Raw genomic sequence first — 72089 nt, 5'->3', positions numbered from 1 at the left:
CGGTTGGATCTGGCTCCCTGCTCCTGGGTCGGACATCTTCTGTCAGGATCAACAGCAACTGGGCCGCCCGATGGGCCACATGCCTCACCACCATCTGTGGGCCACCCGGGCTTGCCGGATCCAGGCACTGTCGATGGTACACCCATGAAGTATACCCACAACAGGGAGAGATGGGAGAACGCGAGGAACACGAAGAACACGACGAACACGAGGAACTCCGAGACTCACGCACGCACACCAACCCGATACACCCGATGCTTACCTCTGTGGCTCGATGGACCACGCCAATAGAATCTCCGAGGAAGAGGCACGTGGCAGAATTCCCGGAGAGAGATTGGGGTTGGAGAGGAAGAGCTTGGTGAGGGAGAGAGAGTAACTAGTACTAGAATCTCACTCAACAAGATCAAAGTCAACAACCAAGGTGCCTTGATTACAGAGGGATGATACCCAAGGGAGACTAAGCTCAAAGGTAGGTTTGAGTTCAAAACAAGTCTAAAGAGTAAAGGAGGGGTTCCAGCTACTTATATAGGCACACATGGCCAGCAAGGGCGAACAGGTACGCGAATGGATAAGTTAAGGCAGTTTGGTGGGGCATTCCCGTCAGATCCGGTTTGGGTCCGGTCTGACCGGGCCTGTGACCGGGCAGTCCGGTCATGGGTCCGGTCGACCGGGCGCAAACCGGGAAACTGCGAAGTTTCCGGTCCTGGGTCCGGTCGTCGTCCGGTACGATGGAGCTGGCCCGGTTTGCGCCCGGTTGACCGGGCCTATGACCGGGGCGTCCAGTTGTGGGTCCGGTCTGACCGGGTCCTGGACCGGCCAGCGTCCGTCTCTTCCTTGGAGCGCTTCGGGCGACGTCGGCTTCGGCTTCATGATCATCTCCATGTCCAGCTGCTTCTCTCCCTCCCTTGACCTTGGCTTGTCCTCCTCTCCGGGGTCTTGGTGCGCCTTGTACCTAATGACACATAGCACGTTGGCATGAGGTAGCAATCCATCCAAAGGGGTACCAAGATCAAGGGTGGTGAGGAGCGAGTTCACCTCATCATGTAGAGCTTTGACTCGGGCTCGTGTCATCGGTCCACTTGGGGGACTTGTTGGTCTTGGTGTAGCGACGTCGGTGACCGGGGCTACATCAAAAACAATGGTAATGACATGAGTAAACAAATGAATCATAAAGCAAAGACTTTTCATGAATAATACTTTCAAGACAAGCATCAATAAGTCTTGCATAAGAGTTAACTCATAAAGCAATAATTCATAGTAAAGGCATTGAAGCAACACAAAGGAAGATTAAGTTTCAGCGGTTGCTTTCAACTTGTAACATGTATATCTCATGGATATTGTCAACATAGAGTAATATAATAAGTGCAATATGCAAGTATGTAGGAATCAATGCACAGTTCACACAAGTATTTGCTTCTTGAGATGGAGAGAAATAGGTGAACTGACTCAACAATAAAAGTAAAAGAATGGTCCTTCAAAGAGGAAAGCATCGATTGCTATATTTGTGCTAGAGCTTTGATTTTGAAAACAAGAAACAATTTTGTCAACGGTAGTAATAAAGCATATGTATCATGTAAATTATATCTTACAAGTTGCAAGCCTCATGCATAGTATACTAATAGTGCCCGCACCTTGTCCTAATTAGCTTGGACTACCGGGATCATTGCAATGCACATGTTTTAACCAAGTGTCACAAAGGGGTACCTCTATGCCGCCTGTACAAAGGTCTAAGGAGAAAGCTCGCAGTGGATTTCTCGCTATTGATTATTCTCAACTTAGACATCCATACCGGGACAACATAGACAACAGATAATGGACTCCTCTTTTATGCATAAGCATGTAGCAACAATTATTTTTCTCATATGAGATTGAGGATATATGTCCAAAACTGAAACTTCCACCATGGATCATGGCTTTAGTTAGCGGCCCAATGTTCTTCTCTAACAATATGCACGCTCTAACCATAAGGTGGTAGATCGCTCTTACTTCAGACAAGACAAACATGCATAGCAACTCACATGAAATTCAACAAAGAGTAGTTGATGGCGTCCCCAGTGAACATGGTTATCGCACAACGAGCAACTTAATAAGAGATAAAGTGCATAAGTACATATTCAATACCACGATAGTTTTTAAGCTATTTGTCCCATGAGCTATATATTGTAAAGGTGGAGGATAGAAATTTAAAGGTAGCACTCAAGCAATTTACTTTGGAATGGCGGAGAAATACCATGTAGTAGGTAGGTATGGTGGACACAAATGGCATAGTGGTTGGCTCAAGGATTTTGGATGCATGAGAAGTATTCCCTCTCGATACAAGGTTTAGGCTAGCAAGGCTTATTTGAAACAAACACAAGGATGAACCGGTGCAGCAAAACTCACATAAAAGACATATTGTAAACATTATAAGACTCTACACCGTCTTCCTTGCTGTTCAAACTCAATACTAGAAATTATCTAGACCTTAGAGAGACCAATTATGCAAACCAAATTTTAGCAAGCTCTATGTACTTCTTCATTAATAGGTGCAAAGTATATGATGCAAGAGCTTAAACATGAGCACAACAATTGCCAAGTATCACATTACCCAAGACATTATAGCAAATTACTACATGTATCATTTTCCAATTCCAACCATATAACAATTTAACGAAGAAGAAACTTCGCCATGAATATTATGAGTAAAGCCTAAGGACATACTTGTCCATATGCTACAGCGGAGCATGTCTCTCTCCCACACAAAAAATGCTAGGATCCATTTTATTCAAACAAAACAAAAAACAAAAACAAACCGACGCTCCAAGCAAAGCACATAAGATGTGATGGAATAAAAATATAGTTTCAGGGGAGGAACCTGATAATGTTGTCGATGAAGAAGGGGATGCCCAAGGCATCCCCAAGCTTAGACGCTTGAGTCTTCTTGATATATGCAGGGATGAACCACCGGGGCATCCCCAAGCTTAGACTTTTCACTCTTCTTGATTATAGTATATCATCCTCCTCTCTTGACCCTTGAAAACTTCCTCCACACCAAACTCAAAACAACTCATTAGAGGGTTAGTGCATAATCAAAAACTCACATGTTCAGAGGTGACACAATCATTCTTAACACTTCTGGACATTGCTCAAAGCTACTGGAAGTCAATGGAACAAAGAAATCCATCCCACATAGCAAAAGAGGCAATGCGAAATAAAAGGCAGAATCTGTCAAAACAGAACAGTCCGTAAAGACGAATTTTATTGAGGCACCAGACTTGCTCAAATGAAAATGCTCAAATTAAATGAAAGTTGCGTACATATCTGAGGATCACTCACGTAAATTGGCATAATTTTCTGAGTTACATACAGAGAATTTTGCCCAGATTCGTGACAGCAAAGAAATCTGTTTCTGCGCAGTAATCCAAATCTAGTATGAACCTTAACATCAACGACTTTACTTGGCACAACAAAACACAAAACTAAGATAAGGAGAGGTTGCTACAGTAGTAACAACTTCCAAGACTCAAATATAAAACAAAGTACTGTAGCGAAATAACACATGGGTTATCTCCCAAGAAGTTCTTTCTTTATAGCCATTAAGATGGGCTCAGCAGTTTTAATGATGCACTCGCAAGAAATAGTAGTTGAAGCAAAAGAGAGCATCAAGAGGCAAGTATGAAACAAATTTAAGCCTAATATGTTCCTATGAAAAGGAATCTTGTAAATAAACAAATTCAAGAAGCATAATGCAACAAGCATAGAAAGATAAAACAAGTGTAGCTTCAAAAATTTCCGCACATAGAGAGGTGTTTTAGTAACATGAAAATTTCTACAACCATATTTTCCTCTCTCATAATAACTTTCAGTAGCATCATGAGCAAACTCAACAATATAACTATCACATAAAGCATTCTTATCATGAGTCTCATGCATAAAATTATTACTCTCCACATAAGCATAATCAATTTTATTAGTTGTAGTGGGAGCAAATTCAACAAAGTAGCTATCATCAAATATAGGAGGCATATTGTAATCATAATCAAATTTATCCTCCATAACAGGTGGTACCAAAAGACTACTATCATTATAATCATCATAAATAGGAGGTAAAGTATCATCAACGAAAATTTTCTCCTCAATGCTTGGTGGACTAAAAAGATCATGCTCATCAAAGCCAGCTTTCCCAAGCTTAGAATTTTCCATAGCATTAGCAACAATAGTGTTCAAAGCATTCATATTAATAACATTCCCATTAGCATGCATATAAAGTTCCATGGGTTTTTTAATTCTCTCTTCAAACACATCATGTCCTAATTCAAGATAAAGTTCATAAAGATCTCTCATATTTTTGTTGTTTTCCATTATGCCTAACTAGTGTAAACAAGAAACAAAAAGTTGCAATTGCAGGATCTAAAGGAAATAGCTTCGAGCACAAACACAATGGCGCCAGAAAAGTACTTAACCTGGAACCGAAGTATGAGTGCCTTTTACCTTTCCTCCCCGGCAACGGCGCCAGAAAATAGCTTGATGTCTACGCCCCCTCCTTTTCTTGTAGATAGTGTTGGGCCTTCAAGAGCAGAGGTTTGTAGAACAGCAGTAAGTTTTCCCTTAAGTGGATCACCCAAGGTTTATCGAACTCAGGGAGGAAGAGGTCAAAGATATCCCTCTCATGCAACCCTGCAACCACAAAGCAAGAAGTCTCTTGTGTCCCCAACACACCTAATAGGTGCACTAGTTCGGCGAAGAGATAGTGAAATACAGGTGGTATAAATAAGTAGTAGCAACGGCACCAGAAAAGTGCTTTGCCCAGGACAGTAAGCAAGCAGTAGTAACGCAGCAGTAGTAACGCAGTAAAACAGTAAACAAGCGATAGCAGTATTTAGGAACAAGGGCTAGGGATCATACTTTCACTAGTGGACACTCTCAACTTCGATCACATAACAGAGTAGATAAATGCATACTCTACACTCTCTTGTTGGATGATGAACACCACTAATTGCGTAGGATTACACGAACCCTCAATGCCGGAGTTAACAAGCTCCACAATTCAATGTTCATATTTAAATAACCTTAGAGTGCATGACAGATCAACACAACTAAACCAAGTACTAACGTAGCATGCACACTGTCACCTTCACGCTACGAAAGGAGGCATAGATCACATCAATACCATCATAGCAATAGTTAACTTCGTAATCTACAAGAGATCACAATCATAGCCTACGCCAAGTACTAACACAGATGCACACACTGTCACCATTACACCGTGCAGGAGGAATAAAACTACTTTAATAACATCACTAGAGTAGCACATAGATAAATTGTGATACAAAACACATTGCAATCATAAAGAGATATAAATAAGCACTTCACTATACCATTCATAACAGTGAATAAGTATTCTGTGAAATATAGCCTAAGAGACCCACACGGTGCACACACTGTCACCTTTACACACGTGGGACAAGGAGTCTCCGGAGATCACATAAGTAAAATTCACTTGACTAGCATAATGACATCTAGATTACAAGCATCATCATATGAATCTCAATCATGTAAGGCAGCTCATGAGATTATTGTATTGAAGTACATAGGAGAGAGATGAATCACATAGCTACCGGTACAGCCCTTAGCCTCGATGGAGAACTACTCCCTCCTCATGGGAGACAGCAGCGGTGATGAAGATGGCGGTGGTGTCGATGGAGAAGCCTTCCGGGGGCACTTCCCCGTCCCGGCGGCGTGTCGGAACAGAGACTCCTGTCCCCCAGATCTTGGCTTCGCGATGGCGGCGGCTCTGGATGGTTTCTCGTACCGTGGCTTTTCCGTATCGAGGTTTTAGGTCGAGGACCTTTATATAGGCGAAGAGGCGGCGTCAGAAGGTCAACGAGGCGACGACACCATAGGGGGGCGCGGGCCACCCCTAGGCCGCACCAGCCTATGCTCTGGTGGGCCTGTGGCCCCCCTCTGGCGACTCTCGGGTGTTCTGGATGCTTCCGGGGATTCTAAGATCTTCGGCGTTGATTTCGTCCGATTCCGAGAATATTTCCTTACTAGGATTTCTGAAACCAAAAACAGCAGAAAACAGGAACTGGCGCTTCGGCATCTTGTTAATAGGTTAGTTCCAAAAAAATGCACGAATATGACATAAAGTGTGCATAAAACATGTAGATATCATCAATAATGTGGCATGGAACATAAGAAATTATCGATACGTCGGAGACGTATCACTTTGCAACAATTCCTGCCATGTGGTGGTGACAAGCAGACTTCATTCTTGACGGCGCTCTTGGAGTTCCGTGCATGGGCGGACCTACAGGGTGGGCTGGGTGGGCCGTGGCCCACCCCAAATTTTGTGATTTTTTTTTGACTACCCTAAATTTCCGACCCACGGAAACGGAGAAAGGCATCGAGAAGACCACTTCTCCGCTCGACCACTCCTCCAGGCTCCAGAGACGGCGCGGCGGTCGATCTCCCTGCCGGCGAATGGCCGACGGGCGACGGCGGTCGATCCCCGCCCTTTCTCCTCGCCGGCTCGCGTGGTCAGGTCGATCCCCACCCCTTCTCCTCGCCGGGACGCCGGCTCGCGCGGTCAGGTCGATCTCCCCGCCGGCCGACCTCCTCCCGGGCCCTCGCCGATCTCCTCCTCTCTCCTTGCCGAGCTGCTCGCCGCCTGCCCACCTCCGCCCTCGGTCCTCCTGCAGGCAGTTGGACAGACCGGTCGCCCACTCTCTCTGCTAGTGTTTTTCACTTTTTCAGTGGCTTCTCTGTTTGCCTTTGGCAAAAAAATTTTACGTAGTATTAGAATCATTTGATATTTGTGTGTAGCAGCAGTGTAGATTGCAGAATTAGAATAGATGATATATGATTGAAAATGGCAAAAAAAAAAATTAGGAGAGTCGCAAAAAAAAATTCAGGTGTGCCCATCCTCCAACTTTTTCCTGCGTCCGCCACTGGTTCCGTGTCTAAGTGTTCTGGTGAAAATCCTAGGTTTGACCTTCGACGGTTGTAGGTAGTAATGAAGGCTCCCTAGTCATCTTCTAGTTGAAGGCATTGTTTGAAGATTGGACCTTCTCAGGAGTGAAAACCTAGGATTTAACGATGTTGGTTAGACCGACACTGATATTGTGCGTGAAAATGTTAGCTTCCTAGAACCATCGTTTTAGGAGGAACTTTTTTTGGTGTCAAGGTGTCATCTCCGCAGGTGGTGTTTTTACTGTTGTGAGTCTTCGTTTGCTTTGGCAGGTTTTTTATTTCCTTTTTCTTTTCTTTTTTGGCTATGTGCATATATATTTAGACTTGCTCTAATTATTACGTTGTTGCAAAAACGTGTAATGGATATCTTCTTTGTATAAATATAATTCCTTTATGAACAATGTGGCAGACGGTACAGTCTAATAGCAGAAGCTTTGCACACGCTACCAAGCTGGGTAAGGTTGTTGGCAAGAAAGCACCTGGGAATGCAAATTCAATCATTCGATGCTGCAGTTATCCATGACGCTCGTCCAAATCCCCTGGATTACCTCAGCATCGAGACTACATATCATTATCGTGCCACCGTGTGTGTATATCCAGCTAATTTGGGGATTACAATATCTGCAGAGATCCAAGTTTGGGTAGATGGTTCAGCTGCATCCTGGGAGCGCCTAACTAAGGGCCTGTCCGCCTGGGGACATCTGCCGTTCCAAGGATTGTGTGGCGATGCGGCGGCGGCGCGCCGTCGGTGCGTTCTGTTCCTCGTCGGTGGCTTCGCTTTACAGAAGAAGGACTTGGTTGTAATTTTGTGTTTCGTGGAGGTCCTTTCTGTAATTGTCTTGCTTTAATGATATGGTTGTTTCCTCGCAAAAAAAAAAAAACTAAGGGCCTGTTTGGTTCCCAGCCACAGTTTGCCAAGCCTAACTTTGGTAAGTGTGGCAGCCACAAAAGTGTGGCTAGGATTTTGGAAGCCACAAAGTGTGGCAAAAGTTGGCAAAAAATTCACTCTATGACAAGTGGGCCATATGATTAGTGAAGTGTGGCAGCTCTAAAGTGTGGCAAGAACCAAACACATGCCAAATTACCAAACTTTGGCTTGGCAAAGTGTGGCTAGGAACCAAACAGGCCCTAACTGCCTATCGTACCATGCATGACAACGACAGGGTAACACAGACCAGCTTAGACCTTCCCCATATACCATAGAAGGTTCGAATTTGTATCCACAAGGAACAACGTGGCATCCGATCATGGCCGTACGTGGTCACCATGCCTTGACGCTCCACGGTCCACGGAACCATCTTCCGTTGCATCGAGCTCTCATCCACTGATCCATGTAGGTTTCGTTCAGCGAGGACACGTCTGACTAACAACCTCGTTTTAAATTAGGAAGTGTGCTTGGATGGTTTAGTACTGTCATTTGCGGACTGCCTTTGTGGACTGCCTGAAGGAGGACACTACTAGTCAATCAACAAGTCCTTTTCGGCAATGCTCTACTATGTGTTCCGAAAGTGATATCGAGCAAGGCAAGGCAATGCCCAAGGATTTGCTGCACGAAGCTATATAAACCAGATTTTTGACCAACTTTACAGAATTATAGTCAAAACCAAGTCACTGAAAAAGTTCAGATCCGTTTCAGAAAAGAAAATTAGAAAATGAAAAATGTCTTGTCAAAGTTTTGTACAAACAGTTTGATACAAACCTGTCTCCAGAAATGCTGGAATAGAAAATTTTGAATGGTTGAAGAATGGAGCATGCAGGTCCAGTGAAAAGAAATTCATCAAAATTTTGGACGAATTTCGTGAAATATGCTATTATTAAAAGGGCGAGAATTTATATCGACCAGATTTTTTTTTTCAAATTCGAACTTATTCATGAGATTGTAGTTCGATAAGATATAGAGCATGTTACTGCTCAATTACTTCGATGTATTGCAGTTGATGAAGGTCTAGTAAGTTGTTTCATATGTGTTGAGTTCGATTCCTCATCTCTCTCTTCATGTGTCAGGTCCGAATTCGTACATCAACATGTATTGCTGCAGAATGTTTTCCTGGATTTCTTCAAGCAATTTGGTACAATAAATCATTCCATTAGTTGTTACATTATGAAATGGTCAATTCTAAAATAATACATCTGCCATTATGTTCTAGATAGATTGTTCACGAATTAAGACCGTTAATGATATGTTGCTTCATTACATTTCTGCAAAAGTATACAATCTATACCTAATAATAAAGGAGACAAAGTTTCTGTTAAAATTTCGTCCACTACTATTCTTTGGACTGATTTACCGCCCCACCAAATCTCATATTACATAGATGCCACAATACGGTATCGTTTAGCGCACATGTGCCACCGTACCGGTCCAATTATTTTCGCCTGCCCCATCGCCCGGTCATGTTCGTTGATCGATGTGATGCTCCTTTCTGTGCCCCTATTCCAGCGCCGCCTGACCTCTCGCCACCTTCCCCCAACGCCTCAAGAAGAAGAAAAGCAGTAGCGATATAAAACTTCCCAGATCTGCCAATTGATTCGCTAATTCCACTACTGATTCGTTAATTCACCCTCTACAGCGGCTCGCGGCTAAAGGAGGGCAGCCTGAAGAGCTAGCTCGGACCTCTAGGAGACGACCGACGTAGCTAGTGTCATCCCGAGCTTCTCCTCGACGAGCCGCTGAGGAGATTGTGCCGTTGCAGGAGGTGAGCATTAACGAGCTGGGTAGCTACAACGACGAGCTTTAGAGCCTCGAGTGAAAGATTGGCTGGAGGAGGTAGGCATGACGGACAGGGCCATGTGCATCCTCTTCACTGCGAAAGAAACTGGAGCAGGCGGACGAGAACAACCGTAGCAGGCGTGGCAGGGGAAACAGGCAGCGAATGCGGCGGCCGTGCGCAATGTGCAGCCGACATGGAAGGGAAGAAGGCCGGGGCACCACGATGGGAGAAGCATGTCAGGCTGAGGGACGGTTTCCTCCCTCCATCGTGGAGCTTGGTCACGGGAGGATAGGCTCGGGAGGGTTGGTTTGGCGGAGAAAAGATAAGGAACTAACCGTAACGAAACGGTACCGTGGTAATTTGATGTATTATACAAATCGGTGGGAGGGCAAAACGGTTTAAAAATTATTGTTGACAATTTTTTTTGGCAAAATCCTTAGATACTTTATTATTAGGTATAGATAAATGTATATTGAAAATTTATCTAAATTGGGATGTATCTATAAACTAAAAAGTGTGTAAATACATAGAAATTTAGATAAACTCGAAACACAAATCAGCTTAGATGGCATTAAAAACTTAAATTTCACTTTCTTTGCAAATCGACACGATTACTCCCTTGGCGCTTTGCCTTTCTCGCAGTTTTGGACTCTTTGCTCCTGGCCATTCCACGTGTCAGAATTCCTCCACCAGTCAGCAGGTTGCCACACGCGGGACCCACCTCGTGGCCCACATGTTAGTACGAGAAAGCCCTCCCACTCGTGAAGAAATCGCAAAAATTCTCACGTGCTTTTCCCGCGCCGAACTTGGCACGCGCACCATAAATACGAGCTCAATCCGATCATCGATCAGACAGCCTTCAATCATCTTCCGAGACACTCAAGAGAAGAGAAGGAAAGAAACATATCGGAAGCAAGCAGAATTTATCAATGGCGCAGAACGCCGCGACGATCAGCGGGCGGCGGGAGCTGACGCGGATCTGGACGCTGGGGCGGGGCGCGTCTGGCGCCGTGGTGTCGCTCTTCGCGGCTGACGGCGGTGGCGAGGACGACCAATCGCTGCTCGCGGTGAAGTCGGCGAGCACAGCCTCCGCGCAAGCCCAGCTACGGCGGGAGGAGGGCATTCTCGCCTCGCTTTGCTCGCCCTACGTGCTCCCCTACCTCGGCTCCCGAGCCGCAGCGGGCGGCGGCGAGTACCAGCTCTTCCTCGAGTTCGCGCCCGGCGGCTCGCTCGCAGACGAGGTGGAGAGGAACGGGGGAAGCCTCGAGGAGGGCGCCGTCCGGGCGTACGCGGCGGACGTTGCCAGGGGACTCGCGTACCTCCACGGCGAGTCCATGGTGCACGGCGACGTCAAGGGACAGAACGTGGTGATTGGGGCCGACGGGCGGGCCAAGCTCGCGGACTTTGGGTGCGCGAGGAGCGTGGGCTCGGCCGGACCGATCGGGGGCACGCCGGCGTTCATGGCGCCCGAGGTGGTGCGCGGGGAGGAGCAAGGCCCTGCGGCCGACGTGTGGGCTCTGGGGTGCACCGTCATCGAGATGGCAACCGGCCACGCACCCTGGAGCGGCGTGGACAGCGTGTTCGCCGCAGTGCACCTGATCGGGTACACGGACGCCGTGCCAGAGGTGCCCAAGCATCTGTCGGCGGAGGCCAAAGATTTCCTGGACAAGTGCCTCAGGCGGCGCGCCGGCGATCGGTGGACGGCGGCAGAGCTGCTGGAGCACCCGTTCCTGGCGTTGGCCGGCTGCGGTTGCGACGTCGAGGTTAAGTGGGTCTCTCCGAAGAGTACATTAGACGCCGCAATGTGGGAGTCAGACTCCGAGGAAGAGGAGGAGGACAATGTGCCGGAGGGTTGCACGAACGAGAGGATGAAGGCGCTGGCGGCATCATACTCGGTCCTGCCGGACTGGGAGTCGGACGACGGCTGGATCGATGTATTGAGAGGCCAATCTGAACTTCCCAACGGCGCGGCGGCGCGCGGAAACGCGGGGCATGTAGTCCAACATTGAATCAGATGGATGTTGCTGGGATGATCAAGGATTAGAAGCAGAGATAGGAATATTAGAAGCTCTAGTCATTGGTGCTGCCGTGCCGGTGGCCGCGGCGTCGTCGGAGGAGACGGCGTTCAATTACGACATAGCTTTTTTACTAGAAGCAGAAACTAGGAGCAGCCGATAATCAAGTTTCAGTGAATCAGCAGCACTCAGATGTATAGTTGGGTTCCACTAACGAATGGATTTGACTGGCATTCTTAAGAAAGAGAAGGCTCGCTTATCAACTTTGATTGATGAGCTAGAGCGGTTGCTGAGGTAAGACAGTTGTCTCCGCATGAGATTGAACTTAAGAATCAGTCCAATGCGCAGATGGCGAGTCTCCTTCGAGAAGAGGAACTCAAATGGTATCAACGCTCCAAAGCCCAATTCATTTTGGAAGGAGACTCAAATACGCGATATTTTCATGGCTTAGCCAATGGGAGACATCGGAAAAAACGTATTCACTCTCTTACTCAAGATGAAGGGTTGATTGAAGGCCATGAGCAACTCAAATCTTACATTACTAATTATTATAAAGGCTTGTTCGGTCCTCCGGATGAAAGTTCATTTTCTCTAAATGAGGACTTAACAGCTGATATACCCCAAGTTTCTATAGAAGAAAATGGCATACTAACTGCACCTTATTCTGAGGAAGAAGTGCAAAGGCCATTTTCCAAATGGAATGCAACAAAGCACCGGGTCCCGATGGTTTTCCAGCGGAGTTTTATCAGACTTTCTGGGATACTATTAAAGCGGATCTTCTAGATTTGTTCAGTGCTCTGCATATAGGACAACTAGAATTATTTCGTCTAAATTTTGGTGAAGTAATCTTGTTACCGAAAGTCAATGAGGCGGAAAGGATTTAACAATATAGACCTATTTGCCTCTTAAACGTAAGTTTCAAGATTTTCACGAAAGTGGCCACCATTAGACTTAATACGGTTGCGGATCATGTCGTTCAGCCATCACAAACCGCTTTCATGCAAGGAAGAAATATCCTTGATGGAGTGACGGTTTTGCATGAGACGGTACATGAGATGCATACTAAGAAATTAAATGGGGTTATTTTAAAATTAGATTTTGAAAAGGCTTATGACAAGGTCAAGTGGTCTTTCCTACAACAGACACTCAGGATGAAAGGTTTTTCTCCTGAATGGCGCGCTTTAATAAATGATTTCGTGTATGGAGGTAGTGTGGCAATTCGGGTTAATGATGACACCGGCCATTATTTCCAAACACGAAAAGGGTTACGCCAAGGGGATCCGTTATCACCAATGTTATTCAACATTGTGGCGGATATGCTGGCTATACTCATAGAGCGGGCCAAGTCTGATGGTCAGATTGAAGGTGTGATTCCACATCTGGTTGATGGTGGTTTATCTATCCTTCAATATGCCGACGATATAATTATGTTTATGGATCATGATCTCGAAAAAGCTCACAACCTAAAATTAATTTTTGCGGCTTTTGAGCAGTTGTCGGGATTGAAAATCAATTTCCATAAAAGTGAATTGTTCTGTTTCGGTGATGCCCAAGATGATACAGCTCTATATACAGAGTTGTTTGGTTGTGGGCAAGGCCAATTTCCTATTCGCTATTTGGGTATTCCGATTCATTATCGGAGACTTATGATTGCTGAATGGAAAATAGTGGAAGAAAGATTACAGAAGCGCCTTAGTAGTTGGAAAGGTAAATTGCTGTCCCTGGGAGGAAGATTGGTATTCATTAATTCGGTACTGACAAATATGGTAATGTATATGTTATCATTCTTCCTATTGCCAAAAGGAATTCTGCATAAACTCGATTATTATCGATCCAGATTCTTTTGGTAAGGGGATAGCGAGAAAAAGAAATATCGACTGGTTAAATGGAGTATAGTTTGTAGTCCCAAAGATCAAGGCGGGCTTGGAGTTCATGACCTGGAGGTCAAGAATTCAGCTCTGCTGGGTAAATGGCTTTTTAAGCTCCTTACCGAGGATGGGATTTGGCAAACTATTCTTCGGAGAAAATATATCGGCTCCAAGACGTTATCCCAAGTGGTTTGGAAACCTGGGGATTCACACTTCTGGACTGGTCTAATGGCGACAAAAAATGTCTTTTTTCGTCATGGTACTTTCTCAATTAAGAATGGAGCATCGATACGGTTCTGGGAAGATGCTTGGTTAGACAATGCACCCCTAAGTGAACAGTATCCTGCGTTGTATAGTATCGTTCGTCGCAAAGGATATACCATTGCCACAGTAATGGCTACCTCTCCACCGAATGTGACGTTCAGACGAGTTTTGCTTGGACAAAGGCTATTGGCATGGAATGCCTTAATTCAAAGGCTGGGGGATATTAATCTATCACCTGAACCAGATGAATTTAGGTGGAATTTACATGTAGATGGCTCCTTCTCGGTCAAATCTTTATACAACGCCATACTTCATTCTGATTTACCAGTTGATAATAATAAGAAAATTTGGAAGATGAAGGTACCATTAAAAATAAAAATATTTGGATGGTATCTTCGTCGAGGGGTTATCCTCACCAAAGACAATCTTCTTAAGCGGAATTGGCACGGAAGTACTCGATGTGTTTTTTGTCAGCATGATGAAACTATTAAACACCTTTTCTTCCAGTGCCAGTTCGCGAGATCTATTTGGTCTGTCATCCAAGTAGCGTCTACCTTGTACCCTCCGACTAGTGTGGCCAATGTCTTTGGCAATTAGCTTCATGGTATAGATTCAAGGTTCAAGTTGCTTCTTAGGGTGGGGGCGCTAGCAGTTATCTGGGCGCTTTGGCTGAGTAGAAATGACAAGATTTTTAATGATAAAAATTGCTCTTTGTTGCAGGTCATCTACAGATGTACATGTATTCTCCGTTAGTGGTTACCTCTTCAGCGCATGGAGAACCGAGACCTATTTACGGAGGTCTGTACACGGTTGAAGGCTACGGCGAGGGATACTTTTTCCCTACATGGGTGGCAGCATAGTCTACGGACTGAAGCCCCACCCACACCTTAGGCGTTATATGATTCATCGTTCTGATATGTATTCCGTCTAGTTTTTTTTTAGTTTGGCATCTTTTTGGACTTAAGACTCATAAACGGCTGTGTGCATCCTGGTTATGCAGAGGCTGGATGTAATTGCTTTGCAAAAGTAATAAAGCATCCTTTATCGAAAGATCTATCTCTGCTGTTCCTTCTCAGTCCTTTTGCACTATTATACTCCCTCGGGGTCTCAGCTTGGAATACAACAAACTGCAATTTCAAATACAAACATTTCCTCTCCAAAATCACATGAAAACGACCATGGCGGTAGCTTTCGATCGATAGATAACTCACAAGCCCAACTGCAACGTCTCAACCACAACCCCATCGATCTAGCGTGTGCACACGTTCCTCAAGCTCCAAGCAATGGCAGAAGAAAAGACCACAATCCCGTGGCGACTTCTCGGAACCTCAAGCTCCATTCTGGCCAGCGATACAGTCTGCTAGGAGCAGCTGGCTCACGTTGTTAGGGAAGCACCTGGGAGTGGGACTGGGAGGGACATCCATGATCCATTGGAGGATGAAGTTATCCATGACGCTCGTCAAACTCCCGGGGTACACTCAGCCCAAGACTCACTAGATACTAGTATTATCGATCTGATCTGGGAATTATCAGCAGAAATCCAGGTTTGGGTAGACGGTCCAGCTGCATCCTGGGATGATGTGGGCGCCTAACTAACTGTCTTAATCAGTTATGTCATATTATGCGTGGCAACGGCGGCGTAACGGAGCCAGGTTAGGCCTCCTTTCCGCAGATGGGATTTGGCCATAGAAGGATCGGATGGTAATGGTATCCATGGAACGAACCCGGCCCGAGGCCAGCCTGCCTTGCCTTGGCGCTGCACGAACCCTCATGATTTCTCTCGGCGAGCACACGTCCAACATACTCGTTTTGATTAGGATTGCTAGGGCTGTTGTTATCAAGCTCGTGTTTTACAGACTGGCTGAAGAATGCTAATCCATCAGCAGGTCGTTCTGAGTGATGCTATATGAGTACAAGTATAGTATGTTCTATTTTTGTGTTCAGAAAGTGATCTCCGGCCAGTTGAAGTCGGCTCAACCATTGTTTTTGTACAATCAGCCGCTGTGTCGCCCTCCTTGGTGACACGTGGAAACCCTAGCCATTGGAGCCTGTAGCCACCACCCCCGCCCGCCCCTGCTTCGCCACCGTCGGAGAGGCCACCGACGAAGTCATGTGCGCCTAAGGAATGTGGTGGTGGGCAGGGGCGGCGCGTGTTGGAGACCATCCCGGGCCCAGTCTTCCCATCATAATTTCTCTTCTAAATAGTATCTTAGGCCCATCAAATATTAAGATATGTTGTTCTGGTCTAGGGACGTTTTTCTCTTGGCGCGGTCACTAGTAGGAAAACGGTTATAGATAGCAAAGGATTCTGTGGCGGCATTAAATAAGGCGTGCTCCACAAAAATATTTGTGTGGCGCATGCAAATCATATGCGTGTTATATGCGTGTTGTTGGAATTCGGTGACGCATGCAAACCATATGCGCCACAGAAATGTGTCATATTGCTATATGCGATATTTCTGTGGGGCATATTGATATGCGCCATAGAAATACACATTTCAGCGGCGAATATTTCTATATGCGCCACATACATTTTTTTTCTTTTATTTTCAAATTATATATTTTTCCAAAGTTTTATATTTTTTGAAATTTTAGAATTTTTACAATATTTTCCAATTCTTGAACTTCTAGGATTGTTATTATTTTTAAATTAGTTCTTTTTGAAATTTCAAAATATATATTTTTAGTATTTGATGTGTTTTCCTGATTTTATAATTTTCTTTTGAAATGGGCATTTTATTTTTAAATTTTAGACTTTGTTGAAATTTTAGAATTTGTTTGATTCTTTTCCATTTTTTTAACTTTAAGGATTTTTTTGTTTTTTGGGAAAATTTTAGTTTCTTTGCTTTTTTTAAAAAATTGAATTTCTCAAAAAAAATAAATGTTTATTTTTTTACGTTTTTCACATTTTTTTACTATTTTTGAAATTTATTGATTTTACATTTTTTGAAATTTGTAATTTTTACAATTTTTGAAATTTGTAATGTTTTTACATTTTTTGAAATTTTAATTTTTTTCATTTTTAAAAATTTCTATTTTTTTGAAATTTTTGAAATTCCTTTTACAACACAACGCAACACGCTAGTCCCTAGACCGCGCCCCACACGAGCCGACGACTCTTCCGCCCAAGCAGCAAAAGATGACACCCTACAAACTGACCATCGTCCGGAGCCGCTGCTCCGACATCCAAACCTCACCCACCCACACCAGTCCCAAGACTGCGCCCCATCGAGGCCATCGGCTCTACCACCCAAGCAGGTGAGCACACGCATCAAAGCACGATGACGAAGGCCATGCAAGCCACACAACGCCGAAGCTGGAGCCATCGTTCCAAGTCCACGCCGATCCCAAGACCACACACCAGACGTGTCGTCACCTTCACCACCCAAGCGGCCAAAGGCATCACCTCCAAAGTAGACGAGTTCCCGGAGCCGCCGCTCCCGCTTCTACACCGGTCCCTGGACCGCGCATGCCTGGCCGACAGAGGAGTTGCCAAGCAAAGCAATCCATCGAAGCCTGACAGAGTACCGTCCCTCCAAGGCGATGCCCCCAAGGCGGAAGCGAACGATGACGCTACCGACACCCACTCCGGCCGCAGCTAGAGTTTAGGTTTTCACCAGGAAAGCCCGAGACTTGAAGCGACAAGGAGGGCGAAGGAACTCCTCGACGATGCCTCCAACGAGGGGTTCGACATCCGAAGACGCCGACATCGTCGGCAATGGCCGAGGTCGGTGCAGTGCTTTCGCGCGGAGTACACCATACCCAAGTCGCTGAAGTCTGTCCATCGAAGACAAAGATGACTGATACGTCTCCGACGTATCGATAATTTCTTATGTTCCATGCCACATTATTGATGTTATCTACATGTTTTATGCACACTTTATGTCATATTCGTGCATTTTCTGGAACTAACCTATTAACAAGATGCCGAAGTGCCGATTCTTTGTTTTCTGCTGTTTTTGGTTTCAGAAATCCTAGTAAGGAAATATTCTCGGAATTGGACGAAATCAAAGCCCAGGGGCCTATTTTCTCACGAAGCTTCCAGAAGTCCGAAGGAGAGACGAAGAGGGGCCACGGAGGGGCCACACCATAGGGCGGCGCGGCCCCCCCCTTGGCCGCGCCGGCCTGTGGTGTGGGGCCCCCGTGCCGCCTCTTGACCTGCCCTTTCGCCTATAAAAAGTCTCCGTGACGAAACCCCGATGCCGAGAACCACGATACGGAAAACCTTCCAGAGACGCCGCCGCCGCCGATCCCATCTCGGGGGATCCAGGAGATCGCCTCCGGCACCCTGCCGGAGAGGGGAATCATCTCCCGGAGGACTCTACGCCGCCATGGTCGCCTCCGGTGTGATGTGTGAGTAGTCTACCCCTGGACTATGGGTCCATAGCAGTAGCTAGATGGTTGTCTTCTCCCCATTGTGCTATCATTGTCGGATCTTGTGAGCTGCCTAACATGATCAAGATCATCTATCTGTAATTCTATATGTTGCGTTTGTTGGGATCCGATGAATAGAGAATACTTGTTATGTTGATTATCAAAGTTATATCTATGTGTTGTTTATGATCTTGCATGCTTTCCGTTACTAGTAGATGCTCTGGCCAAGTAGATGCTTGTAACTCCAAGAGGAGTACTTATGCTCGATAGTGGGTTCATGCCTGCATTAACACACAGGACGATGTGAGAAAGTTCTAAGGTTGTGTTGTGCTGTTGCCACTAGGGATAAAACATTAGTGCTATGTTCAAGGATGTAGTCACTAGTTACATTACGCACCATACTTAATGCAATTGTCTGTTGCTTTGCAACTTAATACTGGAAGGGGTTCGGATGATAACCTGAAGGTGGACTTTTTAGGCATAGATGCAGTTGGATGGCGGTCTATGTACTTTGTCGTAATGCCCAATTAAATCTCACTATACTCATCATGATATGTATGTGCATGGTCATGCTCTCTTTATTTGTCAATTGCCTAACTGTAATTTGTTCACCCAACATGCTGTTCGTCTTATGGGAGAGACACCTCTAGTGAACTGTGGACCCCGGTCCAATTCTCTTTACTGAAATACAATCTACTGCAATACTGTTCTACTGTTTTCTGCAAACAATCATCTTCCACACAATACGGTTAACTCTTTGTTACAGCAAGCCGGTGAGATTGACAACCTCACTGTTTCGTTGGGGCAAAGTATCTTGGTTGTGTTGTGCAGGTTCCACGTTGGCGCCGGAATCACTGGTGTTGCGCCGCACTACATCTCGCCGCCATCAACCTTCAACGTGCTTCTTGACTCCCTCGGTTCGATTAAACCTTGGTTTCTTACTGAGGGAAACTTGCCGCTGTGCGCATCACACCTTCCTCTTGGGGTTCCCAACGGACGTGCCAACCACACGCATCAAGCAAATTTCTGGCACCGTTGCCGGGGAATCTGAAGAAAAGTTACACCACAAAGATCTCTAACTCCCACGTCAACTTTGCGCCAGCAACAAATTTCTGGCGCCGTTGCCGGGGAGATCAAGACACGCTGCAAGGGGAGTCTCCACTTCTCAATCTCTTTACTTTGTTTTTGTCTTGCTTAGTTTTATTTACTACTTTGTTTGCTGCACTAAATCAAAATACAAAAAAATTAGTTGCTAGTTTTACTTTATTTGTTATCTTGTTTACTATATCAAAAACACAAAAAAATTAGTTTACTTGCATTTACTTTATCTAGTTTGTTTTATTTACTGTTGCTAAAATGGCCAATGCTGAAAATACTAAGTTGTGTGACTTCACAACCACAAATAATAATGATTTCTTATGCACACCTATTGCTCCACCTGCTACTACAGCAGAATTCTTTGAAATTAAACCTGCTTTACTGAATCTTGTTATGCGAGAGCAATTTTCTGGTGTTAGTTCTGATGATGCTGCTGCCCATCTTAATAATTTTGTTGAACTATGTGAAATGCAAAAATACAAAGATGTAGATGGTGATATTATTAAACTAAAATTGTTCCCTTTCTCATTAAGAGGAAGAGCTAAAGATTGGTTGCTATCTCTGCCTAAGAATAGTATTGATTCATGGACTAAATGCAAGGATGCTTTTATTGGTAGATATTATCCCCCTGCTAAAATTATATCTTTGAGGAGTAGCATAATGAATTTTAAACAATTAGATACTGAACATGTTGCTCAAGCTTGGGAAAGAATGAAATCTCTGGTTAAAAATTGCCCAACCCATGGACTGACTACTTGGATGATCATCCAAACCTTCTATGCAGGACTAAATTTTTCTTCACGGAATTTATTGGATTCAGCTGCTGGAGGTACCTTTATGTCCATCACTCTTGGTGAAGCAACAAAGCTTCTTGATAATATGATGATCAACTACTCTGAATGGCACACGGAAAGAGCTCCACAAGGTAAGAAGGTAAATTCGTCAAGAAACCTCTTCCTTGAGTGATAAGATTGATGCTATTATGTCTATGCTTGTGAATGATAGGACTAATATTGATCCTAATAATGTTCCATTAGCTTCATTGGTTGCACAAGAAGAACATGTTGATGTAAACTTCATTAAAAATAATAATTTCAACAACAATGCTTACCGGAACAATTCTAGTAACAACTATAGGCCATATCCTTATAATAATGGCAACGGCTATGGTAATTCTTATGGGAATTCTTACAACAATAATAGGAGTTCACCCCCTGGACTTGAAGCCATGCTTAAAGAATTTATTAGTACACAAACTGCTTTTAACAAATCTGTTGAAGAAAAGCTTGGGAAAATTGATATACTTGCTTCTAAAGTCGATAGTCTTGCTGCTGATGTTGATCTTTTGAAATCAAAAGTTTTGCCTAATGAGAATCATCATAATAAAATTACTACTACAGCAAATGCCATTCAAGTTAGAATTAATGAGAATATAAGATTAATGGCTGAACTGCGTGCTAGGTGGGATAGAGAAGAAAATGAAAAACTAGCTAAAGAGAAGAATGTAGCTAAAGTTTGGACTATTACCACCACTAGTAATGCTAATGCTACACATGTTGCTGCACCTCCTACTCATAAAAGAATTGGTGTTAGCAATGTTTCCACTTCGAATGCAAAGCGCGAAAACTGCCTGAAACTGCTAAAACTGCTGAAACTGCCTGTGATAAAGCTGCTGAAATTTTTTCCAACATTGGGGATGATGATCCCATTGCTTTAGATTATAATGGTTTGAATTTTGATGATTGCCACATCTCTGAAGTTATAAAGTTCTTGCAAAAACTTGCTAAAAGTCCTAATGCTAGTGCTATAAATTTGGCTTTCACGCATCATATTACAAATGCTCTCATAAAAGCTAGAGAAGAGAAACTAGAGCGTGAAGCCTCTATTCCTAAAAAGTTAGAGGATGGTTGGGAGCCCATCATTAAGATGAAGATTAAAGATTTTGATTGTAATGCTTTATGTGATCTTGGTGCAAGTATCTCTGTTATGCCTAAGAAAATTTATAATATGCTTGACTTGCCACCGCTGAAAAATTGTTATTTGGATGTTAATCTTGCTGGTCATTCTACAAAGAAATCTTTGGGTAAAGTTGATAATGTTCGCATTACCATTAACAATAACCTGGTTCCCGTTGATTTTGTTGTCTTGGATATTGAATGCAATGCATCTTGTCCCATTATATTGGGAAGACCTTTTCTTCGAACTGTTGGTGCTATCATTGATATGAAGGAAGGTAATATAAAATATCAATTTCCTCTCAAGAAAGGTATGGAACACTTCCCTAGAAAGAGAATGAAGGTACCTTTTGATTCTATTATGAGAACAAATTATGATGTTGACACTTCATCTCTTGATAATACTTGATACACACTTTCTGCGCCTAGCTGAAAGGCGTTAAAGAAAAGCGCTTATGGGAGACAACCCATGTTTTTACCTACAGTACTTTGTTTTTATTTAGTGTCTTGGAAGTTGTTTACTACTGTAGCAACCTCTCCTTATCTTAGTTTTGAGTTTTGTTGTGCCAAGTTAAGCCGTTGATAGAAAAGTAAGTACTAGATTTGGATTACTGCACAGTTCCAGATTTCTTTGCTGTCACGAATCTGGGTCCACCTCCCTGTAGGTAACTCAGAAAATTAAGCCAATTTACGTGCATGATCCTCAGATATGTACGCAACTTTCATTAAATTTGAGCATTTTCATTTGAGCAAGTCTGGTGCTATTTTAAAATTCGTCAATACGAACTGTTCTGTTTTGACAGATTCTGCCTTTTATTTCGCATTGCCTCTTTCGCTATGTTGGATGAATTTCTTTGATCCACTAATGTCCAGTAGCATTATGCAATGTCCAGAAGTGTTAAGAATGATTGTGTCACCTCTGAATATGTCAATTTATATTGTGCACTAACCCTCTAATGAGTTGTTTCGAGTTTGGTGTGGAGGAAGTTTTCAAGGATCAAGAGAGGAGTATGATGCAACATGATCAAGGAGAGTGAAAGCTCTAAGCTTGGGGATGCACCGGAGGTTCACCGCTGCATATATCATTAAGACTCAAGCGTCTAAGCTAGTGTATGCACAACGCATCACCTTCTTCATCGACAACATTATCAGGTTCCTCCCGAAACTATATTTTTATTCCATCACATCTTATGTGCTTTTTCTTGGAGCGTCGGTTTGTTTTTTGTTTTGTTTGAATAAAATGGATCCTAGCATTCACTTTATGGGAGAGAGACACGCTCCGCTGTAGCATATGGACAAGTATGTCCTTGGTTTCTACTCATAGTATTCATGGCGAAGTTTCTCCTTCGTTAAATTGTTATATGGTTGGAATTGGAAAATGATACATGTAGTAATTGCTATAAATGTCTTGGGTAATGTGATACTTGGCAATTGTTGTGCTCATGATTAAGCTCTTGCATCATATGCTTTGCACCCATTAATGAAGAAATACATAGAGCATGCTAAAATTTGGTTTGCATATTTGGTTTCTCTAAGGTCTAGATAATTTCTAGTATTGAGTTTGAACAACAAGGAAGACGGTGTAGAGTCTTATAATGTTTTCAATATGTCTTTTATGTGAGTTTTGCTGCACCGGTTCATCCTTGTGTTTGTTTCAAATAAGCCTTGCTAGCCTAAACCTTGTATCGAGAGGGAATACTTCTCATGCATCCAAAATACTTGAGCCAACCACTATGCCATTTGTGTCCACCATACCTACCTATACTACATGGTATTTTCCGCTATTCCAAAGTAAATTGCTTGAGTGCTACCTTTAAAATTCCATCATTCACCTTTGCAATATATAGCTCATGGGACAAATAGCTTAAAAACTATTGTGGTATTGAATATGTAATTATGCACTTTATCTCTTATTAAGTTGCTTGTTGTGCGATAACCATGTTTACTGGGGACGCCATCAACTATTCATTGGTTGAATTTCATGTGAGTTGCTATGCATGTTCGTCTTGTCTGAAGTAAGGGCGATCTACACTGAGTTGAATGGTTTGAGCATGCATATTGTGAGAGAAGAACATTGGGCCGCTAACTAAAGCCATGATCCATGGTGGAAGTTTCAGTTTTGGACAACAATCCTCAAATCTCAAATGAGAAAATTATTAATTGTTGTTGAATGCTTAAAGCATTAAAAGAGGAGTCCATTATCTGTTGTCTATGTTGTCCCGGTATGGATGTCTAAGTTGAGAATAATCAAAAGCGAGAAATCCAAATGCGAGCTTTCTCCTTAGACCTTTGTACAGGCGGCATAGAGGTACCCCTTTGTGATACTTGGTTAAAGCATATGTATTGCGGTGATAATCCAGGTAGTCCAAGCTAATTAGGACAAGGTGCGGGCACTATTGGTACACTATGCATGAGGCTTGCAACTTATAAGATATAATTTACATGATGCATATGCTTTATTACTACCGTTGACAAAATTGTTTCATGTTTTCAAAATCAAAGCTCTAGCACAAATATAGCAATCGATGCTTTTCCTCTATGAGGACCATTCTTTTACTTTCAATGTTGAGTCAGTTCACCTATTTCTCTCCACCTCAAGAAGCAAACACTTGTGTGAACTGTGCATTGATTCCTACATACTTGCTTATTGCACTTATTATATTACTCTATGTTGACAATATCCATGAGATATACATGTTACAAGTTGAAAGCAACCGCTGAAACTTAATCTTCTTTTGTGTTGCTTCAATATCTCTACTTTGAATTATTGCTTTATGAGTTAACTCTTATGCAAGACTTATTGATGCTTGTCTTGAAGTGCTATTCATGAAAAGTCTCTGCTTTATGATTCACTTGTTTACTCATGTCATATACATTGTTTTGATCGCTGCATTCACTACATATGCTTTACAAATAGTATGATCAAGATTATGATGGCATGTCACTCCAGAAATTATCTGTGTTATCGTTTTACCTGCTCGGGACGAGCAGAACTAAGCTTGGGGATGCTGATACGTCTCCGACGTATCGATAATTTCTTATGTTCCATGCCACATTATTGATGTTATCTACATGTTTTATGCACACTTTATGTCATATTCGTGCATTTTCTGGAACTAACCTATTAACAAGATGCCGAAGTGCCGATTCTTTGTTTTCTGCTGTTTTTGGTTTCAGAAATCCTAGTAAGGAAATATTCTCGGAATTGGACGAAATCAAAGCCCAGGGGCCTATTTTCTCACGAAGCTTCCAGAAGTCCGAAGGAGAGACGAAGAGGGGCCACGGAGGGGCCACACCATAGGGCGGCGCGGCCCCCCCCCTTGGCCGCGCCGGCCTGTGGTGTGGGGCCCCCGTGCCGCCTCTTGACCTGCCCTTTCGCCTATAAAAAGTCTCCGTGACGAAAACCCCAGTACCGAGAACCACGATACGGAAAACCTTCCAGAGACGCCGCCGCCGCCGATCCCATCTCGGGGGATCCAGAGATCGCCTCCGGCACCCTGCCGGAGAGGGGAATCATCTCCGGAGGACTCTACGCCGCCATGGTCGCCTCCGGTGTGATGTGTGAGTAGTCTACCCCTGGACTATGGGTCCATAGCAGTAGCTAGATGGTTGTCTTCTCCCCATTGTGCTATCATTGTCGGATCTTGTGAGCTGCCTAACATGATCAAGATCATCTATCTGTAATTCTATATGTTGCGTTTGTTGGGATCCGATGAATAGAGAATACTTGTTATGTTGATTATCAAAGTTATATCTATGTGTTGTTTATGATCTTGCATGCTCTCCGTTACTAGTAGATGCTCTGGCCAAGTAGATGCTTGTAACTCCAAGAGGGAGTACTTATGCTCGATAGTGGGTTCATGCCTGCATTAACACCTGGGACGATGTGAGAAAGTTCTAAGGTTGTGTTGTGCTGTTGCCACTAGGGATAAAACATTAGTGCTATGTTCAAGGATGTAGTCACTAGTTACATTACGCACCATACTTAATGCAATTGTCTGTTGCTTTGCAACTTAATACTGGAAGGGGTTCGGATGATAACCTGAAGGTGGACTTTTTAGGCATAGATGCAGTTGGATGGCGGTCTATGTACTTTGTCGTAATGCCCAATTAAATCTCACTATACTCATCATGATATGTATGTGCATGGTCATGCTCTCTTTATTTGTCAATTGCCTAACTGTAATTTGTTCACCCAACATGCTGTTCGTCTTATGGGAGAGACACCTCTAGTGAACTGTGGACCCCGGTCCAATTCTCTTTACTGAAATACAATCTACTGCAATACTGTTCTACTGTTTTCTGCAAACAATCATCTTCCACACAATACGGTTAACTCTTTGTTACAGCAAGCCGGTGAGATTGACAACCTCACTGTTTCGTTGGGGCAAAGTATCTTGGTTGTGTTGTGCAGGTTCCACGTTGGCGCTGGAATCACTGGTGTTGCGCCGCACTACATCTCGCCGCCATCAACCTTCAACGTGCTTCTTGACTCCTACTGGTCCGATTAAACCTTGGTTTCTTACTGAGGGAAACTTGCCGCTGTGCGCATCACACCTTCCTCTTGGGGTTCCCAACGGACGTGCCAACCACACGCATCAAGCAAATTTCTGGCGCCGTTGCCGGGGAATCTGAAGAAAAGTTACACCACAAAGATCTCTAACTCCCACGTCAACTTTGCGCCAGCAATGACATGCCCGCCATGCGGCTCACCACGGAACCTCCCGTCGTGGTGCAGCACGCCACGCCCACCGTCCCCGGGGCCGTTGCTCCGGCATCCACCTGAGCCCACCCCGCCGCCCACACGGCCCGACGCAGGGAACATCCACCATCAAGCTCCCGGAGCCGCTGCTCCGGCATCCCCACCAGACGTGCACCACACCGACCGTGACACCTCCTTTCGCGGCGAATGTGGTCCCTGGGACTGCGCCCTCCACGCTGCAGCACACCCCAAGATGACAGCTGCACATCCGGGGCCGCTGCCCCGACGTCTTCTTCTCTGGCAGCACGAGGACACGCCGCCACCAGAGATGCATACCGGCCACCACTAGCCGGCATCCCGTGGTCGAGGACACCGCCCCAACCTCACTCGCGCCACCACGGCGTCCCAGGGCCGCTGTCCTGACCTCCATGAGTGTGGGTGACCCGCACGCCCCGGCCAGATGGGGTAGCACCAGATCGCCCCGCACGCCCGCGCTTAGAGGACGACCACCTCCAGCAATGGCCGACCACCGCAGAGCCTGCGAGCAGTCACCATCGAAGCCCCGACCCGAGCCCACTGGCCCGGCCTCCTCTCACCCGACCGGCGTCGCCCCCATGAGCCATCCCTCCACCGCGCGCACACGAACTCCCCGGCCATCTTTGGCAGCGGGGGTGCCACCACCACAATGGGGGAGGCTGGTGAATTGTTTTTGTACAATGATCGAACGCGATTCGCTCATTTAAATTGATCGGACGGTCCGGAAGGCAGGTGATGAGTGGCTATTTTACAGCCGGCCGAAAAACATAAATCTTTGGCTCCTCTTTGTAAATCGGCACGATTAGTCCCTTCCTGTTTGCTTTGGCATTCTCGCGGTCGGCCATCCCACGTGTCAAAATCCGTCCACCAGTCAGCAGGTTCTGCACGCGGGACCCACCTCTCATGGCCCCGCGCGCCATCGCAAGAATCCTCACGTGTTTTTCCCGCGCCCAACTTGGCCATAAATACCCACTCAATGCGAGGCACACCAACAGAATCCGATCATCGATCAGCGCGCACACCACAGAGACCATCTTCCCAAGAGAATGCAGGGCGCAAGGAAGAATTTATCGATGGCGAACGACGCAGCGGGGATCAGCGGGCGGCCCCGTCTGACGCACCTTCGCACTCTCGGCCGTGGCGCGTCGGGCGCCGTCGTGTCGCTCTTCGCGGCCGGCGACAACGAGCTGCTCGCGGTGAAGTCCGCGGGCGCCGCCTCAGCGCAGGCGCAGCTGCGCCGGGAGGAGGGCATCCTCGCCTCGCTCTGCTCCCCCTACGTGCTCCCCTGCCTCGGCTCCCGCGCCGCGGCCGGCGGCGGCGAGTACCAGCTCTTCCTCGAGTTCGCGCCGGGCGGGTCGCTGGCCGACGAGGTGGAGCGGAGCGGGGGCAGCCTCGAGGAGAGCGCCGTACGGTCCTACGCGGCGGATGTCGCCAGGGGCCTCGCGTACCTCCACGGCGCGTCCATGGTGCACGGCGACGTCAAGGGGAGGAATGTGGTGATCGGGGCCGACGGCTGGGCCAAGCTCGCGGACTTTGGGTGCGCGAGGAGCGTCGATTCAGCGGGCCCTATCGGGGGTACTCCGGCTTTCATGGCGCCAGAGGTGGTGCGCGGGGAGGAGCAGGGCCCGGCCGCCGACGTGTGGGCGCTGGGATGCACCGTCATCGAGATGGCCACCGGTCACGCTCCCTGGAGCGGCGTGGACAGCGTGTTCGCCGCGGTGCACCTGATCGGGTACACAGACGCCGTGCCGGAGGCGCCCAAGCGGATGTCGGCCGAGGGAAAGGATTTCCTGGACAAGTGCCTCAGGCGGCGCGCCGATGAGCGGTGGACGGCGGAGCAGCTGCTGGAACACCCGTTCCTTGCATCCGCCGGCTGCGGCGGCGACGTCGAGGCCAAGTGGGTCTCTCCCAAGAGCACGTTGGACGCCGCAATGTGGGAGTCTGACGCCGACGAGGACGACGACATTGTGCCCGATTACACGGCCGATCAGAGGATGAAGGCGCTCGCAGAATCCTACTCGGTCTTGCCGGACTGGGAGTCGGACGACGGCTGGATCAATGTATTGAGTGTCCAATCTGGACTACCCAACGGCGCGGCGGCTGAAACGCCGGCCGTGTGGTCCAGCAATGAATCTTCGCCGACGGTCGCACTGGCCGGGGAGTCGACGTCCGACGGATGTTGTTGGGATGATGAAGGATTAGAAGAAGAGATAGGAGTAGAAGACGGTCTAGTCACTGGTGCTGCTGTGCCGGTGGCCGCGGCGCCGTCGGTGGAGGCGGCGTGCGATTACGACACATGCTCTTGGGACGAAGGATTATTGCTAGTAGAAGCAGCAGAAATGGGCGCCGAAGCTTTGGACGCCGGCGCGGGCGTCGGCGACGAGCTGGCCTTGCAGAATGTAGGAGTAGCCGATAACCAAGATTCAGTGAATCAGCAGCTGGTAGATGTATATTGGGATCCCATTAGCGATCCGACTGTAGTTGCTGATAGTGAATCAATGCCAGATTTCCTCTACCTCTATTTTTCCTCCACCTTGCTCTTGCGCTTTTACTTCAAAGTCCAAACAGAAACCACGAATCTGAACATTTCGTCTGAGAATCACATGAACTCGACACGATGTAAAGCAGAGCGACAACCTCCAACATGTTCATGCACCGTTTTCAGAAACTGGTGGAGCGAAACGTGGTCGTAGGTCGGAACTGTTTCCGTTGCCTTGGTAGCTTTTCGACAGCTCAGTGAGGCACACCCCATCTACCCGTGGACACGTTCCTCAGGCTCAAAGCAACGGCAAAAGAAGCCATGATTCCGTGGCGACCTCTGCGAATTGCTGACAGATGCGGCAAGCGGCGCAGCTACGTGTGCGCTCTGCAACTTTCATCTAGCTCTGAAACAGCTCTAATCCTGCCAGCTTTCGCTCATCCAAGTGGCAGGCAAGGCGAGCTGTACACTTTGGTGGTCGCACACGTTGTCCAGCACTTGGGAGTCTTTTTTTTTTAAGAATGGAGGTTTTATCCAGCCTCTCCATCAAAATAACGCACATATTTTTTTTATTAAAATTATTCAACATAGCCTAAAGGTAATACAAGGATCAGTCCAAAACCGCACAATTAACGACAACTGTGGCATATCTACAAGTGCGATGAAGAAGGTGGACATGTGAGGGACGGTTACACCAACCTCACCTACGTGTATCATCTAAAACTCAAGGCTGCACCAAGCCGGAGCAGAAATCAGTGCAGAATGTACCGTTGCACATGCTTCAGGAGTCATCACCGCCATCTATCACTAACCCATCTTCAGGACATGGATCAATGCATTAACTTTGCTAGGCCCGCCATCGACTTCACCATGGCGCTAGACAACACCACCTCCCTGTGTGAGATCATCATGCCACGTCTGTCACCGAGTACCCGCTGCACCACGCCGTGAAACTCGCTGTTGTTGACAAGGAAGATGCACACTGCTCCACCTCTTGCCTCCACCATCCATTATCTGCTCCTTAAAAAATGCCCTCATGAGGGAGATCAACGCAGAAAGCACTGCATCGTCCGATCCGGGATATCTAGATCTAGGGTTTCACCCGGAGCAACACGAGTAGGGAGATACCGACTACAAAGGCGATGCCTTCAACAAGCTAACGCCATGAGACACCGACATCGCCCGCCATGACCGTAGTCAGAGCTCGGTTTTCACCGGAAGCTGCACCTCCCCAACTCGCCACAGGCCACCACCAACCGGCCGACCACCTCTGACGGAGGAGGATGCCACCATCACCATGCCCGATTTACTCATGTTGTAGACGAAGCCCCGGATCAACCGGATGTCGACGTCGAGCAACAAAACATGAGGTAGATGTCGAGACCTGTTCGAGTTCATCTAGGCCTAGATCGGGTTTGCCTCAACCACGCCCATAGCTGCCCCGCGTACTTGTTGGTTCACCTTTTTTCGATAAAGGGCACTTTTATTACTCAAGAGTTAAGTAATACCCACAGTCGTTTGATAGTATATAATCATAAAAAGTCGGTACTAAAGTGCGGTATAAAGGAATAAAATTAGTCATCTGAAACAGCCACATGAGGAAAAGTTCTACGACTATGTAGCCACCCATATTGGGAAATAAACTCCTTGGCCGTTTCCTCCAAACGTGTAGACACCTCCGTAAAGAGGCCGTGGTCCTCCAGGCGCTGGAGCGGTGATCATGAACGGAGCAATGTCGTACACCGGTAGATGACCTGCATAAGAGAAGAATGTTTGTCATCAAAAACCTTGTCATTTTTACATAGTCAAAGTGACCATATTATGGCAATTGTTCCCACTCTGATAAGAACTTTAAACCTAGAATCCACCCTACTAAGCCAATTGCCAAAAATATTTGTAACGCTTTTTGGAGGATATAAGGAAGAGTCCATCTAAATGATTGATCAAATAGATCTAGCGAAATGGCAGTTGAAGAAAAGATGTTTAATAGTCTCTTCTTCTTGACAGAAAACACATTTCGTATAACCGTGCCACTTACGCTTTGCAAAGTTATCTTTAATTAGAATAACATTCCAACGAAAGGTACCATGTGAAACCCTTAGTATTCAATGGTATTTTCATCTTCCAAATATTTTTATTATTAAGTATGATGTGTTGGTTCACCTGGCAATGGGAGGAAGATCCATTCAACGAGGCAGTTAATCCATGACGCTCGTGCAGATCCCATGGATTACATCAGCACCCAGGTTCGGTAGATATCTTCCTAGATATTAGCTACTCCAACATATATATCCAGCTAATTCGGGGATTATCTGCAGGGATCCAGGTTTGGGTAGATGGTTGAGCTGCATCCTGGGATGATGTGGGAACTACGTAACACGTTTGATCTTTGATATTTGTTGGAGCACAAAATATCTAATGGCAGCCCCTTTATGGGAAAAAATAATAATCTAATGCCAGCCCGATCGGTTCGATACACGTTTACACAGCCGTGATCATGCGACGTGCGTGGGTAGCGGCCGGCCGTCACATCGGTCGCCCACATCAGGAAGCTCTGATCTACAGTTGGAGCATCTCCAGGTGTTGAGGCAAGTCAGGCTAAAATTTGGCGCTATTTAGTACCGGATGAATGTAATTTTTGGTTTGAGGAGGCCCATTTTCCCAGCGACAAATTCAGGGTCGCGCTCAACCACCCGGTAAAAAGCGACGGTGCAGTCGCCGGGAAGGGGAACCGTCGAGTGGCAACCACGTCCATCGACGTATTGAACCGCCGTAATGGATCACAAACTGGCCTCGAGGCGCGAACCGCCGGAGCACTAACTCCGCCGAAGAGCAACCGCCGCTCTCTTCATCGACAGACCACTACATAAACGTTTTGTGATCTACCGGCCGGCGCCATTCATCTCTTCACCATCCTCTGTCGTCGGACACTTCAGCATGAGTAGTCTCTCTTTATCATCGGACACAGACAGCGAGGGGAAATCGCCTGGATGGCGCCATTGGTGGGACCGAGATGTATCGTCTAGCAGCGACAATTCCCCGCCGCCGGAAAGCGACGATTCACTGCCGCCGAAAAGCGACGATTCCCAGCCGCCGGACAGCAAGGACAAGGAAGAGGCTGAGGAGCAGGACGAGGAAGAGGCTGAGGAGGAGGAGGAAGAGGCTGAGGAGGAGAAGGAGGAAGCGGCGGCCCGGGTGAAGGCGGACGCGGACGGGAAGGCGGAGGCGAAGGCGAAGGCGCAGCCGGCGTGCACCTTCGACGATGAGGAGGACAGTAGTTCCTCCGACGCGTCGACCGACGCTGCCTCTTCGGAGGAGGTGAAGAGCCGGAAGCGCCAACGTGAGGACGATGACACAGGGCCATCATGGAAGAAGTAGTTTTTTTTTTAAGTTTTTATATGTCTTGTTTATGTTTTCCCGAAGTATTTATATGTAAATTGTTAATGTTGCACGCTCGCCTACAAATTTCTTCTATCTATTAAATTAAAAACTTTCCCCAAAGCACACGCGCGCCGTATCTCGGGAAGACGATGCGAGGAGGACGAAGATCGACCTCTGTCGCTGACAAGTCGGGCTAGACGATTCCCGTGCTTTCGTTTCGTCCGGAGTCCCCGAGTGCTCCCCTGGGTGCCGGGGATGACATGGGCTCTCCGGATGGATGAAATCCCAAATCCGGGCGAAAACGAGGAACCAGGGACGCGACTGAGCCATTTTCGTCCATCTGGATGAAAAAAAGCATCCTGAGAGCTTCGTCGGGGAGACGACTAGAGATGCTCTTATTCAAGCTGCTCCGATTTGGGGGAGGAAAAGAGGAATGCTATGGTCGTGGTCAGCTCTGACCGACGGTTATGCAAAAGCAGATGTTTCCCTTTACGGTGGGTTTTAAACACCTTTTCAAAACAAAACAAAAAGAGTAGAGGACATAACCAGTGCTATCTTCGATACAATCCATATAATCTGATATGGGGGATGAAGGAGATATGCCCTAGAGGCAATAATAAAGTGGTTATTATTTATATCTTTATGTTTATGATAAATGTTTATATATCATGCTAGAATTGTATTAACCGAAACATTAGTACATGTGTGATATGTAGACAAACAAGAAGTCCCTAGTATGCCTCTTAAACTAGCTTGTTGATTAATAGATGATTAGTTTCATAATCATGAACATTGGATGTTATTAATAACAAGGTTATGTCATTGTGTGAATGATGTAATGGACACACCCAATTGAGCGTAGCATAAGATCTCGTCATTAAGTTATTTGCTATAAGCTTTCGATACATAGTTACCTAGTCCTTATGACCATGAGATCATGTAAATCACTTATACCGGAAAGGTACTTTGATTACACCAAACACCACTGCGTAAATGGGTGGCTATAAAGGTGGGATTAAGTATCCGGAAAGTATGAGTTGAGGCATATGGATCAACAGTGGGATTTGTCCATCCCGATGACGGATAGATATACTCTGGGCCCTCTCGGTGGAATGTCGTCTAATGTCTTGCAAGCATATGAATGAGTTCATAAGAGACCACATACCACGGTACGAGTAAAGAGTACTTGTCAGGAGACGAGGTTGAACAAGGTATAGAGTGATACCGAAGATCAAACCTCGGACAAGTAAAATATCGCGAGACAAAGGGAATTGGTAATGTATGTGAATGGTTCATTCGATCACTAAAGTCATCGTTGAATATGTGGGAGCCATTATGGATCTCCAGATCCTGCTATTGGTTATTGGTCGGAGTGAGTACTCAACCATGTCCGCATAGTTCACGAACCGTAGGGTGACACACTTAAAGTTGGATGTTGAAATGGTAGTACTTGAATATGGAATGGAGTTCGAATATTTGTTCGGAGTCCCGGATGAGATCCCGGACATCACGAGGAGTTCCGGAATGGTCCGGAGAATAAGATTCATATATAGGATGTCATTTTATGTGAAATAAAATGTCGCGGAAGGTTCTATGGAAGGTTCTAGAAGGTTCTAGAAAAGTCCGGAAGAAACCACCAAGGAAGGTGGAGTCCACATGGGACTCCACCTCCATGGCCGGCCAGCCCTAGGTGGGGAGGAGTCCCAAGTGGACTCCCCTTAGGGGGCCGGCCACCCCCCACATGGGAGGTGGAAATCCCACCTTTTGGTGGGAGTCCTAGTTGGGCTAGGTTTCCCCCTCTTATGGAAGGTTTTTGGTTCGAGTCTTATTCGAAGACTTGGACACCAACTCTTGGGGATCCACCTATATAATGAGGGACCAAGGGAGGGGGCCGGCCACCCTAAGACCACAAGCTGGCCGCCCCCCTTGAAGTGGCCGGCCACCCCCTCCCAAACCCTAGCCGCCCCCCTCTCCTCCATATAGCCCGCGTAGCTTAGCGAAGCTCCGCCGGACTTCTCCACCGCCACCGACACCACTCCGTTGTGCTGTCGGATTCAAGAGGAGCTACTACTTCCACTGCCCGCTGGAACGGGGAGGTGGACGTCGTCTTCATCAACAACCAAACGTGTGACCGAGTACGGAGGTGCTGCCCGTTCGTGGCGCCGGAACCGATCGTGATCAAGATCTTCTACGCGCTTTTGCAAGCGGCAAGTGATCGTCTACCGCAGCAACAAGAGCCTCATCTTGTAGGCTTTGGAATCTCTTCAAGGGTGAGACTCGATACCCCCTCGTTGCTACCGTCTTCTAGATTGCATCTTGGCTTGGATTGCGTGTTCGCCGTAGGAAAATTTTTGTTTTCTATGCAACGTTATCCTACAGTGGTATCAGAGCCGTGTCTATGCATAGATGGTTGCACGAGTAGAACACAATGGTTTGTGGGCGTTGATGCTCTTGTTATCTTTAGTTTGAGTACTTTGCATCTTTATGGCATAGTGGGATGAAGCGGCTCGGACTAACTTTACATGACCGCGTTCATGAGACTTGTTCCTCGTTCGACATGCAACTTGTATTGCATAAGAGGCTTTGCGGGTGTCTGTCTCTCCTACTATAGTAAAGATTCAATTTACTCTTCTATTGAAAACATTAGTATCAACGTTGTGGTTCATGTTCGTAGGTAGATTAGATCTCTCTCGAAAACCCTAAACCACGTAAAATATGCAAACCAAATTAGAGACGTCTAACTTGTTTTTGCAGGGTTTGGTGATGTGATATGGCCATAATGTGATGATGAATATGTATGAGATGATCATTATTGTATTGTGGCAACCGGCAGGAGCCTTATGGTTGTCTTTAAATTTCATGTTGAGTAGTATTTCAAAGTAGTTGTAATAGTTGCTACATGGAGGACAATCATGAAGACGGCGCCATTGACCTTGACGCTACGCCGACGATGATGGAGATCATGCCCGAAGATGATGGAGATCATGTCCGTGCTTTGGAGATGAAGATCAAAGGCGCAAAGACAAAAGGGCCATATCATATCACATATAAACTGCATGTGATGTTAATCCTTTTTATGCATCTTATTTTGCTTAGATCGCGACGGTAGCATTATAAGATGATCCCTCACTAAAATCTCAAGATAATAAAGTGTTCATCCTTAGTAGCACCGTTGCCAAGACTTGTCGTTTCGAAGCATCTCGTGATGATCGGATGTGATAGAATCAACAAGTGCATACAACGGGTGCAAGACAGTTTTGCACATGCGGATACTAAGGTGGCCTTGACGAGCCTAGCATGTACAGACATGGTCTCGGAACACGTGATACCGAAAGGTAGAGCATGAATCATATGGTTGATATGATGAACACTTTGAGTGTTCGCCATTGAAGTCACACCTTTTCTCGTGATGATCGGGCTTAGGTGCGGTGGATTTGGTTCGTGTGATCACTAAGACAATGCGAGGGATATTGTTTTGAGTGGGAGTTCACCTAGATTTTTAATTATGTTGAATTAAAATTTGAACTCAATTTGTCATAAACTTAGTCTAAACTATTGCAAATATATGTTGTAGAGATGGCGTCCCCAATCAATTTTAATCAGTTCCTAGAGAAAGAGAAACTTAAGAGCAACGGTAGCAACTTCACCGACTGGTTCCGTCATGTGAGGATCTTCCTCTCTGGGGGAAATCTGCAATTTGTGCTTGATGCACCGCTAGGTGACCCTCCTGCAGAAGATGAAACCGATGAAGTAAAAGCTGTTTACGCGACTCGGAAAACTCGGTACTCTCAAGTTCAGTGTGCCATCCTGTGCAGTCTGGAATCCGATCTTCAAAAACGTTTTGAGCACCATGATCCTCATGAGTTGATGAATGAGCTGAAAGCTATATTCGAGACTCATGCGGCCGTGGAATGCTATGAAGCTTCGAAACATTTCTTCAGCTGTATGATGGAAGAAGGCAGCTCCGTTAGTGAGCACATGCTCGCCATGACCGGGCATGCGAAGAAACTCAGTGACTTGGGAATAGTGATTCCTAATAGACTGTGGATTAATCGTGTCCTTCAATCACTGCCACCAAGTTACAAGAACTTTGTGATGAATTACAATATGCAGAACATGAACAAGGAGTTACCTGAACTCTTTGGCATGCTAAAAGCTGCAGAGATTGAAATCAAGAAAGAGCACCAAGTGTTGATGGTCAACAAGACCACCAGTTTCAAGAAACAGGGCAAGTCTAAGGGAAAATTCAAGAAGGGTGGCAAGAAAGCTGCCACGCCTCCTATGAAACCTAAGAACGGCCCTAAGCCTGATGCTGAGTGCTTTTACTGCAAGGAGAAGGGACACTGGAAGCGTAATTGCTCCAAATATCTGGCTGATCTGAAGAGCGGCCTTGTCAAGAAAAAGAAAGAAGGTATATCTGATATACATGTTATAGATGTTTATCTCACTGGTTCTCGTTCTAGTACCTGGGTATTGGATACTGGTTCGGTTGCTCATATTTGTAACTCGAAACAGGAACTAAAGAATAAACGAAGACTACTGAAAGATGAAGTGACGATGCGCGTTGGAAATGGATCCAAAGTCGATGTGATCGCTGTCGGCACACTTCCTCTACATCTACCTTCGGGATTAGTTTTAAGCCTAAATAATTGTTATTTTGTACCCGCGTTGAGCATGAACATTATATCTGGATCTTGTTTAATGCAAGACGGTTATTCATTCAAGTCTGAGAATAATGGTTGTTCTATTTTTATGAATAATATCTTTTATGGTCGAGCACCACAAAAGAATGGCTTATTTCTGTTAGATCTCGATAGTAGTGATACGCATATACATAACATTGATGCTAAACGAATTAAATTAAATGATAATTCTACTTATATGTGGCACTGTCGTCTTGGTCATATTGGAGTGAAACGCATGAAGAAACTCCATACTGATGGATTACTTGAATCACTTGACTTTGAGTCACTTGATAGATGCGAAGCATGTCTAATGGGAAAAATGACAAAGACTCCATTTTCTGGTATGATGGAGCGAGCTACAGACTTATTGGAAATCATACATACCGATGTATGTGGACCAATGAGTGTAGCATCGCGCGGTGGTTATCGTTATGTTCTAACCTTCACATATGATCTGAGTAGATATGGGTATATCTATTTCATGAAACATAAATCCGAAACTTTCGAGAAGTTTAAGGAATTTCAAAGTGAAGTAGAAAATCAACGTAACAAGAAGATCAAATTTCTACGATCTGATCGTGGAGGTGAATATCTGAGTTATGAGTTTGTCATGCATTTAAAGAAATGCGGAATACTTTCACAATTGACACCGCCGGGAACACCTCAACGAAACGGTGTGTCCGAACGTCGTAATCGAACTCTCTTAGATATGATTCGTAGTATGATTTGCCGTTATCATTTTGGAGTTATGCATTAGAGACAGCCGCATTCACTTTAAATAGAGCACCATCAAAATCCGTAGAAACGACACCGTATGAATTATGGTTTAACAAGAAACCTAAGCAGTCGTTCCTGAAAGTTTGGGGTTGCGAAGCCTATGTAAAGAAGTTACAACCGGACAAGCTAGAACCCAAAGCGGAGAAATGCGTCTTCATAGGATACCCTAAGGAAACTATAGGGTACACTTTCTATCACAGATCCGAAGGCAAAATCTTTGTTGCTAAGAACGGAACCTTTCTTGAGAAAGAATTTCTCACTAAAGAAGTGACTGAACGAGGAAACTACTGAACCTCGCAGATCGACAAGGGAACGTGCCACTCCTGATTGGTATGATCCTTGTCTAAATGTCATGATTGTGGATAACAATGATGAGGACCCTGCGACGTATGAAGAAGCGATGATAAGCCCAGATTCCAACAAATGGCAAGAAGCCATGAAATCCGAAATGGGATCCATGTATGATAACAAAGTATGGACTTTGGTAGACTTACCTGATAGCCGAAAGGCTGTCGAGAATAAATGGATCTTCAAGAGAAAAACAGATGCTGATGGTAATATTACTGTCTATAAAGCTCAACTTGTCGCAAAGGGTTTCCGACAAATTCAAGGAGTTGACTACGATGAGACTTTCTCACCTGTAGCGAAGCTAAAATCTGTGAGGATTTTGTTAGCAATAGCTGCATTTTTCGATTATGAGATTTGGCAGATGGATGTCAAAACGGCGTTCCTTAATGGAGACATTGAGGAAGAGTTGTATATGGTATAACCCAAAGGTTTTGTCGATCCTAAAAATGCTGACAAAGTATGCAAACTTCAGCGCTCAATCTATGGACTGAAGCAAGCATCAAGAAGTTGGAACCGATGTTTTGATAAGGTGATCAAAGACTTCGGGTTTATACAGTGTCATGGAGAGGCCTGTATTTACAAGAAAGTGAGTGGGAGCTCTGTAGCATTCCTGATATTATATGTAGATGACATATTATTGATCGGGAATGATATAGAACTATTAAGCAGTGTTAAGGGTTATTTGAATAATAGTTTTTCAATGAAAGACCTTGGTGAAGCATCGTATATATTAGGCATCAAGATTTATAGAGATAGATCAAGACGCCTAATAGGGCTATCACAGAGTACATATCTGGACAAGATTCTAAAGAAGTTTAGAATGGACGAAAGTAAGAAAGGGTTCTTACCTATGTTACCAGGCAAGGTATTGAGTAAGACTCAAGGACCGGCTACGGCAGAAGAAAGAGAAAGGATGAGTAATATCCCCTATGCCTCGGCAGTAGGATCTATCATGTATGCCATGCTATGTACTAGACCGGATATAGCACATGCTGTTAGTTTGACTAGCAGATATCAAAGTGATCCAGGAATGGAACACTGGACAGCGGTCAAGAATATCCTGAAGTACTTGAAAAGAACTAAGGATATGTTTCTTTGTTATGGAGGTGACCAAGAGCTCGTTGTAAACGGTTACACCGATGCAAGTTGGAACACTGATCCTGATGACTCTAAGTCACAATCTGGGTACGTGTTTATATTGAATGGTGCTGCAGTAAGCTGGGCAAGCTCGAAGCAGTGCACGGTAGCGAAGTCTTCAACAGAATCAGAGTACATAGCGGCTTCAGAGGCTTCATCAGAAGCGGTATGGATGAAGAGGTTCATTGTAGAGCTCGGTGTGGTTCCTAGTGCATTGGACCCATTAATCATTTACTGTGATAACATGGGTGCCATCGCCAATGCACAAGAGCCAAGGTCACACAAGAGGCTGAAGCATATCAAGCTGCGTTACCACTCGATTCGCGAGTACATCGAAGATGGAGAAGTAAAGATTTGCAAAGTACACACTGATCTGAATGTAGCAGATCCGTTGACTAAAGCTCTCCCTAGGGCAAAGCATGACCAACACCAGAATGCCATGGGTGTTAGGTATATTACAATGTAATCTAGATTATTGACTCTAGTGCAAGTGGGAGACTGAAGGAGATATGCCCTAGAGGCAATAATAAAGTGGTTATTATTTATATCTTTATGTTTATGATAAATGTTTATATATCATGCTAGAATTGTATTAACCGAAACATTAGTACATGTGTGATATGTAGACAAACAAGAAGTCCCTAGTATGCCTCTTAAACTAGCTTGTTGATTAATGGATGATTAGTTTCATAATCATGAACATTGGATGTTATTAATAACAAGGTTATGTCATTGTGTGAATGATGTAATGGACACACCCAATTGAGCGTAGCATAAGATCTCGTCATTAAGTTATTTGCTATAAGCTTTCGATACATAGTTACCTAGTCCTTATGACCATGAGATCATGTAAATCACTTATACCGGAAAGGTACTTTGATTACACCAAACACCACTGCGTAAATGGGTGGCTATAAAGGTGGGATTAAGTATCCGGAAAGTATGAGTTGAGGCATATGGATCAACAGTGGGATTTGTCCATCCCGATGACGGATAGATATACTCTGGGCCCTCTCGGTGGAATGTCGTCTAATGTCTTGCAAGCATATGAATGAGTTCATAAGAGACCACATACCACGGTACGAGTAAAGAGTACTTGTCAGGAGACGAGGTTGAACAAGGTATAGAGTGATACCGAAGATCAAACCTCGGACAAGTAAAATATCGCGAGACAAAGGGAATTGGTAATGTATGTGAATGGTTCATTCGATCACTAAAGTCATCGTTGAATATGTGGGAGCCATTATGGATCTCCAGATCCCGCTATTGGTTATTGGTCGGAGTGAGTACTCAACCATGTCCGCATAGTTCACGAACCGTAGGGTGACACACTTAAAGTTGGATGTTGAAATGGTAGTACTTGAATATGGAATGGAGTTCGAATATTTGTTCGGAGTCCCGGATGAGATCCCGGACATCACGAGGAGTTCCGGAATGGTCTGGAGAATAAGATTCATATATAGGATGTCATTTTATGTGAAATAAAATGTCGCGGAAGGTTCTATGGAAGGTTCTAGAAGGTTCTAGAAAAGTCCGGAAGAAACCACCAAGGAAGGTGGAGTCCACATGGGACTCCACCTCCATGGCCGGCCAGCCCTAGGTGGGGAGGAGTCCCAAGTGGACTCCCCCTTAGGGGGCCGGCCACCCCCCACATGGGAGGTGGAAATCCCACCTTTTGGTGGGAGTCCTAGTTGGGCTAGGTTTCCCCCTCTTATGGAAGGTTTTTGGTTCGGGTCTTATTCGAAGACTTGGACACCTACTCTTGGGGATCCACCTATATAATGAGGGACCAAGGGAGGGGGCCGGCCACCCTAAGACCACAAGCTGGCCGCCCCCCTTGAAGTGGCCGGCCACCCCCTCCCAAACCCTAGCCGCCCCCCTCTCCTCCATATAGCCCGCGTAGCTTAGCGAAGCTCCGCCGGACTTCTCCACCGCCACCGACACCACGCCGTCGTGCTGTCGGATTCAAGAGGAGCTACTACTTCCGCTGCCCGCTGGAACGGGGAGGTGGACGTCGTCTTCATCAACAACCGAACGTGTGACCGAGTACGGAGGTGCTGCCCGTTCGTGGCGCCGGAACCGATCGTGATCAAGATCTTCTACGTGCTTTTGCAAGCGGCAAGTGATCGTCTACCGCAGCAACAAGAGCCTCATCTTATAGGCTTTGGAATCTCTTCAAGGGTGAGACTCGATACCCCCTCGTTGCTACCGTCTTCTAGATTGCATCTTGGCTTGGATTGCGTGTTCGCCGTAGGAAAATTTTTGTTTTCTATGCAACGTTATCCTACAGGGGAACCCAGCTAGATCATCCTCAATTGTTGCCCGATCTTTCACAGCGAGAACCCGAGTAGATAGAATCTCCCAACAACGCGATGAACGCAGCCTGGAGAAGAGGGAACGAATCCAGCAAGCAACGGATCGATGAACGATACACCTCAAACCTTGAGCTAGATAATCCTTGATGAACACAAGAACCTTCGTAGCAGATATAATAGATAAACGGCAGCGCCGTACCCCTGGAGGGATGATACACGTGAACACACGCAATGGGATAAACCCTAATCTTTAGTCTAAACTTGTCTACCTAAACCCTAGCCGTCCCTCCACCTTATATGAGGGGGTAGTGGCCGGCCAGCCCTAGTGGGCCTCCCTAACTTGGTTTGGATAGGCCAAAACCAAACTGACTCAAATTAATAAAAACCCTAATTGGCCCACATATGACCATTACATAAACTAAGATAATTAAGCTGGTGGAGTCCTGAATCTGGGCTCCACATAGGCCTACATGCCCGTATCATCCCCCCCCCCCCCCTCAAGAAGCGTTGTCCCCAACGCGTGAGGGTCTTCTGGAAAAGGTGGCGTGATATGAACATGACACGTCCTCGCTGTGCTCCAGTCTTGCTTGCCTTCCACACCACATCCTCTCTCGCGGCCCGCTTGACTTGATACAGCACTTGGCGCCTCCTTTCTTCTCCACGTGAGCTTGGACTTCTGCGCCAATACCTTCTTCTTGCGAGGTTTTGATGGAACCCTATGTCGCTGAACATGACCCTGCACAAGATGTGTAATGCCTGGGCCACATAAATGTCTCACACGTCCATCCTTGCCTCGGTGCATCCGCGGTGTCGCGGAAAACTGGACTGCAGTACTCCTAGCACGGTAGTGCCGCAGCCCACCGTCTCCACTGACGCGCTCGCCTCCCACTCCTCCCACGCGCATCTGCGCCACATGTACTGAAACACCATCAGCACAAACATCATCAGTCTGCATACTAGCATCAACACAAACTGGAACTGTAGCACATGCTGCAACATCCACATCAACAACAAGTGTAGCTTCATCCGGCTTGTCACCAACAAGAACTGGCTTGTCATCTATAGGCATGGCTGAAACATCACCAATATCAATGCTCAGAACATCATGCACCTCTTGATGCACTTTAGGCTTGTGCAACTTCTCATTACGCACCACTAACTCCACATCGGACTTGATATGATCATCACCCATAGGCTTCAAAGTCCGCTGTTTGCCACCATGCATAAAAGAATATGTATTTGTTCTCCCAGCATGTGTCACATTGCGATCATACTGCCAAGGACGCCCAAGTAGAAATCCACACACCTCCAATGGCAACACATCGCACCCTATCTCATCAACATAATCATCAACTGTAAATGGCACACGCACCTTGTGAGTAATCTTCAGCATACCACAGCTATTCAACCACTCAAGACGTTTAGGTTCAGGAAGATGCCATGTAGACAACCCCAATGCTGCCACCATCGCCTTGCTTATGCCATTAGTACAGCTACCACCATCAATCATCAACTTGCAAGCCTTGCCCTTTATAATGCACTGAGTCTGAAACAAACTCCACCGCTGAACCTTGTCAACTGTCTTGCAAGCATCACCTTGTACCTTCTTGAGTTGCATATTCAGCCCGCTCAATGGTACATCCTCCTCAACAGTCACAATAGTGCTCTTGGTATCAGAGACAGGTTTCCTCTCCTCTGAAGATATCACCTTACCCGTAGTGACTGTTGGTAGTGGAACAACCTCCTTAATAGGAACTATGCACTTGGTCACTTCCTCTATTGTATGCACAACTCCGGATGGCTGATCACTTTCCTCAATATACGGTAACACGAAACCATCACGAAGAAAACTTTTGAAATCCTCCCAAGTATAAGCAAACTCGCCTCTATCAATTGCATTACACCAAAAAATGTCCAACTCCTTGTCCACACGCCGGTGAGCGAGAACATATGCATCATAACCACTGAACTCCTTATTGTATGTGCGACATCGATTGAAACCCAATTCCATATTCCTTTCCCAATGTTCATATTCCTCAACTGACGCATAATGGTGTAAATACCACTTCAGTTCGGACACGTGACGCTGTACTCCCTTCCGTATGTCAAGGTAATCATTGAAAACAATACTTGATATCTTCCGAAGAGAACACCTCATGCCCAGAACATCGCCTGGAAATGAAACCATCGCGGAAGACTGCTGAAGTGCTGAGTGCGAAGAACTGAAAACAAGCCGATCTGGCCCATCAGACGGTTGGACCGGGCTGGTGACTGGTTGGTCCGGCCCAGCAGCCAGTTTGACCGGGCTGGGGACCGGTTGGTCCGGTCCAGTGGCCGGTTTGACCGGGCGGCCGACCGGGCTGACGCGCAAAGCCCCCTGGACATCAATCTGGTTGGCACCGGCCTGGGAGCCGGTTTTGGCCAGGCCGGCTGGTGGTAGGGCCGGTCCGACCGGGACCTGGGCCGACCGGGCCGGTCCTAGAGCCGGTTGACCGGGCCTGGCGCTGGATGAGCCCCGAAACTCCATCTTCTTCCCCGATTCCAGACTCGAAAATTTGCGATTCTGGCCGCAGAAACTGCCTGAAATGATGGAAAAACTTCGCCCAAACAGCTCCAAACTTCCTCCAACCAACCTCCTTCAACCTAGAGACCAACTCCTCCGATCTAGAGCCGATCTCCTCGAATGCAAACCGATCTAGATGCGATCGATCAACAAATCCTCGCCGTGAGCAACCCAGAAAACTGATACCACATGATATGGGGGAACCCAGCTAGATCCTCCTCAGTTTTTGCCCGATCTTTCACAGCGAGAACCCGGGTAGATAGAATCTCCCAACAACGCGATGAACGCAGCCTGGAGAAGAGGGAACGAATCCAACAAGCAACGGATCGATGAACGATACGCCTCAAACCTTGAGCTAGATAATCCTTGATGAACACAAGAACCTTCACAGCCGATATAATAGATAAACGACAGCGCCGTACCCTCGGAGGGATGATACACGTGAACACACGCAATGGGGTAAGCCCTAGTCTTTAGTCTAAACTTGTCTACCTAAACCCTAGCCGTCCCTCCACCTTATATGAAGGGGTGGTGGCTGGCCAGCCCTAGTGGGCCTCCCTACCTTGGTTTGGACAGGCCCAAACCAAACTGACTCAAATCAATAGAAACCCTAATTGGCCCACATATGACCATTAGACAAACTAAGATAATTAAGCTGGTGGAGTCCTGAATCTGGGCTCCTGATACGTCCAAAACGTATCTACTTTCCCGAACACTTTTGCTATTGTTTTGCCTCTAATTTGTGCATTTTAGATGCAACTAACACGGACTAACGCTGTCAGCAGAACTGCTCTGGTGTCTCGTTTTTGTGCAGAAATCCAACTTTCGGAAAAATCCTCGGAATTTATGCAGAAGGCCCTATTTTCCCAGAAAACTGACGGAGCCAGAAGGACAAACCAGGTGGAGGCCCGAGGGCCCCACACCATAGGGCGGCGCGGCCCAGGGGGGGCCCGCGCGGCCATGTGGTGTGGCCCCCTCGGCCGGCCTCCGACGCCCTCCTTCGGACTACTTATTGGCCTCGACCTAAAAACGCACGGGGAGAAGTCGAAGTAGCCAGAAACCCTCCAGAACGCCGCCACATCGCGAAACTCCGTCGCGGGAGCCAGAAGTCTCCGTTCTGGCACTCCGCCGGGACGGGGAATTGGAGGAGATCATCGCCGCCATCACCACCGACGCCTCTACATCAACCAGCCATGTTTCCCCCATCCATGTGTGAGTAATTCCCCCGCTGTAGGCCGAAGGGGATGGTAGGGATTGGATGAGATTGGTCATGTAATAGCATAAGATTGTTAGGGCATAGTGCCTAGTGTCCGTAATTGGTACTTTGATGATATTGTTGCAACTTGTTATGCTTAATGCTTGTCACTAGGGCCCGAGTGCCATGATCTCAGATCTGAACATGTTATTGTTTCATCATGATATACATTGTTTATGGTCTTACCTGCAAGTTGTATACACATGTCGCTGTCCGGAACCAATGGCCCCGAAGTGACAGAAATCGGGACAACCGGAGGGAATGGTAGCGATGTGAGGATCACATGTGTTCACGGAGTGTTAATGCTTTGCTCCGGTACTCTATTAAAAGGAGTACCTTAATATCCAGTAGTTTCCCTTGAGGCCCGGCTGCCACCGGCTGGTAGGACAAAAGATGTTGTGCAAGTTTCTCATTGCGAGCACGCACGACTATATATGGAACACATGCCTATTGATTGCTTTGTGCTTGGACACCGTTTTATTATTATCTGCAAATGCCCTGCTATGATTGTTACATGAGTTTCTCTCATCCATGCAACGCCCGTCATCCGTCCCCGTGCCTACAGTATTTTAATCCTGCTGTTTACTAAAATCACTACTGCTATCTTTGTTACTCTGCTGCTGTTATTTCACTACTGCTACTGCTATAAAACTGTTACTACTGATAAACTCTTGCGAGCAAGTCTGTTTCCAGGTGCAGCTGAATTGACAACTCCACTGTTAAGGCTTCCAAGTGTTCTTTGTCTCCCCTTGTGTCGAATCAATAAATTGGGTTTTACTTCCCTCGAAGACTGTTGCGATCCCCTATACTTGTGGGTCATCAAGACTATTTTCTGGCGCCGTTGCCGGGGAGCATAGCTTTATTTGGAAGTTCACTTGGATTAATATTGTTCGCTGCAAATTCTCCATCATGGGTAAACCTCGCGATACTAAGGTCGCCATATTACCATCCACTACAAGAAAAGGTACAATTCTGAATACCTCCGCTACACTTGATTCACCATCTGTGATTGATAAACTTGTTTCACCGCCACATGCTTCACATGCGGGTACTTCTGCTGAATCTGAAAACTCTCATGATATTGATAATATTTCTACTGTGCTTGATGATAGTGGTTCTTCGGGATCTTTTCTAGATGCTACAATTGCTAGGTCTAGACAAATTGAAAATACTGAAACTCCTAATGCTACTACACCTGTTAATTCACCTGAACTTGATTATTTTAGTGATGATCCTGATGAAGATTATGTGGAGCTTAATGATGATTTTATTGAAAAATGCAATGCTACTACTGATGGAAGAAAAATTAAAAAGTTGCTTGCAGAACATCTTTGTTAGATATAAACTGTCTCCTGATCCTAAATTTGCCACATCTCCTATAAACATTAGGGATAAAGATTATGATTTTTCTCTTGATATATCTCATATAGCTATTGTTGAGAAAACACCCTTTTGTGGTACTGAAAAAGAAAGTGCTGTTGAACACATGATTGAGTTATCTACTCTAAGTAGCTTGTTTTCTGATGATGTCAAGATGCGTACTTACTTTGTTGCTAAAATCTTTCCATTCTCATTAAAGGATGACGCTAAAACTTGGTATAATAGTTTGCCACCTAATTCTATTAAAAGTCCAAAAGAATTGCTTGATGTTTTCTTCCGTAAATACTTTCCTGCTAGTGCTCAACATATTGCTTTCCAGAGAATTTATAATTTTAACCAGGAAGATGGAGAGAAATTGCCTGAGGCTTGGGCGAGATTTTGCTCTCTTATTAGAGCTCGGCCTGACCATGATTTGGAAAAGCATGATTTACTTGATATATTTTATAGTGGACTAACCATTGAGTCTAGGGCATACCTGGATAGTTGTGCTGGTTGTGTTTTCAGGAAAAGAACTCCAGGCAATGATTTGAAGAATTATTGGCTAAAATAGGCCGGAATCATGATGATTGGACTACGCCTGAACCAACTCCAATGCCAATATTAAAGAAGAGGGGTTTAATTAAATTGAATGATGAAGATATGAGGGAAGCCAAGAAGTCTCTCAAGGAGAAAGGTATTAAATCTGAAGATGTGAAGAATCTTCCTCCCATAGAAGATATATGTGAGATAATTCCCCCTTCATCCATGATTGAGGTAAACTCCCTTCAACGCTTTACTAGGGAGGATATTCCGTATTCGAAGCCTCCTGCACAATGCTTAGATGAGTTTGATAATTATATTGTTAAGCAAGAAAATTTTAATATGAGAGTAGAGAATCATTTAATGGAAAATTCTCGAGCTATTAGTGAATTGCATGATATTGTAGAGAGAACCTCCAATGATGTTAAGATGCTTGTTAAACATTTTCATATGGTTCAAACTCAAATTGATCAACTCACTAAAGTGCAAAATGACTTGTTGGGGAATAATTCTAAAGAGAAACATGCTTATGAAGTAACAACTAGATGTGGTGTCTCTACCCAGAATCCTCTATATCCTGAAGGGCATCCCAAAAGAATTGAACAAGATTCTCAACGCATTGAACCTAGTGCTCCTTCTAAGAAGAAAAAGAAGAAGAAACATAAAAATGTTGTAGAATCCTCTGAACCTGTTAATGATCCTAATAGTATTTCTATTTCTGATGCTAAAACTGAAAGTGGTAATGAACATGATAAAGATAATGATAAGAATGATGCTTCTGATAAAGAAGAGGTAGAAGATGAACCTGAAAAGCATGCTAAAAATAAAAAGTACACTAAAGAAGATTTTATTGCTGAGAAACATGGTAATGAAAGAGAACCTTGGGTGCAAAAGCAAATGCCTTTTCCTGCTAAGAAACTAAAATCAAAGGAAGAAGAACACTATAATAAATTTTGCGATTGGATGAAACCTTTATTCTTGCAAATCCCTTTGACTGATGCTATTAAATTGCCTCCTTATTCAAAGTATATGAAAGATATTGTTACTAATAAAAGGAAAATCCCCAATGAGGAAATTTCCACTATGCTTGCTAATTACTCTTTCAATGGCAAAGTGCCAAAGAAGTTGGGCGACCCAGGTATACCTACTATTCCTTGTTCTATCAAGAATAATTATGTTAAAACTGCTCTATGTGACTTGGGAGCCGGTGTTAGTGTTATGCCTTTTTCTCTTTATAAGAGACTTTACTTAGATAAGTTGATACCTACTGATATATCTTTGCAAATGGCTGATAAATCTACTGCTATTCCTGTTGGTATATGTGAGGATGTTCCTGTTCAAGTTACTACTAACTGCTTAATATTAACTGATTTTGTTGTGTTGGAAATGCCTGAAGATGATAATATGTCTATTATTCTTGGGAGACCCTTTCTTAACACCGCAGGGGCTGTTATTGATTGCAATAAAGGAAAGGTTACTTTCAATGTTGATGATAGGGAGCATACCGTTTATTTTCCCAAGAAGATTGATAAAGTATGTGGAGTCAATACTATTTTTAATGTGAGAACTATCAAAGTGGGAACTATTGATTGTCCTATATATGAGCCTAAGGAAGAATATCAAACTCTTGTGATTGGATCCATATCAATACAATTCAAGGTAACATGATTGATTTGAGTTTTATTTCTTCTTATGCTATGTAAAATTTATTTGGTGACAAGACTTGATCAACCTTGTTAACGAATACCTTTTACATGCATAGAGGGGGTAAACAACATCTCTTTCTTCCTCCACTTGCTCTAGTTGCTGTAACATTTTTAATTTGCAAGGTTCCTTAGTTAATTGGAGATTTCAAAATTTTTCCTGGCCAGTAATAATAAATTAAATACCCATAAATGTGCATTTTTCAAAGTTTTCAAAAATTCACAAAAATTATACCGTTGGTCCTATTTTTCGACGAGGCACCTGGGAGCACCAGAGGATGACCTGTGGGGCACCAGAGGGTGCCACACCACAGGCCGGCGCGGCCAAGGAGGGGGGCGCGCCACCCTGGGGTGTGGGCCCCTCCTTGCCCCACTTTGCCATCTCTTTCTCCCAGCACCTTCTCTCTCCCGAAAAAACTGGCACCAGGTTCCTCTCACTCGCGTTTTTGCTCCAGAGCTCCAGATTTCTCGATCTCTTTGCTCAGCCCAGATTTCTTGCTGAAATTTGGCACATTTGCTCCTTGGTATGTGACTCCTCCACCCATCCAAGTAGAATTTTGTTTGGTTGAGTATATCTTGAATATTTTGCTGCTGTAGGTAACATGTTTAGTGAGCTTGCATGCTTGTTCTAAGTGGTAGAAACTAGTTTTGATGCATGATTAGTACTCTAGCAAGTTCCTATAGTAGTTCCCCTTGATTATATGTCACCAAATCAAATTTTTATATTGTTTGTTGAAATTTCAGAAAATGGAGTGGAATAGATATCAATTGAACCAACAAGAATTGGAAGTTCAACAAGTTATGAGGGTGAACCGTGAAGAGGGAGTATACCCTTCTTACTACCCGTGCGCGGATTTCATGAGAAGCGCGGGAATATTTGAAGATGTTCAAAGTCTAATTTCTCGTGCAGGGCTGAGTGACTTTGTTGAAGGAGAGCCAAGAAAATATGCAAAATTAACTATGTCTTTTGTGCAGGACTTTAAGTTCAATTGGTCGCGATCTAACCCTACGGTCCAGTATAAAATTTACAATAAAGCTGTCAACTTGCCATTCAGTGATTTTTGTGCAGCAATTAGAGTACCGCAATGGAGATCGTGCGAGAAGATAAGGGGATCGCCGCAAGAACTCTTGAACCTCTTCAAGATGATTTGCTATGGAAGGAGTTTCTCAGAGGATAGTGGTAAAATCACTAGCATTCAGCTCCCGGCTATCCGCTACTTTGCCTATTTTATTACCTAATGCGTTCTTGCTAAAAAGATTGGTGGTAAACTTTCTATCCCGGATTTAGCTTTTCTAGCTGCGGCACTGCAAAGTAGTAGGACTTATAATTTGGGGGCATTGATAGCTTATAGACTTGCTACTAACCGTGAGAAAGGTGGAATTTGTGGAGGTCTCATCGCCTCTCGTTTACAAGCTTTTCATAATGTAGAACCTCATCATTTTGATATTCCATTCCCCATAGAAAAACTTGACATAGCCTCTATGATTAAACATGAATTTGTTTCTGATTCCTCCAACTTGGGTAACCTGTTTTACAAGATGACATTTTATAAGAAAGTCTGGAGAATAACTAAGAAAACTGAGAAATTAGTAAAATTGCCTGCGCCTGTTCTGTCTAACCTTGATTCCAGGGGAGATTGGTCGGTCACAGAAGGTGCACTGGATGCACACATAGAGGGAGGAGGCCAACATGCAAGAGACGACACGGAGGTCGAGGAGCACCTCGACTCATCATCCGATGCAGCAAGTTCCTCGCATCAACATGGTGGACATGTGGAGCCTCCACGCTTTTCTTCTGCACAGGAACTTTACTATGACTACTCCATGAATTATCCACCAGCGAGAAACAGCGACCCTCGTTGGGGTTGAACTCCACTTAGGCCAAAAGCCTAAGCTTGGGGGGAGGTATACTGGCATCACTCATTCTTTGCATATTATGGTTGCTGGATACTTGTACATATTTGTTTTGTTCGTTTGAGTGGTTTTCTAATGAGAGGAAGATGATATTTGGGGAAGTGCTGCCTGAAAACAGATTCTGGACTGTTACTAGAAAAATTCGTGCGCACAGCCAGAGCATTATTTTGAGCTGCCAATTTTTGTGCAGGTTCCCCAGATTGTTATCTAACTTTCATTAGTTGAACACTTTTCGAGCTGAGCAACGTAAGATTTTTGTAAAAATCGACTTCTGTACTGCTGTCAGGTTTTGGCAGATTTCTGCCATCTCGCTTTTCTGTGTTCCTTTTAGTTTGCTATTTCTTGTTTTTGCTTTGTTTCTTTCCCAAAACACAAAAAGACCAAAAATATTTCTGTTGTTTCTCTTCACCATTTGTTTGCTTTGGTTTCTTGCATTTGTTTCGCTTTATTTGCTATTGCTAGTTTGCTACAAGAAAACCCAAAAAGATTTTGCTTTGTTTGCTTGTTTCCTTTTGTTCTTGTTTCTAATTCGAAAACACCAAAAATATTTGCTGTTCTTCTTTGGTTTGTAAAGTTCTTTATGAGTTCAATGGTCTTCGGTGGCTGGAGCGTGGTTTTCATTTCATATTATCCAAGCTGCACAAGTGAAAAGGCAATAATGACGATCTACGACAATTGGATTGTGGTGAGAGGCTGGTATGAACTCTATTTGTTTTCATTTTTGTACATATACTCATCCATGTGAGCATGCTTAGTTGGTTCATGTCGGGTATATGTTATTTGAGAAAGTCTAGTAGTTTATGATCTCTCATGTTTAGCTCCAATTTATTAATATGAGTAGCATGTCATGGATGTTTGCTTGCATTGTTTTATTCATAAGTAAGTTTGGCATTGTGGTATCCTCCTCTGAATAATTCATTTATATCGACTTGGCACATGCTCACGCATGCATATGACTGAACCAAAGTTAATTAAGTCTCGATGATCTATATTGCTTCGGAGTTCTTGTATCACTTTTATGCCCCTGTTAATTTATTTTGCCGCAAGCATGATTATGACAGTTACTGCTCTCTTGATTTGTCGCTCCCTAGTCTATTGCTAGCCTTCACTTGTACTGAGCGGGAACGCTGCTCGTGCTTCCAAACACCTGAAAACCAAGTTGTTCCAAAAGTGTCCACCATAAATACCTATGCATGGCATTTCAAACCATTCCAAGTAAATTCTCATGCGCTACATTTAAAACCTTCAAAATGCTTCTCAATTTGTGTTTATGTTTCATAGCTCATGAGGAAGTATGTGGTGTTTAGCTTTCAACCTTGTCATTTACTTTTGACGGACTCTCATATGGACTAGTGGCACATCCGCTTATCCAATAATTTTGCAAAAAGAGCTGGCAATGGGATTCCCAGTCCCGAATTAATTAACTTAAATAGACACTCCTCCATGGTTTGTGATTGTTGGACGGCACCCGAAGGATTCGGTTAGCCATGGCTTGTGTAAGCAAAGGTTGGGGGGAGTGTCATCATCATAATAAAAGTAAAATAAAAAGGCACTCCTTCATGGTATGAGATTGTTGGCAGGCACCCGAGGATTCGGTTAGCCATGGTTTGTGTAAGAAAGGTTGGAAGGAGTGCCAAATAAATATGCAAATAATTCATGGGAGCCGCTCTTGAAAGTCCGGTTGGCGAGGTAGTTAGTGTACCCATTACCATTCGTTGACAACAACAAACACCTCTCAAAATAGTTTTACTCCTGATTTCAAAAATGAAAAGCTCTAGCGCATGTTAATCCCTGCTTCCCTCTGCGAAGGGTCAATCTTTTACTTTTATGTTGTGTTTCCATTTTTTTCTTTGAGCACTATCTTGAGAGCACAACTGTCATTCTTAGTATAATATGCTTGTCTCAAAATATGATTGATTATGGTATAACTTTGATGCTTTTATCTTTGACAATCACTACTTCTAGTCTTTCTATGAACTCCAGAGGTGCCCGGGCATTTATGTTTTGCCAATCAAATACAGGCAAGCGAGATACCACTTTATCATGCTCTCTTATGAACATTGCAATCCTGCCTATATACATGATTCATGATGCTTATTATTAATTGTTGGTACCTCTTCATGATTGACATAGCTGTTAGATGATCTTATTTGCATGTATCTCATTATGAACTGCTTAAGTATTAGCCATAGCATGAGAATATATACATCATATGAGCAAATGTGTTCGTGAAAGTTCTTTTATCGCTCAGTTGTTAACTGAATTGCTTGAGGACAAGCAATAAGCTAAGCTTGGGGGGAGTTGATACGTCCAAAACGTATCTACTTTCCCGAACACTTTTGCTATTGTTTTGCCTCTAATTTGTGCATTTTGGATGCAACTAACACGGACTAACGCTGTTTTCAGCAGAACTGTTCTGGTGTCTCGTTTTTGTGCAGAAATCCAACTTTCGGGAAAATCCTCGGAATTTATGCAGAAGGCCCTATTTTCCCAGAAAACTGACGGAGCCAGAAGGACAAACCAGGTGGAGGCCCGAGGGCCCCACACCATAGGGCGGCGCGGCCCAGGGGGGGCCGCGCGGCCATGTGGTGTGGCCCCCTCGACCGGCCTCCGACGCCCTCCTTCGGACTACTTATTGGCCTCGACCTAAAAACGCACGGGGAGAAGTCGAAGTAGCCAGAAACCCTCCAGAACGCCGCCACATCGCGAAACTCCGTCGCGGGAGCCAGAAGTCTCCGTTCTGGCACTCCGCCGGGACGGGGAATTGGAGGAGATCATCGCCGCCATCACCACCGACGCCTCTACATCAACCAGCCATGTTTCCCCCATCCATGTGTGAGTAATTCCCCCGCTGTAGGCCGAAGGGGATGGTAGGGATTGGATGAGATTGGTCATGTAATAGCATAAGATTGTTAGGGCATAGTGCCTAGTGTCCGTAATTGGTACTTTGATGATATTGTTGCAACTTGTTATGCTTAATGCTTGTCACTAGGGCCCGAGTGCCATGATCTCAGATCTGAACATGTTATTGTTTCATCATGATATACATTGTTTATGGTCTTACCTGCAAGTTGTATACACATGTCGCTGTCCGGAACCAATGGCCCCGAAGTGACAGAAATCGGGCAACCGGAGGGAATGGTAGCGATGTGAGGATCACATGTGTTCACGGAGTGTTAATGCTTTGCTCCGGTACTTTATTAAAAGGAGTACCTTAATATCCAGTAGTTTCCCTTGAGGCCCGGCTGCCACCGGCTGGTAGGACAAAAGATGTTGTGCAAGTTTCTCATTGCGAGCACGCACGACTATATATGGAACACATGCCTATTGATTGCTTTGTGCTTGGACACCGTTTTATTATTATCTGCAAATGCCCTGCTATGATTGTTACATGAGTTTCTCTCATCCATGCAACGCCCGTCATCCGTCCCCGTGCCTACAGTATTTTAATCCTGCTGTTTACTAAAATCACTACTGCTGTCTTTGTTACTCCGCTGCTGTTATTTCACTACTGCTACTGCTATAAAACTGTTACTACTGATAAACTCTTGTGAGCAAGTCTGTTTCCAGGTGCAGCTGAATTGACAACTCCGCTGTTAAGGCTTCCAAGTGTTCTTTGTCTCCCCTTGTGTCGAATCAATAAATTGGGTTTTACTTCCCTCGAAGACTGTTGCGATCCTCTATACTTGTGGGTCATCAGCTCCACATAGGCCTCCATGCCCATATCATAATCATCACAAAGTTTCCATATTATTTACGTTAATTTCTTTAGCAAAATATTATTTTTATAAAAAATCAGCCGCAACGATAAGCATATCACTAGTTTGATAAACTGGACCACTAGGACCATCCAAGATATATAGCCAACGTCTTTATTTTCTTCCCCTTTGATTCGCCACTCCATGAAAATAAGATGTGTTATGATATCTTTCTAAAAGAAAATTCAATCCTCAAACAAAGATTGCACCTATCTAACTCCTCTTTGATACAGCCCATCATAACTTTTTCCTCATTAGAAAGATGATTCTATTCAGAGAAGAAGACATCTAAAATATCAAACTCTTGTAAAATAATTTTTTCTTTTTTCTTGGTATTATTTATTGAAAATTTCCGTATACGTTAAAATCCAATTCAACTTTTGGAGGAATGTGCCAAAACATTCCGTTCACCTAAAAGGCTGGGCAAAACGACCTAAAAATTAACCATATGAATCACATTTTTTAGTTTCATTTACATGTATGTTACCAATTTTATCTCTGCACTTTGAATTTTTGGTTAAATTTGACCAACATATTTAAAACATTGACACCTCAATGTATGGGCAAAAAAACCTGAAAGAGAACAAGTCACTGAATATTTTTCATGATAACATAAGATTGTATTATAGACCATTGCACATGCCCTTACGAATACGAAAAGGACCGAGTATTAATTTTGATGACAAAAATAGGTTGAAATGTTCACTGCGCTGCATTTGTTCAATGTCTGAGGGCCGCATGCATAGATTGATGCAGAGGCTGGGGTTCACCCCGTATCAATTTTTTTTGTTCAATATCTGAACAGATTTCATGCATCCTTGGTTAATTGAATATCTAAAGAAATTCAGCATTTTCCTGTGATTGTATTTGAGCACATAGGTATAGAATGTATCCGATACTCCTAGGTATGGGAAAGTAAAAGGATTATTATGAAAAAATAATTTATTTTGGTGATATAGACATAACTCATATGGATCTGTAACAAAATTTCAATTTAAATTCAAAACGTAAATCAAAAAACAAAAATTCAGAATCAAATATGAGTATTAGCTTATTCGGGTCGGGACATGAATTTGGGCCATTTAACAATTTTCGTTTTGGATTTGTCGTTTTCTGTTTACCTACACTTTGAGTTTGGATTTGAAAGTTTGTGCCATAATCAATCATGTTTTTAAAGGCGTCCGGATGTCCCAAGGCGTTGGGGGGCGCATCAACGCCTAGGCATTCAAGGCGGGTTGCAATGTAACGCCTTTGATGATTTTGCTGGAAGCAAGACATCAGCTAGGTAGGGATGGTCAGATGAACTTACCTAGGATTTGCTGGCCACTTTGCGTCCATATTTTCCATCTTTTTTCCCATTTCTTGTTTCCACAACAGAAATCTGCATAAAACATGAGCATTTATGGTTAGAACTTGTCTTACCAGACCACCATATGTACAAAAACAGAGAGTAATTGAGGCTCCAAGTGCAAAAAAAAGACAAATAGCAGTGCATTATGCATATTACATAAATAGGCCGAGAACATAAATAGGTCCAGAACATATTACACAACCATAGAACACAATAAATTAGGTTCACATCAATATAAAATAGGTTTCACTTCCATATAACACAATGAAATCATCTTCATAAGCAAGGCTGGCTCTCTCAATCCCAAGACACAACATCGAAGTCATCCATGGTAGCATTTTGGTTCTCGTCATCTTGGTTAGCACTAGTTGAGTCTTCATCATCATCAGTCACATCCACATCATCTTCAACATAGTCTGAAGCATCATCCTCTCCATTGGGCTCACTTGAGCGTTGTTCTTGGTCATCCTCTTGATCATATGAATATGATGGTGTTGGAGCAGCCCTTTTGCGCTTCCTTTCGTACTAGATGTTGGCATTTGAGGGACCCCTTCCCATGATGGCACTTGCACCTCTAGGAAGATTGCGGACTTGCAGCGATGAACTTGCACCGATAGCCTCATCAACAAGCTCCCATGAAATGTCATCAAGACACCCTCTAGCACCATGGGTGGAGGCATTGTTGGTTCAACCCACTCATTGCCCCAATCAAAATCATCAATGATTAGAGGGTCATAGCTTTTCTCACCAATCTTCTCACGCCTCTTTTGAAACATATCCATGTTCTTCCGGTTGTATGAAACAAAAACATTGTCATTCAAGATTCGGTGTTGTAACCGATTCTTTTTCTTGGTATGGATCTACAAATAGCAAATAGAGCAATAGAATAAATAAATAAATTGCTGCAATTACTTGCTCATGCTGAAATAAAGACGAAGAAGTTACTCACAAATTCAAATGCACTCCAATTCCTCTCACAACCGGATGATGATGCACAAAGACTAACAATCCTCTTTGCAAACCTTTGTAGGTCAATGGCTCGACCACCATATGAATTCCACCAATCAGCTACAATAGGAAAAACACACTTGCATTAGGAGTTTGTACATAGAATAACATGCAGAAATTAACTTGCTTCTTGCTGAAATTAGCTTGAGTTCACTTACGAGGGATTCTTTTGCCCATGTTTTCGATGGCCATCACATTAGAAAAACCTTGTCGCTTGTCCTCATAGAGAACGACATGTGCATCAATCTTGTTTCGAGTGGGTACATTAGGTACCGTTCTTGCAAGGACATCACTGAAACAACTTCTTATCTCACCAACAAGTTCATCATCACCACTCTCTTTAATAGATAAGTATTTTCCAGGGTTCACAAAAACAAAGCAGCCCCATACAATGGATGATCCATTTGAGTCTCCCAACGTTTGTCAATAATGGTCATGACCATCTTCAGCAAACCTTGCTTGTTTAGTTGAGGCAAACCTTGTCTGATCTTATTCTTTGCAGCCATCATTAGTGCAGAAATTTCTGGCATGGCAGGTGATGCGTGCAATTAACACACGTCCGTTGGGAACCCCAAGAGGAAGGTGTGATGCAGACAGTAGCAAGTTTTCCCTCAGAAAGAAACCAAGGTTTATCGAACCAGGAGGAGCCAAGAAGCACGTTGAAGGTTGATGGCGGCGAAGTGTAGTGCGGCGCAACAACAGGGATTCTGGCGCCAACGTGGAACCTGCACAACACAACCAAAGTACTTTTCCCCAACGTAACAGTGAGGTTGTCAATCTCACCGGCTTGCTGTGAACAAAGGATTAACCGTATTGTGTGGAAGATGATTGTTTGCGAAGAACAGTAAAGAACAAGTATTGCAGTAGATTGTATTTCAGATGTAAAGAATAGACCGGGGTCCATAGTTCACTAGCGGTGTCTCTCCCATAAGATAAATAGCATGTTGGGTGAACAAATTACAGTTGGGCAATTGACAAATAAAGAAGGCATAACAATGCACATACATATATCATGATGAGTACTATGAGATTTAATCAGGGCATTACGACAAAGTACATAGACCGCCATCCAGCATGCATCTATGCCTAAAAAGTCCACTTTCAGGTTATCATCCGAACCCCTTCCAGTATTAAGTTGCAAGCAACAGACAATTGCATTAAGTATGGTGCGTAATGTAATCAACACAAATATCCTTAGACAAAGCATCGATGTTTTATCCCTAGTGGCAACAGCACATCCACAACCTTAGAACTTTCTGTCACTGTCCCAGATTTAATGGAGGCATGAACCCACTATCGAGCATAAATACTCCCTCTTGGAGTCACAAGTATCAACTTGGCCAGAGCCTCTACTAGCAACGGAGAGCATGCAAGAACATAAACAACACATATGATAGATTGATAATCAACTTGACATAGTATTCAATATCCATCGGATCCCAACAAACACAACATGTAGGATTACAAAGAAACGATCTTGATCATGATAGGCAGCTCACAAGATCGAGCATGATAGCACAATTAGGAGAAGACGACCATCTAGCTACTGCTATGGACCCATGGTCCAGGGGTGAACTACTCACACATCAATCCGGAGGCGATCATGGCGATGAAGAGTCCTCCGGGAGATGATTCCCCTCTCTGGCAGGGTGCCGGAGGTGATCTCCTGAATCCCCCGAGATGGGATTGGCGGCGGCTGCGTCTCTGGAAGGTTTTCCGTATCGTGGCTCTCGGTACTGGGGGTTTCGCGACGGAGGCTTTAAGTAGGCGGAAGGGCAGGTCAGGGGGCGTCACGAGGGGCCCACACGGTAGGGCCGCGCGGCCAGCACCTGGGCCGCGCCGCCCTGTTGTGTGGCCACCTCGTGGCCCCACTTCTTATCCTCTTCGGTCTTCTGGAAGCTTCGTGTGAAAATAGGACCCTGGGCGTTGATTTCGTCCAATTCCGAGAATATTTCCTTACTAGGATTTCTGAAACCAAAAACAGCAACTGGCTCTTCGGCATCTCGTCAATAGGTTAGTGCCGGAAAATGCATAATAATGACATATAATGTATATAAAACATGTGAGTATCATCATAAAAGTAGCATGGAACATAAGAAATTATAGATACGTTTGGGACGTATCAAGCATCCCCAAGCTTAGTTCCTACTCGCCCTCGAGTAGGTAAACGATAACAAAGATAATTTCTGAAGTGACATGCTATCATAATCTTGATCAATACTATTGTAAAGCACATGAGATGAATGCAGCGATTCGAAGCAATGATGAAGATAATGAGTAAACAAATGAATCATATAGCAAAGACTTTTCATGAATAATACTTTCAAGACAAGCATCAATAAGACTTGCATAAGAGTTAACTCATAAGCAATAAGTTCTTAGTAGAAAGCTTTGAAACAACACAAAGGAAGATATAAGTTTCAGCGGTTGCTTTCAACTTCAACATATTTATCTCATGGATAATTGTCAACACAAAGTAATATAACAAGTGCAATAGGTAAACATGTAAGAATCAATGCGTGAAATTAACACACGTCCATTGGGAACCCCAAGAGGAAGGTGTGATGCAGACAGTAGCAAGTTTTCCCTCAGAAAGAAACCAAGGTTTATCGAACCAGGAGGAGCCAAGAAGCACGTTGAAGGTTGATGGCGGCGAAGTATAGTGCGGTGATACGTCTCCGACGTATCGATAATTTCTTATGTTCCATGCCACATTATTGATGTATCTACATGTTTTATGCACACTTTATGTCATATTCGTGCATTTTCTGGAACTAACCTATTAACAAGATGCCGAAGTGCCAGTTCCTGTTTTCTGCTGTTTTTGGTTTCAGAAATCCTAGTAACGAAATATTCTCGGAATCGGACGAAATCAACGCCCAAGTTCCTATTTTCACCGGAAGCATCCAGAACACACGAGAACCGCCAGAGAAGGGGGACAGGGCCACCAAACCACACCCCGGTGCGGCCAGGGGGGGCGCCCCCCTATAGTGTGGGCCCCCCAGAAGCCCTCCTGCGCCGCCTCTTCGCCTATATAATGCCCCTGGATCGAAAACCCTGATACGATTGACGAAACCCACAGAAACCTTCCAGAGCCGCCGCCATCGCGAGGCCAAGATCTGGGGGACAGGAGTCTCTGTTCCGGCACGCTGCCGGAGCGGGGAAGTGCCCCCGGAAGGCTTCTCCATCGACACCGCTGCCGTCTTCACCGCCATCTTCACCGCCATCGCTGCCTCCATGATGAGGAGGGAGTAATCCACCCCCGAGGCCGAGGGCTCCGCTGTAGCTATGTGGTTCATCTCTCTCCCATGTACCTCAATACAATAATCTCATGAGCTGCTTTACATGATTGAGATTCATATGAGTTTGTATCACAATTTATCTATGTGCTACTCTAGCAAAGTTATTAAAGTAGTTCTATTCCTCCTGCACGTGTGTAAAGGTGACAGTGTGTGCACCGTGTTAGTACTTGGTTTATGCTATGATCATGATCTCTTGTAGATTGCGAAGTTAACTATTGCTATGATATATTGATGTGATCTATTCCTCCTACATATGCATGAAGGTGACAGTGTGCATGCTATGTTAGTACTTGGTTTAGTTGTATTGATCTATCTTACACTATAAGGTTACTAAAACATGAACATTATTGTGGAGCTTGTTAACTCCGGCATTGAGGGTTCGTGTAATCCTACGCAATGTGTTCATCATCCAACAAGAGTGTAGAGTATGCATTTATCTATTCTGTTATGTGATCAATGTTGAGAGTGTCCATTAGTGAAAGTGTAATCCCTAGGCCTTGTTCCTAAATACTGCTATCGCTGCTTGTTTACTGTTTTACTGCGTTACTACTGCTGCAATACTACCACCATCACTACACGCCAGCAAGCTATTTTCTGGCACCGTTGTTACTGCTCATACCCATTTATACCACATGTATTTCACTATCTCTTCGCCGAACTAGTGCACCTATTAGGTGTGTTGGGGACACAAGAGACTTCTTGCTTTGTGGTTGCAGGGTTACATGAGAGGGATATCTTTGACCTCTTCCTCCCTGAGTTCGATAAACCTTGGGTGATCCACTTAAGGGAAAACTTGCTGCTGTTCTACAAACCTCTGCTCTTGGAGGCCCAACACTGTCTACAGGAAAAGGAGGGGGAAGTAGACATCAAGACTATTTTCTGGCGCCGTTGCCGGGGAGCATAGCTTTATTTGGAAGTTCACTTGGATTAATATTGTTCGCTGCAAATTCTCCATCATGGGTAAACCTCGCGATACTAAGGTCGCCATATTACCATCCACTACAAGAAAAGGTACAATTCTGAATACCTCCGCTACACTTGATTCACCATCTGTGATTGATAAACTTGTTTCACCGCCACATGCTTCACATGCGGGTACTTCTGCTGAATCTGAAAATTCTCATAATATTGATAATATTTCTACTGTGCTTGATGATAGTGGTTCATTGGGATCTTTTCTAGATGCTACGATTGCTAGGTCTAGACAAATTGAAAATACTGAAACTCCTAATGCTACTACACCTGTTAATTCACCTGAACTTGATTATTTTAGTGATGATCCTGATGAAGATTATGTGGAGCTTAATGATAATTTTATTGAAAAATGCAATGCTACTACTGATGCAAGAAAAATTAAAAAGTTGCTTGCAGAACATGCTGTTAGATATAAACTGTCTCCTGATCCTAAATTTGCCACATCTCCTATAAACATTAAGGATAAAGATTATGATTTTTCTCTTGATCTATCTCATATAGCTATTGTTGAGAAAACACCCTTTTGTGGTACTGAAAAAGAAAGTGCTGTTGAACACATGACTGAGTTATCTACTCTAAGTAGCTTGTTTTCTGATGATGTCAAGATGCGTACTTACTTTGTTGCTAAAATCTTTCCATTCTCATTAAAGGATGACGCTAAAACTTGGTATAATAATTTGCCACCTAATTCTATTAAAAGTCCGAAAGAATTGCTTGATGTTTTCTTCCGTAAATACTTTCCTGCTAGTGCTCAACATATTGCTTTGCAGAGAATTTATAATTTTGACCAGGGAGATGAAGAGAAATTGCCTGAGGCTTGGGCGAGATTTTGCTCTCTTATTAGAGCTCGGCCTGATCATGATTTGGAAAAGCATGATTTACTTGATATATTTTATAGCGGACTAACCATTGAGTCTAGGGCATACCTGGATAGTTGTGCTGGTTGTGTTTTCAGGAAGAGAACTCCGGATGACGCTGAAGAATTATTGGCTAAAATAAGCCGGAATCATGATGATTGGACTACGCCTGAACCAACTCCAACGCCAATATTGAAGAAGAGGGATTTAATTAAATTGAATGATGAAGATATGAGGGAAGCCAAGAAGTCTCTCAAGGAGAAAGGTATTCAACCTGAAGATGTGAAGAATCTTCCTCCCATAGAAGATATATGTGAGATAATTCCCCCTTCATCCATGATTGAGGTAAACTCCCTTCAACGCTTTACTAGGGAGGATATTCCGTATTCGAAGCCTCCTGCACAATGCTTAGATGAGTTTGATAATTATATTGTTAAGCAAGAAAATTTTAATATGAGAGTAGAGAATCATTTAATGGAAAATTCTCGAGCTATTAGTGAATTGCATGATATTGTAGAGAGAACCTCCAATGATGTTAAGATGCTTGTTAAACATTTTCATATGATTCAAACTCAAATTGATCAACTCACTAAAGTGCAAAATGACTTGTTAGGGAGTAATTCTAAAGAGAAACATGCTTATGAAGTAACAACTAGAGGTGGTGTCTCTACCCAGGATCCTCTATATCCTGAAGGGCATCCCAAAAGAATTGAACAAGATTCTCAACACATTGAACCTAGTGCTCATTCTAGGAAGAAAAAGAAGAAGAAACATAAAAATGTTGTAGAATCCTCTGAACCTGTTAATGATCCTAATAGTATTTCTATTTCTGATGCTGAAACTGAAAGTGGTAATGAACATGATAATGATAAAGATAATGATAAGAATGATACTCCTGATAGAGAAGAGGTTGAAGAAGAACCTGAAAAGCATGCTAAAAATAAAAAGTACACTAAAGAAGATTTTATTGCTGAGAAACATGGTAATGAAAGAGAACCTTGGGTGCAAAAGCAAATGCCTTTTCCTGCTAAGAAACTAAAATCAAAGGAAGAAGAACACTATAATAAATTTTGCGATTGGATGAAACCTTTATTCTTGCAAATCCCTTTGACTGATGCCATTAAACTGCCTCCTTATTCAAAGTATATGAAAGATATTGTTACTAACAAAAGGAAAATCCCCAATGCGGAAATTTCCACTATGCTTGCTAATTACTCTTTCAATGGCAAAGTGCCAAAGAAGTTGGGCGACCCAGGTATACCTACTATTCCTTGTTCTATTAAGAATAATTATGTTAAAACTGCTCTATGTGACTTGGGAGCCGGTGTTAGTGTTATGTCTTTTTCTCTTTATAAGAGACTTTACTTAGATAAGTTGATACCTACTGATATATCTTTGCAAATGGCTGATAAATCTACTGCTATTCCTGTTGGTATATGTGAGAATGTTCCTGTTCAAGTTACTACTAACTGCTTGATATTAACTGATTTTGTTGTGTTGGAAATGATTGAAGATGATAATATGTCTATTATTCTTGGGAGACCTTTTCTTAACACCGCAGGGGCTGTTATTGATTGCAATAAAGGAAAGGTTACTTTCAATGTTGATGATAGGGAGCATACCGTTTATTTCCCCAAGAAGATTGATAAAGTATGCGGAGTTAATACTATTTTTAATGTGAGAACTATCAAAGTGGGAACTATTGATTGTCCTATATATGAGCCTAAGGAAGAATATCAAACTCTTGTGATTGGATCCATATCAATACAATTCAAGGTAACATGATTGATTTGAGGTTTATTTCTTCTTATGCTATGTAAATTTATTTGGTGACAAGACTTGATCAACCTTGTTAACGAATACCTTTTACATGCATAGAGAGGGTAAACAACATCTTTTTCTTCCTCCACTTGCTCTAGTTGCTGTAGCACTTTTAATTTGCAAAATTCTTTAGTTAATTGGAGATTTCAAAAAATTTCCTGGCCAGTAATAATAAACTAAATACCCAGAAATGTGCGTTTTTCAAAGTTTTCAAAAATTCACAAAAATTATACCGTTGGTCCTATTTTTCGACGAGGCACCTGGGAGCACCAGAGGATGACCTGTGGGGCACCAGAGGGCGCCAAACCACAGGCCGGCGCGGCCAAGGAGGTGGCCGCGCCACCATGTGGTATGGGCCCCTCTTTGCCCCACTTTGTCATCTCTTTCTCCCAGCACCTTCTCTCTCCCGAAAAAACTCGTACCAAGTTCCTCTCTCGCGCGTTTTTGCTCCAGAGCTCCAGATTTCTCGATCTCTTTGCTCAGCCCAGATTTCTTGCTAAAATTTGGCACATTTGCTCCTTGGTATGTGACTCCTCCACCCATCCAAGTAGAATTTTGTTTGGTTGAGTATATCTTGAATATTTTGCTGCTATAGGTAACATGTTTAGTGAGCTTGCATGCTTGTTCTAAGTGGTAGAAACTAGTTTTGATGCATGATTAGTACTCTAGCAAGTTCCTATGGTAGTTTCCCTCAATTATATGTCACCAAATCAAATTTTTATATTGTTTGTTGAAATTTCAGAAAATGGAGTGGAATAGATATCACTTGAACTAGCAAGAATTGGAAGTCCAACAAGTTATGAGAGTCAATCGTGAAGAGGGAGTATACCCCTCTTATTACCCGTGCGCGGATTTCATGAGAAGCGCGGGAATACTTGAAGATGTTCAAAGACTTCAAGTTCAATTGGTCGCGATCTAACCCCACGGTCCAGTATAAAATTTACAATAAAGCTGTCAACTTGCCATTTAGTGCTTTTTGTGCAGCAATTAGAGTACCGCAATGGGGGTCATGCGAGAAGATAAGGGGATCGCCGCAAGAACTCTTGGACCTCTTCAAGATGATTTGCGATGGAAGGAGTTTCTCAGGGGATAATGGTAAAATCACTAGTATTCAGCTCCCGGCTATCCGCTACTTTGCCTATTTTATTACCAAATGCGTCCTTGCTAAAAAGATTGGTGGTAAACTTTCTATCCCAGATTTGGCTTTTCTAGCTGCAGCACTGCAAAATAGTAAGACTTATAATTTGGGGGCTTTGATAGCTTATAGACTTGCTACTAACCGTGAGAAAGGTGGAATTTGTGGAGGTCTCATCGCCTCTCGTTTACTAGCTTTTCATAATGTAGAACCTCATCATTTTGATATTCCATTCCCCATAGAAAAACTTGACATAGCCTCTATGATTAAACATGAATTTGTTTCAGATTCCTCCAACTTGGGTAATCTGTTTTACAAGATGACATTTTATAAGAAAGTCTGGAGAATAACTAAGAAAACTGAGAAACTAGTAAGATTGCATGCGCCTGTTTTGTCTAACCTTGATTCCAGGGGAGATTGGTCGGTCACAGAAGGTGCACTGGATGCACACATAGAGAGAGGAGGTCAACATGCAAGAGACGACACTGAGGTCGAGGAGCACCTCGACTCATCATCCGATGCAGCAAGTTCCTCGCATCAACATGGTGGATATGCGGAGCCTCCACGCTTTTCTTCTGCACAGGAACTTTACTATGACTACTCCATGGACTACCCACCGGCGAGGAACAACGACCCTCATTGGGGTTGAACTCCACTTAGGCCAAAAGCCTAAGCTTGGGGGGAGGTATACCAGCATCACTCATTCTTTGCATATTATGGTTGCTGGATACTTGTACATACTTGTTTTATTCGTTTGAGTGGTTTTCTAATGAGAGGAAGATGATATTTGGGGAAGTGCTGCCTGAAAACAGAATCTGGAATGTTACCGTAAAAATTCTCAAAAATAGGCAGAGCGTCATTTTGAGCTGCCAATTTTTGTGCAGGTTCCCCAGGTTGTTATCTAACTTTCATTAGTTGAACACTTTTCGAGCTGAGCAACGTAAGATTTTTGTAAAAATCGATTTCTGTACTGCTGTCAGGTTTTGGCAGATTTCTGCCATCTCGTTTTTCTGTGTTTCTTTTAGTTTGCTATTTCTTGTTTTTGTTTTGTTTCCTTCCCAAAACACAAAAAGACCAAAAATATTTCTGTTGTTTCTCTTCACCATTTGTTTGCTTTGGTTTCTTGCATTTGTTTCACTTTATTTGCTTTTGCTAGTTTGCTATAAGAAAACCCAAAAAGATTTTGCTTTGTTTGCTTGTTTCCTTTTGTTCTTGTTTCTAATTCGAAAACACCAAAAATATTTGCTGTTCTTCTTTGTTTTGTAAAGTTCTTTATGAGTTCAATGGTCTTTGGTGGCTGGAGCGTGGTTTTCATTTCATATTATCCAAGCTGCACAAGTGAAAAGGCAATAATGACGATCTACGACAATCTGATTGTGGTGAGAGGCTGGTATGAACTCTATTTGTTTTCATTTTTGTACATATACTCATCCATGTGAGCATGCTTAGTTGGTTCATGTGAGGTATATGTTATTTGAGAAAGTTTAGTAGTTTATGATCTCTCATGTTTAGCTCCAATCTATTAATATGAGTAGCATGTCATGGATGTTTGCTTGCATTGTTTTATTCATAAGTAAGTATGGCATTGTGGTATGGGAAATACATTTGTGCTTACAAGCATGGGTGTGGGTGCTTCCACAACCGTCGGATGCTTTGAGATTCGAAAAAGTGGGGTTGGAAGACAAATCCTTTAAGCCATTTTTCCAATAGTTTTGCACAGCGGTGGGTCGTGCTGAAAGCATCCCGACACCAGGATTCGCGGATTCTATTTCTTCTCTCACCGACAGGCACACCAGGTCACCATCCCTCCACAGTCCACACTTTCCTCACGCCGCCACCTCCATTCCTTCCTCGCGCGCGACGGGCACCGTCCCTCGACTCCTTCCTCGCGCGCGCCCTCCATTGCTGCACCATGTCGCACTCTTCTCTGCGCAGCAGCGACGCGTCTGGCCACCGATGCAGCACTGGTGGCGGTTGTGGCGGCGGATGCGCCGGCGGCGGGGGCGGAAGCGCCGGAGGCGGATGCGGATTCGCCGGCGTTGGAGGACGTGGCGGATGCGGATGCGCCGGCGTCGCAGGCTTCGGCGGATGCGGATGCAGTGGAGGACGCGGATCTGGCGGCGGCGGTCCCGGCTTCGAAGGCTCCAGCGGCGGCGGATCCGGCGGTGACGCTGGCCGCGCATGGAGTCAAAACCGCGCATGCAGCCTCAACGAAGAAACATCCGAGCACATGGTGAAGCCCCGGATGCTATGCGCTTGCAAAGTCCCACTTAGCCAGAAAACTTCCCTTAGCGTGAGGAATCCAAATCGAGACTACTACGTCTGCCGAAAAATAGAAACCCATGTAAGCATTTTTCCCTATGTTCGAGTTTGGTTCTTTTTCGATCTGCTTCTCTGTGCTTCCTTTTCTATTGGTAGATTCCCTCCCCACCCCTTTCCCATTTACTTCCGTCACTGTCACAGGAACCATACTCATGCAAGACATGGATATGGGTTGATCTCGTGGCCGATTTCGTCGAGAAGATGGTCAAGTTCAGAACAAGATTTCTTCAGGCAGAACACGGACGGGAGCTGGCGGCCGTTCAGGAAGAGCTTCACCAGGCTATCAGCAGAAGGGAGACAGAGATGAGGGATCAAGTTCTAGCCCGACAGCTAGAGACTAGTGAGTTGCAGTCCCAGATTTTGGGTCTGCAGTACCAGATCAAATTACTTAGCTCGTCTGCATCAAACTTCAGGAAGCTCCGCATGGGTATGATGGTGTTTGTTGCCATGTGCTGGTTATTAGCTCCAGGCTCAATCGTGATTACACTTGCTGCCACTGCCATAGCAGCTCTGATGTTCGTTGTGTAGGCTGGTATGCAATGTGTAGTGCCATTTCGCAGACTTGATGCTTCTAGTGTAGGTCGCCGCTGTAGCCCCAATGTAATTTTGTTCAAGGTGTACCTCTGAATGTTCTTCCCCTTGAATGAAAAGCGAAGTTGCCATCTCTCTTTTTGTGATTGTGCTTTCTGTTTGGGAGTCGTTGCATTTTTTCTCCTGGATGCATGCAGATGAACAATAGTCTATCTTAATCCCAGATTACCCTTTCTTATTGACATGTAAGATGTACACACGAACATCATTTGTGTTTCTCAAATATCTGGCATTATCCATGACCTGTTACATGGCGGACAAAATTTTTGGAGCAGCATTTTTGTTCCCAAATTTTGGTCTCTATATCCACCACCTGTTTCAGGGGTGGACCAAGATTCTTGAGCCGAAACACCTGCCTGTTTCTCCATCCCCTGTTTACATGGTGGACCATTTTTTCTTAGCTTTTTTGTGTTGTCAAGTCATGTAGGGGCATGGGTGCCTGGTTGCACGGCATGGGGATTTTTTTTGCAACCTACAGAGACACAGTGTCTTCTGGCCACACCTGCCTGCACACCTGCTTTCCTCGATCTCTCTCTCTCTCTCTCTCTCTCCCCCGAGTTTCTTCCTCCTTCGCACCAGGTTGGGGTGTTGCCATGGATTCTAGCAGTGGGAAGAACCCAGGCATATCAGCTGTAAGTCTTGTCACTAGTTGCACTTTTTTGTTGCCTTTTTGATCTAGCCACTCTGTATCTCATATCTCATCTGCTGTTCGATTTATTATAGATCATCACCTTTAAGCCATTTTTCCAATAGTTTTGCACAGCGGTGGGTCGTGCTGAAAGCATCCCGACACCAGGATTCGCGGATTCTATTTCTTCTCTCACCGACAGGCACACCAGGTCACCATCCCTCCACAGTCCACACTTTCCTCACGCCGCCACCTCCATTCCTTCCTCGCGCGCGACGGGCACCGTCCCTCGACTCCTTCCTCGCGCGCGCCCTCCATTGCTGCACCATGTCGCACTCTTCTCTGCGCAGCAGCGACGCGTCTGGCCACCGATGCAGCACTGGTGGCGGTTGTGGCGGCGGATGCGCCGGCGGCGGGGGCGGAAGCGCCGGAGGCGGATGCGGATTCGCCGGCGTTGGAGGACGTGGCGGATGCGGATGCGCCGGCGTCGCAGGCTTCGGCGGATGCGGATGCGATGGAGGACGCGGATCTGGCGGCGGCGGTCCCGGCTTCGAAGGCTCCAGCGGCGGCGGATCCGGCGGTGACGCTGGCCGCGCATGGAGTCAAAACCGCGCATGCAGCCTCAACGAAGAAACATCCGAGCACATGGTGAAGCCCCGGATGCTATGCGCTTGCAAAGTCCCACTTAGCCAGAAAACTTCCCTTAGCGTGAGGAATCCAAATCGAGACTACTACGTCTGCCGAAAAATAGAAACCCATGTAAGCATTTTTCCCTATGTTCGAGTTTGGTTCTTTTTTCGATCTGCTTCTCTGTGCTTCCTTTTCTATTGGTAGATTCCCTCCCCACCCCTTTCCCATTTACTTCCGTCACTGTCACAGGAACCATACTCATGCAAGACATGGATATGGGTTGATCTCGTGGCCGATTTCGTCGAGAAGATGGTCAAGTTCAGAACAAGATTTCTTCAGGCAGAACACGGACGGGAGCTGGCGGCCGTTCAGGAAGAGCTTCACCAGGCTATCAGCAGAAGGGAGACAGAGATGAGGGATCAAGTTCTAGCCCGACAGCTAGAGACTAGTGAGTTGCAGTCCCAGATTTTGGGTCTGCAGTACCAGATCAAATTACTTAGCTCGTCTGCATCAAACTTCAGGAAGCTCCGCATGGGTATGATGGTGTTTGTTGCCATGTGCTGGTTATTAGCTCCAGGCTCAATCGTGATTACACTTGCTGCCACTGCCATAGCAGCTCTGATGTTCGTTGTGTAGGCTGGTATGCAATGTGTAGTGCCATTTCGCAGACTTGATGCTTCTAGTGTAGGTCGCCGCTGTAGCCCCAATGTAATTTTGTTCAAGGTGTACCTCTGAATGTTCTTCCCCTTGAATGAAAAGCGAAGTTGCCATCTCTCTTTTTGTGATTGTGCTTTCTGTTTGGGAGTCGTTGCATTTTTTCTCCTGGATGCATGCAGATGAACAATAGTCTATCTTAATCCCAGATTACCCTTTCTTATTGACATGTAAGATGTACACACGAACATCATTTGTGTTTCTCAAATATCTGGCATTATCCATGACCTGTTACATGGCGGACAAAATTTTTGGAGCAGCATTTTTGTTCCCAAATTTTGGTCTCTATATCCACCACCTGTTTCAGGGGTGGACCAAGATTCTTGAGCCGAAACACCTGCCTGTTTCTCCATCCCCTGTTTACATGGTGGACCATTTTTTCTTAGCTTTTTTGTGTTGTCAAGTCATGTAGGGGCATGGGTGCCTGGTTGCACGGCATGGGGATTTTTTTTGCAACCTACAGAGACACAGTGTCTTCTGGCCACACCTGCCTGCACACCTGCTTTCCTCGATCTCTCTCTCTCTCTCTCTCTCTCTCTCCCCCGAGTTTCTTCCTCCTTCGCACCAGGTTGGGGTGTTGCCATGGATTCTAGCAGTGGGAAGAACCCAGGCATATCAGCTGTAAGTCTTGTCACTAGTTGCACTTTTTTGTTGCCTTTTTGATCTAGCCACTCTGTATCTCATATCTCATCTGCTGTTCGATTTATTATAGATCATCACCTTTTTCCCTGTTTTGTACATTTCAGAAAATGATCCAAAAATCAGACTCTTGGGCAACTTACAAGCTGAGGAGTGCTCGGAAAAAGGCTGGGCAGACGGATGGAAAGCTGGCCGATGATCCAGAAGCAGCATCAGATTCCGATCTGTCTGAGTCGGAATCTGAAGGATCTCGCAACTCACGCAGCTCAGCACGGCATGCTGCCTCCATAATGGAGAACTTCTGCGAGAGGAAGAAGGATGCCGTCCGTGAGATCGGCTATGGAGGCCTACTACACCTCCCGCAGATAAACAAGGTTAACCTGAAGTTTACTCTATGGGTGCTAAGTAAGATTGATGTCCAATCTAGATCCATGCCTGTTGGAAGAGATGGGAGGGTGTTCTTGTGTCCAGAACACATGGAGAAGTTGTTAGGGGTGCCATCGTCTGGAAGGCAGGTGTGTGGTCTGGAACCTGATAATGCCCAAGAGAGGTCTGATTTCGTTAGGCTGGCAATGGGTGCTACCCAACACTGCAACAACCCACTGAAGGCTGCTCAATCGGTTGTAACCAGGCCCTGGAAAGATGAGGTCTCATGTGATATGATCGATGAATTCAAGGTTGCTTTTGTGGTTTGGATCAATGGGCGCTTTCTTGCTCCAACAACAAAGCATGACCTCGGATGTTCAGATTTCTGGGGTTCGCTATACATCACTCGTGAGATCAAGGAGTTCAATTGGGGTTCATATTATCTGGAGCACATGATGGATGCAGCATCCCGGGTCCAGGCAGACATGAAGCTTAAGAGAGCAACAATGACAATCACTTCATGCCCTCTAGTATGGCAGGTAATACATGTGCCCGAATCTGCCCCCCATTGAGGGATAAACTACATGTTTTTAATTTTTGTAGGTGCTTGTTTCTCGATGCAAGTCTGATCCTTTTTTAAACTGTGTGATGGCAGATGATTTATCTTGACAACATCGACCTCGGCGCGCTTAGCAAGCCACACAAAGTGTTCCCCCGCATAATAGACTTCACTAGCGAGTCTCAGATCAACAAAATGATCATGGAGGACATGTTTCCTAAGCATACCGGACAAGGGGATCCATCTTGGGGAGCATCCAAGGTAGTTAGGACGAACTGAAGTTTTATAGTTCCACCTGCTGTAACATACCTATTTGATTTTCAGTTAGCTTGACTAACTAAAGGAATTCCATCCTTACAGGCCAGGGGGCGCGATGACTCATGCTACATGGCATGTGAAATAGGGCAGGCAAGCTCGTCGCATGCTAGGCAACCAGGGAAGGAAATTGAGAAACCAAGCATTGTCGACGGAATGAAAGTGGGATCCCCTTTCTCGCCATCTCTGTTGCGCCCTGCCTCCGCTAGTGATTTCTGTGATTTCCTTAAGCAGGAATACCCCGGCTTGATGAGTTCAGATATTGTAGATCAGTTGAAGTTCCACAACGCTCGTTGCATTATGCATTCAAACATATTCAAGGACGCTATCATCCGAGAGAACATGAAGCTGGCGGCACGTATCCTTGATAAATTCTCACAAGTGAAAGATACCAAAAAAACAAGTTTGCGTGGTAGAAGAGAAGACTACTTCAGCGCAAGCGAATCAGAAACAGAGAGTGAGAACAAACGTGCTAGACTGAAAAAGAACAGTAAGTACATCTACATACCCACCCTTTTTATCCTAACGAAACCTGATAACTTGTCACAGCTAGAGCCTGCGTCTGCCCTCTCCAAACAATCCATGCTGACACCATCTTGTTTTTGCATTGCAGTCCTATCCGGTAGCCGATGGCCAAACATTCCAGGAATGCCCCGGGCCGGAAGCTCAGGAACCTCGTCAGGTTAGT

At 44.6% G+C, this 72089-nt stretch overlaps 2 protein-coding genes across 2 annotated transcripts; both read left to right on the top strand.

Annotated features, from left to right (window-relative positions):
• The first annotated feature begins 10591 nt into the window (after positions 1-10591).
• LOC127327396 (mitogen-activated protein kinase kinase kinase 17-like) lies at positions 10592-11824 on the top strand. Its single transcript, XM_051354171.2, has one exon. It carries the CDS (start codon positions 10592-10594, stop codon positions 11669-11671), a length of 1080 nt encoding a protein of 359 aa, XP_051210131.1. The 3' UTR covers positions 11672-11824.
• A 15160-nt stretch (positions 11825-26984) lies between these two features.
• LOC127339171 (uncharacterized) lies at positions 26985-67487 on the top strand. The gene is made up of 3 exons (XM_051365052.2): positions 26985-28593; positions 66573-66823; positions 67056-67487. Exons 1-3 carry the CDS (start codon positions 27021-27023, stop codon positions 67485-67487), a joined length of 2256 nt encoding a protein of 751 aa, XP_051221012.1. The 5' UTR covers positions 26985-27020.
• The last annotated feature ends 4602 nt before the right edge of the window (positions 67488-72089 follow it).

Source organism: Lolium perenne, chromosome 1 (assembly GCF_019359855.2).
Source record: "Lolium perenne isolate Kyuss_39 chromosome 1, Kyuss_2.0, whole genome shotgun sequence".
Lineage (NCBI taxonomy): Eukaryota > Viridiplantae > Streptophyta > Magnoliopsida > Poales > Poaceae > Lolium > Lolium perenne.
This window is presented reverse-complemented; position numbering and strand designations above follow the sequence as displayed.

What these genes read in the sequence shown, in the direction of transcription:
- LOC127327396 (XM_051354171.2), top strand. Translation starts at nt 10,592, where the DNA reads ATGGCGCAGAACGCCGCGACGATCAGCGGGCGGCGGGAGCTGACGCGG.
- LOC127339171 (XM_051365052.2), top strand. Translation starts at nt 27,021, where the DNA reads ATGCAGGGCGCAAGGAAGAATTTATCGATGGCGAACGACGCAGCGGGG. An exon ending in TCACATGAACTCGACACGAT is followed by an intron (nt 28,594 to 66,572) that starts GTAAAGCAGAGC and finishes TTCTCTGCGCAG; the next exon opens with CAGCGACGCGTCTGGCCACC. An exon ending in TGACGCTGGCCGCGCATGGA is followed by an intron (nt 66,824 to 67,055) that starts GTCAAAACCGCG and finishes TTCTATTGGTAG; the next exon opens with ATTCCCTCCCCACCCCTTTC.